The sequence below is a fragment of the Helicoverpa zea genome, chromosome 31 (assembly GCF_022581195.2).
Source record: "Helicoverpa zea isolate HzStark_Cry1AcR chromosome 31, ilHelZeax1.1, whole genome shotgun sequence".
NCBI lineage: Eukaryota > Metazoa > Arthropoda > Insecta > Lepidoptera > Noctuidae > Helicoverpa > Helicoverpa zea.
The window spans coordinates 18,414,789-18,486,877 of record NC_061482.1 but is presented as its reverse complement, the minus strand read 5'-3'; the positions used below and the strand labels follow the sequence as shown (position 1 = coordinate 18,486,877).

The window sequence follows — 72,089 nt, the reverse complement described above, 5'->3', positions numbered from 1 at the left end:
CATTGTCAAAAATTTAATTCTGGTTTTACTAAAATTCTATAGATGTTATTAAGCGCTAGACCATGTTGAGAAGCGTACGGCCGCGAGCGGCTCACGAAATTCGTCGTCCGCGCGCGACTGTCGCAGCCCTCGGCAGCGGTGCCATACATTTTCATAGGTTGACTTTTGTCGCGCGCGGCTGCGACAATCGCGACCCACGGAATTCTACCTTAAAGTTTCGTGATTGACATTGTCAAACTACACTAGCGCTTCACTATCGAGCGTGTTGACAAGTTGAACTAAATCAAAGTCGAGATTTTGACAGATTTGTCAAAATCTGTCTATCTATAGGGGAGGTAGGGGAGAGATGGGCAGTTGGGAGACATGATCAAATCAGAATAAAAGGGGGGTCCTTTTATTCTGATTTCTGATCATAGTTTTGTTTTTTTTTAATTGGGTAGTTTACGTTACCGACTGGTAACGGTGTTCATCCATAGACTATCTGTCATTTCTGTGAGTTGTCAAGAACAAACACTCGTAAAAGTACTTAAATATTTTGTTGCGGTTTCGGATCGTTATAAAGAGAAAACTAATGAAAGGTATGTGTATTTTCTATTATTAATTATTGATTGTCAAAATCTCCAGTTACAATTATAGTAAGTCGATGCAATCCACACCTATTATACCTTTAGAAGAGAGTACTACAGCAATAGTTAATGGGCCCCACGTTTTTATTTTAGTCTAATATGACCGGGACCACCTACGTAGGTTGACAGGTAAGTAACTATTTTTTATTTTCTAGTTTTCAGTGCACATAAGATAAAACCGTTTAACTTAAAAGTTTTTTTACCGATTTTTTTTTCATAAACTAAGTCAAAAGTGTCCAATGCTCTCTATGGTAGAGAGGCTTTTCTTCGTCAGTGAAAATTTGTGAGGTTATAAATCTGCGCGAAAAATCCTTTATAGAATCTTGTTTCAGGTACCGTTGCCAACTTGATCTAGAGACTATTATATTTAAAATAGTGTTTAAATAAAGTTCTAAGTGTTTTAAAGTGATTAAGTGCCTACATTTAAGAATATAAGAAATGGCAATAAAAGTTGATAATGATCTGTAAAATCTGATTTTTTATGCAATAAATTGTGAAAAAGTGCCCATCCCTCCCCTACCTCCCCTAAAGTATGAAATGACATTACGAATCGAAGTGAAATGCGAGTTGTTGATCGAGTTTTATAGAATCCCAGTACTGACTGCATTTGCAAACTTATGCAAAATACCATGAAGATTTTAACAAGGTGAGAGGTGCATCTTAATTTGCAACAATATTGGGAAACAAACGTTTGATTTATTATGCATTTACTGCGTTGCATTTTTGTCTGGCCAATTAAGGTCTATTGCAAGATTAGTAGAAAGAGTACGAAAAATAACACAAAAATCAGTGGAAAAATATTTATCAGTTGTACCGAATACTTATCAAATTGTATCAGGCTAAGTAGCCTCTTGTTATTGTCTTTGTGCTCACAGTAGAATCTTTGTTTATAATTGAGGCTAACCAGCTGAACTGAAGCTGGCCCAATACTAAATCCTAAACTTTCACGTTGCGGTACAGCCACCTCTAGCTATATCTTAATAGGTAACTAGGTTATGAAACATTTTAGTACTCCGAACGTAAAATCATAGCACCTTTTAGATGTTTTCTACGTTTTAAATCATGGCTTTTTGCCATGGCGTATCTCTGGGTAATTTTATTCTAATTAACTTTGCTGGTATAAAAACAACCACTGTAATGAAAAATGAAATGTATGATATACGTGACCATCTCAAAGGGTACCTCGGTTGCCCATGTTGCATACTACTCATTAGCATTATTTTTAATATTTTCAACACAAGCTTACTTAGAAATCATTTTCTTACTCATTTGCAAGGAAAACTTTACGGCTTACTGCATTGCAAACTGTGAGAAAAATATCATACTTTATGGCTTGTTACATGAAGACTTATTTATAGGTACTCTAGGCTTATTTATTTCTACATACAGTGCATCTTTTAATACCTGGGATAGATATAATTTGTAATTTAAAACGACTCAGTGTCTGAGACTCACACTACATACTGACCAAGGTTCTGAAATCCATCTGACTATGGCATCTAACACGAAAATTGAAAAACATCTGCCATCATGGGGCCAGTCGAAGACAATCCCAGGACGTAATACAGTAACTATTATAGTAATCTGTGGTAGTACTGCCAAATACTTAATTATCTCCCAAGTCAATCAGAGAACTCATTTACCCATTTTAGTTGTCCAGAATTTGGACAGGCACTGTCTGTTCTCTGCATCTACTAACAGGAGCTCTTGTATTCCTTAATAACCACGCCAAGCTAGACAAATATCAAAATCAATGCTAAACTGTATTAATTGTTCCCGGCTGCTATGTTTACACAACGTCCCAGTATCAGACAAAACAAATAGCGATTGCCAAACAAATCCTGCCATTTCAATTTCGTATTGCTAATGAATCGATTACACATCTCGGTATAATCTCGTTTTTTAATCGATTAGAAATCTTCGCTAGGTCACTCGTCATTCGCTTCCTGCATTATGTTCCCACAATTATCTCGAGGACATAGATTAATAGGTAATTAATGTAGACATGACAGTTGCTTTAAGAGTGAATATTTTCTCTGCTGCTTGTAGGTACATTTTGTGTCGATAACCTTTATAATTAATAAGCAATATTGATTCGTCATTGTTCCGCTGAAGGCATATTTATCTTGTTAAAATGTGAAATTTGTTGATAATAAATGATGGGAATTGCCTCGTCCCGGTTACATGGAATTCAAAACAAACTTAAATAATATTGATATTTCCGTTTTCTGTTGTCGGCCCATCATTAGATAATGGGGTATTATAAGTTAAACTTCGTCCTTTCGTAAGAGAGTACTGTCTCAACGTCACCTTTCTACACAGCATAGTAATTTTCAAATAGCCCTTCATCCAGCATTGAAAGCAAATACCCGGTTGTAAACCGATCCCATTAGAGTTTCTTTAAAAGGCTCCAGCGTCCTAGGTTCGTATTCAATCTCGATACCAGAGCTAAAATTCACTTTCACATTAGCCTGAATACCAAACTCCAAAGAAAATACTAAGCACACAAATACTCAGCAGTTTTGACCATCGGACATCAACAAAAAAGTCATTAAAGTACACCCAAATAGGCAGAAACATTACATCATTACGCTGTTACGCATAGATCCACTCTGGTGATTATTGTAATCTTTGTCTCGCGTGGGAACCCCATGTACTTGGAACATGAACTTTCGACGCGATGGGACTTAATACCATCTTCACCATTGCCGGCAGGTGATTTGTGATGGGTTAGTGAAACTGGTGATAACGGTGATTGTCCAATGTCCAATTGGGGAAAGTTATGGGTAATCTCATTTATGTCGGTTTTTGTTTGAATCTACGGCAAATATTTTTGAGTGCTCATGGAGTTTTTTTGCCTGCTCTTCGCTATATAAACCACTTCTTCCTATAGTTAAGTATTGATATTGCAAAAACTTTTGGTTAGTACTTATTGGACGAGGCCTACATTTAGCAGTGGTTGACAATTGCCTGATTACCTGGTGATGATAAAAAGGTGTTCTGATGAGAATAATACGGTAGAGTCGAACTGGTCTGATGATGGGATCGGAAGATATGATCTGGAACTTCACGATGGAACATCGTATCACAACTGTGCTGGTCTTATTAGAAAAGTCTTGTGTGAACTTTGACCTTTTACATGCATTTGTCAAAGCATGTTCTAGGGTTTTGAAATTACTAATTTATTGTGGGGATAATATCATTCCTGATATCTCGATAGTTAACGATAAGAGGAGGAGCTTTCTCTATTTAGAATTCAAGATAGCAAAAACAACATGCATTTTCAAACATTAATTGAATGTGTTTCAAATGCTTTTGTATTTTGTTTGGTGTCGTGTGTCGTTTGCATTGTCGTCAACAAGTTTTAGAGTTAGCACCCGTCCGACCCATGATTCCAATTACGTACAAAGTTGTATTGACTGGACCGCGGTGTCGGAGAGTTGCGACCAAAATACAATACAAAAATACAATCCTGTTTTGGAAACTAAGTCGTTAGGAAACCGTTTGTTATTGATTTTATAAAACGTTTCCTGAATATGTTACTAAATCGTGTGCACTATAAAATGCAGCGTTGTTTACCAAATATTTATAATTCTGAAGGCTTCTCAAATGAACTTGCTAATAACTCTATGATTATCTTTATTTAAAATTATGAGGCTGAAGAGTTTGTTTGTTTGTTTGCTTGCTTAAAAATTATATCAGTGTTAGATAGACTATAGTGGACAGTAGTGGATGCGCTAGTTGCGCTAGTTGCGCTAGTTGCTAGATGCGCTGGCAGGAGCTAGTTGTCGATATACTTACTGAATCCAGTCAATTTGCGCGTATTTGGTGATTTAATGTTTGTAATAATTTGAAATACAAGATTCTATGCTACTGACGTCTTTATTTAAGAAAGAAAATATTACACTACAACATTTATAACTTATTTTCTAAATACCGATATTACTTGATTCACAACAATGATTTTTAATTAACACATAGATTCGAAGATTGATTTAAATGGATTACATAGTTTTTTTTTCTCTTATTTATATAATTTATAGAATTGGAGCAAAACATATTATTATTCACTAAACTATATGTAATGACTAGATCTCTACTCTTTAATAATTTTATATATTTAAAAAAAAGACCAAAAATGCATTCGTTGACTAGAATATTCCACATCCATATATATATAGAATAGTACTACTGAACAACTTAATTTTTTAAATAGACCAAATCTCGAAACTCTTGTAACGAAATATATAGAATACCTTGACTCATAAAACATACATAGCTTAATTAGATAGAATAGAAAATCAGTTAATTTTTATAATTTATAGTAAGTATAGTAGATATAATGAAAATAGATAGTCAGTCTAAGTTCGGACTGGCCGAAAAATAATGAGATCGAAATAGAAAAATAAAAAAATATACTAAATAATTTGACTTATACTGAGAAACTTTACATTAAGAGTCGAAAAGCAGAAGCACTATTATTTGTTTATTTTAAACTTTTTCTACTTACTACAATGGCATACTTAACGCCTCAGACGTCTTCTACTAGTCTGCACTTAAGAAAAAAAATCTATAGTTTCTATAGTCTGTTCTGTAGTTCTAAATAGCTATCAATTAATGAGTTATTGACTAGATATCCAGGTAGTTTTACCATGATAAATATTTTAATTCCTACAGATTATTCCGAAAAAGAAAATGATCGAAATATGGCTAAACACCTACTACCTACTATAATGTTTTTAAAATACCTAATTGAAGTTATAATATAATATATATATATAATATAATATAATATAATATAATATATATATATATGTAATATGTATATATATATAATATATATATATATATATATATATATAAATAATATATATATGTATAATAACGTTATGTAAGATGTATGAACATAAAACAATTATAAGTAATATATATATAATATAATATATATATATTATATATATATATATATATATAATATATATATATATATATATATTATATATATAATATATGTAAGATGTATATATTATATAATATATGTATAGTATATGTAAGATGTATGAACATAAAACAATTATAAGTTCGCGGAAACGATTCAAATAATTTTGTTGAAATTAATAATGCCTTTTAATTACAAATTACGGACAATAAGAGGAAACATTGTAATGACATTATTAAAAAATGTTAATTTTAATTCCGTGGGATAAAGTTGCAGGTGTTTGTCTACAATAATTGTCAAATTATGTGTTTGATATGTCTTCCTCAATGCTCGAGACATCTCTTCAGGTTCCAAACTATCAAAGAAATAAAAAAAATTATTAGGTATATACACTTATTCTCAATAAGCAAAAAAAGAGAAAATAAAATTAAGCATTTGTTTTAATCTGCCTAATATAATTTACAATCTATTGAGAAAATCGGTTCACGATAACTACAGTAAAACTACTATTAGTGGAAAAATGTAAACAGCTTGCTATTTTAAGCACGCTTCAACCTGCGAAATGACCTTTTCCAGAATAAAGTCAATATGTAACATAAGATAGCGTAGATAGCGCTGTAAGTACTCAAATATTCCACCCAGAAGATAATGAAAACGATTAGACCAACAATTTCGAAAGCGTTGAGGTTGAACGGGAAATAGTCTCGCACGCGGGTCTCGGATCACGCGGTATAGTTATCCCACAAGTTCTTGCGGCGGTAGAACATGTTCACGGGGATTCCAAACGTAAGCTCGTCAGTCAGCGGGTCTTCGATAGCCTGGTTCGTGTTGTTCAGCGCAAAGGGGACAACCACGCAGCCCAGCTGCAGTAGCGCGTCCTCGGTGCCGAGAGACCAAGTAACCAGCTCGTTCATCATCCTCCGGCCGTCCACCGCAAACACCTCCTCAAAGAAAGGCTCTACGCTGATCTTCTCCTTCCCAGCGCCTTTCGTTAACCAAATCTGGTCAACAACGTCCTCCAACACTTGAAGGTCCTGTGGAACCAAAATCTTCTCCGGAAAACCGTACTCGGAGAATACCTGGGACAGTTCTTCACTGAGGTGGGCTCTGCTGGGGCCGGGTATGGGCCGGAGTAAAGTGAAGTTGGTGTGGTAGTCCACAATAAACAGCACTTGTTGTTTCAAAGGGTTGTGGAGCATGTGAATTTCAGATACATCTAGAATGCTTATTTTCCACTCACCGATACCTCGTTCCAGGATCGCTTCGTTTGGTCTAGAGCACTTAATACACTCTGATATTACCATCTCTATGCAACGGAGAGGCAACAAATACTTCTTCTGGAGTGTATTGAACACCTGTTGAGCGCTGCCATGCTTGGTATCGCAATGTGCCTCAAACACGATGTCGAAAGCGCATTCTAGCGGCACAACTTCCAGGTAAACAGTCTTCACCTCGATCTCGGAGACATTCACCATCTTCTTCTTGAACAGCTTGATTTTATCATGACGAGACCGCCTGACGATGTAGTCTGGTGGAGCGATGATGTTGTCGACGATGTCCCGGATCATTTGTGTAACGAAGGAACAACTTTTGAAACGGTCTTGAGCAAGATCGGATTCGTTAAGCTTCTCGAGAAAGCGTTGTTTGGCTTCGCGGAATATCCCCGTCATGTTTGTATGTAAACAGTGGCCGGTGTTGGGCATGCTGGATGGCGGGAGGGCGTCGCGGCTGCCTTCGTGTAACTGAGGGCGGGACGCGCGCGCGAGGGAGATGCAACGTGCGCAGCCTGCCGCCCGCCACCCAGCCCGCCGCCCAAGGACGCGTTCATCATATAATTCTTTATTTACACCCCATTTTTTAAATTTTATTATTATATATTCCATATAAAAGCTTTTCTTTAAAATTGTTAATAAAACTTTTAGAAAGTTAACATAAGTTTGTAGAACTTGAACGTATAAAACTTCTAAGTATTTTACAAATACTCGTTATTAAAGATCACCACCAGAAGCTCCTATAGCTACTATACATAATTCTTTAGCCACATTATTCTTATATGTGAATATCTGAAAGAAACAAATTCACATAAGTTGTTAATCTACCAACTATTGTATAACGGTGCCCTTACAAGAATAAAGCAGGAGAGCTCTGTGTTTAGATTATGTGTGGCCGGTATGTACGTAACTTACATTAACAATTTTACATTAACGATTTGCAATTTCCCATGGAAAATCTATAAGACTTTTCCTTAAAAAATAAGGTTTAAAAATTTTGTCCGCATTAATTTACAGCTATAAGTAAAAGAATCAAATAACGTATTTGTTTTTGTTTACTATTATCATTGTTTATTTTTACGTTGTCTTAGTAATTTTGCCACAAAAGGGGACGTCCTCTTTATTTTCGGCGATAATCCCTTATCGCATTGTCTCCCCGGAGTGGGCGGGGCTTGGCAATATATTGTTAATGAATGTAATCTCTCTCTATTATATTATATGTATTCCATTACTCATATGACAAATTCAGAAATAACTCTATCTGTTGCAGTATTGCGAAGAAATTATATAAATGAATTTTGGTAAACAGATTATCTAAATCTAATCTAAAGCCTAAGAGACGATAAAAACTAAATTTCACGGGTGATTTGTATAGTTGCTCAAATCGCGGGTGAAACCACAGGCTGAAGCTAATCTGGTAGCTAGATAGGTATACCTACTAACAATCTAGCTGACTGATTAATCAACATACTCATAAAAATGCTAGGTCATGAATAGCTAAACCTCTCTGCGGTTTCGTTCTAAAAGCTTTCCCTATATTTAATTTGGGCTTGTTATTTATTACATTTATTTGAACGACTTTCTACTCAGAATTTTGTTTTTTTTTTTCATTGAAATAATTAATTAACAGTTTATTATAAAAGTAACCTGTTGATGCAAACAGGAGCATCTTCACAGCAAATAATGCGATGCAGCACGCCACGGTCTGAAACTTAGGTAAGTACTTAATTCTCCAAGTAACGCTTGACGTCATATCGACAAAGTTAAGTTGCTTTGTTTAAGTGAACTAAACACAGGAAAACACAACTTCCTCAGTATCGATGTACTGGAGTGATAAATCGCTCATCACTACATATCAAACAATGGCTCATTATGATGGAAAAAAACTTGTAGCTATATCACGTTTAGACAGAAGGTTCATAATAATAATCTAATATTTTTTGTACTTACTGTAAAAAATTGGTAGTAAAATAAATATATGGAACATATCCCTATTTGTTAAATAAGCAAATATGTCGATTTTCTGTTGTTTAATTTTCATTTGTTTTATCAAACTGGACTTGATGATGAAACTGTAGTCAGTAAAATGCTGTCAGAGGATACAATGTAACTTGCAACCTACACGATAGACAGACAATTAATATCATGACAAACTTTACACGGAGGGCTAGCTGTAACTAAGCTACAGGTTCTAACTATCTACATAAACTATGTTTTTATTATACATAGAAAAGTTTTCCCATCATGTAATGAACAAGTTACAAAATAATGTACCTATCCGCCTATAATATCTGGATAGTAATTAGTCTTGCCTTATCTCTCACACAACTAAGACATGAGAAAATGCTGGAAATAACATAAGACAATCGACCTATTAATATTCGAAGCTAATCATTTGTTTTTCCAAAATCCATCATGGCGACTTATAACTTCTGAATATTCTCTGTAATGCAGTTTTAATCCATAAATCATTAGGTGTACCACTTCTAAGAAGAACGGATTATCCGTGTTTTGTTAGTATTTGATTTATATACTTATCTATTTCCAGGTACTTAATCAAGTTACGAGTATATATTTTATGGGAATGCAACTTGTAGGAAAAGAACTTGTTGCAAGAAATAAAACAGCGGCGGAGAGTTCTCAAAGACGGCGTTCGCAGCTTTAAATAAATACTTATATACCTATATTTTTTCTGTATCCCTGCTGTATCGGTTCTGCATAAAAAGTGTATCGATCATTTATGTCCCATTTGAAAAATTATTTCAGTATTGGATGGTCCATTTACCTAGAATAGCTACGTGAAATGGTCATAACCTAGTTTTCATCCGCTCGAGGAAGTTCCCACGGGACGCGGTCGAAGCCGATACAAATATTTATCTATTTGCAATACCAAGGTTCTCTTATTATAATGAAGGCCAATAAATCTATACTTATCTGTAGAAACTTGACATAAAAACAAAAGACATTATTTTTGACTATTTATTTAGCCACACATACGTACAAAATAATTAATACATTAAGGAATTAAAAATAACTTTTTACACGCACACAAAAGATCAAAAAACCTTTTTAAAAGAAATTAATCACATAGAAAAACTATATTCATCGTAAGAGGTAGTATGACTGACACTACATTTCATTTTATTGCCATCCCAATAATTACATGAACATTTTCTATTGTGGTAACACTGTTTTATCGCCCGCCAATCTTGTTGTGTCAGCCATTGAAGTTTTTGCTTAAATCTACGCATTTTCCCACTGTTCGGAAAGAGAGTTGATATAGGAAATAAGTTATTAAGTTACTCTCGAGTCATTACTTTTCAAAAGGTTTTGTTCTCTCTCATAAATTAAATAGAACGTAATTCAAATTAATATTTGAGTTATGAAAGTGTACGTCTACTCATTTGTGAAGGAAATGGCTTATCCGGTTACGATCAAAGTAAGGTTTTTATTTCATATAGACCTATTACAGGTGCTAAAGAAACGTCAATATAGTTGATTCCAAACAGTGGGTTTTATGGAGAAGCACCGGCAAGAAACTTTATATACACTCTTTCAAATGAAAAAGTATTAAGTTAACAATACTTTATGGTATCACTCTGAGAAGTTAAGCAATTGGACAAATCAAGTTATATAAAGCAATAAAATAATAATACTTCGGTAATATGATAAAAGCATAAACATGACTACAAAAATATTCCAAGTTTTATATAGAGGTAGAAAAAACAACAACATCACAACATCTTATATTAAGTCAGTTGTAGTTTGGAGGCGGTTATAGATAAAATAGTTTCTCTTCATAAATTCATAATTTTTACACAATACAAAATGTAAGTAAGTAGTCAGCTTTAAAAATATTCCACAATGAAACACAAAGCAACTGAAACAAGTAAGACAGAAGCCTAAGAAACTTAACTTTTGTGTCTTTGTTATAAAAACTTAACAACTTTCGAGGAAATTTTCTTCGTCCTTTTGAAAACGGTAAAGTTTTTTACCAACCTTGCACCTACTCAGAAGTTGACTTTTCAAAAATCCTTTCTTTGTGTAATATTTTACATAAGTCCACTTTGAATAAGTTACTTTGTGCAAAATTGTACATTATTTAGTTCCTCCCTTATGCCTACATAGTTTAGAAACTGAATAGACAATATTAGTATGTTAGTCAATTGCCTTCCCATTTTTATAACCAGACAGAAATATAAACAATTATGGTTAATAAATATACTTGTAACACAGTAACATAATTTTTAAACATGTTGTAAAATATAGATAAATAAAGAAATTAATCAAATTGTTGTCAATCGACATCGTATCGAAAATAACATTGTCGACATTCGAGACGGGGTCGATGTTCGTCCATCTTAAGATAATTCGGCTATTTTTAGAAATGGTATTTTTGTACCTAATATTTTCTTTGTTGTCAGGCTGTAAACGTAAATCATAAACCAAAACAAAAATGTGAAAGACTGCCAAGTTCGATAATATGGGAATGCTTCGCCTATAAAAGAAGTGAGATCTGATTAAGTACCAAGTTCCATACACATACCTCAGTTAAAAATAGTTACTTTTTAATGATGTTACTTGGCAAGTTTTCACACACCTTGTTATAAACCTACTAAACGCAATGAATCAAGTAACACTATCACTCTCACACTGACACTACACACCACACACTCTCTCACCTCACACATACACTCGTTCACACATGCCCTCACATACACACCAAACTAGCATAAAAGCCCGATTAAATCACCTTGTTTTAATATCACTTTCTTTATATTATGTACCTCAATTTAAGTTCCAACATCCTTAGCTCATAATTTCCTTTACTATTTCATCTCCAAAGATTTGGTACCTATGTAACTTTATAATATAAGCAATATAAAAGCACTCAGAGCCACAAGATACAAGCTGTGCTTAGTTTGTGGCTCAACGGTAACTACCACAATGTAAAGTTGCTTTTTTGACAATAAACATTATTTATTATTATATTTGTATGTCTCTAACCGACCACGGGACTACAGAGTCCCGGATTTTTGGAAGGCAAACGTGGGGCCGAAGCCAACACGCTGAAGCCCTTTTGAGACAACTTTAATGAAATGGTAACACAAAACCGACGATTATCCCTGTATACACTATAGAAATGTACCCAAGGACAATCCCCGGTTCTGTGCTAAACTATTGCTAACTATGGATGAAAACTACTTAGGCTATTGTGATGGGATGCTAATGGACTAGGAATGGGGAAACTACGGGAACTATGGCACCTGCCGATGTATTAAATACATGTTAAAATGGCAGGTGAAGACTCGCCAACTCACTTACTGGGCCCCCGGGAATCAGTCACTGAATAGCAACAAGAGGGCAACAGATACATGAGCGGCTGAAGGGTGAGGATACCTCGGCGGACTTTAAACGCAGATCATGCGCTCCCTGTGGGTCCAGCATCACCGGCCCACTCGCCACTTACCACGAGGCGCCTACCCTCCGAGCGGGCTGCTAACCCTGCTCTAGCGACTCCACTCTGACCGGCCGATGAAGGCAAGCCAAGAGGCGGGAGACCTATCCCCCGTCATGCTTCACTCCGGCAGGCCGGAGATGGGGGACAGTATACTCTCCCTGGAGCACTCGGATATATCGGGTGTGTCGTTCATAATCACATTAAATGAAATGCGTTAATATACTGGTTAATATATGTCGATTAACACAAAGATAAAAATACGTAAAAATAAAAAATGATTTTTTCAAACAAAGTAAATGGAATAAAAATGTGCAAAAATTAGAACACCATATAAAAGTCAGTCATTACAAACAACTGAAATTCTCCCTTGAAAACTGACAGCTGTCAACTGATCAAAACATACGATACTCCTAACTTTATCTCTGCTTTACACATGATGTTGTAAATTATAAAAACGAAAAATGACTCCTGTGGTCAAACCACTGAATGGATTAGGTTATTTTTTTTACAATTCGCCATAGAATATCATAAAGTATATGCGATATGTGATTGTGAACGACACACCCGATATAGCCCCGCGGGGTCGCTACTTTCCGTCATCCGCCTCAGATGCCCTGCGGTTATTATTATTATATAATTTTCTATTAAAACTTGCCAAGTAACATCATTAAAAAGTAACTATTTTTAACTGAGGTATGTGTATGGAACTTGGTACTTATTCAGATCTCACTTCTTTTATAGGCGAAGCATTCCCATATTATCGAACTTGGCAACCTTTCACATTTTTGTTTTGGGTGGGATTTCATTTATTTTTGTAAGGTTGTTTATTTTATTTTTTTTCTTATGATTAAGTTAGTTAAGGAAATGTCTCATTTATACTATCTTTCAGATTTTTGAATATGCACTATGCTTCTTACAAAGAAATGAACTAGATTAACTAAATGGACTAGATTTACCAACTGATTGACATGACATGTTATCATATATTATGTTCCTGGATCAAAGTTACACATTCGTTATTTTCGACAGTGACTCACACTTGGTCGTTTTCAGATTTTTACTTTACTTTGACTAAATACAAACCTTTGTAACGAATTTCAGATTGGTACGACCATTCGAAGATATATTATTGTCGGAGATGATCAATAGTACGGACACTAAACGAGACGCAAGCGCGCCATCTGGTGGCGCTTTTAGTGAAACAACATTTTGGCGCGCTTGGCAGAGTCGTGGTGGTCAGCGTGGCGTCGACGGAGCTCAGTGTTTGTTGAGTCGTCGTGTTGCACACATCTCGAAACTGCCCTACGTCACGTCTAGTGTACCTAGTGTTGTAGTACCATTGTAGATCCATATTGTGAAGTGTGTAAAGTGTCTTTTGAAATTAAAGTGTAAAGGTTCTTCTAACCTAACAGACAGACATGTGTTGCTGGGGAGTTTGTTCCGCCACTTCTTCTCCCCAGCCAAAACACATAGGAAGTGGCGAAGGGCGGGCGTTTTGGGGGCTGTCTTTTGTTCGGACTAATTTGAATAAACGTTTTTGAGTTTTGAGTTCTTTTGAGTTATCTCTTTGTGCGATTACCCTAGCTGATGTCGGGCAATAGTGCCATCCTGATGTTTCGCCTATCCGACATATAAATGTAGATAAAGGACCATGAGTCAAATTGGGCTCATTGTCCAACAGAGTTATAGCATATGCCGTTGTGAAGGTTTTTGGTTGTACTAAAATTGTTACTATGGGCACTACCTTCAATTCCATGGCAAAAAAAAGATATACACCTAAATAGGTTTACATATTACGTAGGTATACATTCTGGTTAACAGAAACGAAATGGGTCGAGATGCCATCGCTCAGTATTACTGCTCGTGTCTAACAGGTAGACGCTCAGTAGGAAGTTGTGCTCAAATCATTTCAATAATATGGTATCTAGGGTTAGGCAGGCACTCACAAATTAATCTACCGGCAGGATATTTAGACGACATTATTATTGATATTGATTGAAATGTTAACAAAAATAATTTTAACTGTTAGCAGCTGTTTTATTTTTTATGTATACATTAAACCTGGAATTAAAACTAGTTAAAGGTGTTCAATAACAAAACCTACACTGCCATAACAGCACTACTTTTTGCAGAATATTAGTTTATTTATGGTCGGAGAAAAATATTTATAGCAAAATAACCCCATGGATTCTTCGCAAAAATGAGTTTAAATCTTTATATTTAGTGCTTTACAAGTATATTCAAAGTGGTCTCATCTCTGTTGGTGGGTGAGCCCAGGCTTCATACATTTTTGCCCATGGTCCTTTAGTTCGTTTTAGTTCCTTAGGGGTATACATTTACACCGGGTATAAATTTACACCTTCATTATTTTTAAACTGACTCACACTTGGCCATTTTCAGATTTTTTCCCTTTACCTTGACATAAAAACCTACCTCCATGCCAAATTTCAAGTCAATGCGACCATAGGAAGTGGTCTAGGTTTTTGATGAGTGAGTCAGTCAGTGAGTGTATAGTAAAAATAGCGATTTTCTGACGCCATTATCTCAAGACCTACAATAGGTATATTAATGAAATTTTGTATTTTAGATAAGTGAGGGGGTCTCAATAGATACTAGAAATTTGATATGGGCAAATAAAATAGATTTTGAGTTATAGGGGGGTCGAATTTGGCCCGAAATGGTTCCTGTAATATAACCCACGGCCGGTGTGTCGCTTTTTTTGCTCGAACTTGGCGGACACACTGCCGTGTGTCTAGATGGGTAAGTATTCAAGTATTCATGTTGTCTTTTCGGAACCCTGATGGAGTCATGGATGAGGTCTTATTCCAATCTTCCTAAATTCAGGTAATTATTAGCAGTGTCTAACATTTTGCTATTGCCGAATAATAATTTCCCAGGTAAGACGATAGCAATTGATAAGTCTGCTTGTCAACATTCCTTTGTTGTGGCAATTATATTACGCGTAGCCAACGTTACTCCTAATTGATATTTTATATAAGTAAAAGTTCTCGTCATTTTTTTTCCTTCAAATACTTGTATGCCGCTAATTATAGAACAATAGAAAATCAGTTGTATCTCGCGTATATCAGCATTCCGGCATCATCATCATCATCAGCCTATCGCAGTCCACTGCTGGACATAGGCTCTCCAAGTGCACACCACTGAGATCGATTTTCGGCTGCTCGCATTCCGGCATGCAAAGGGTTAATTACACAAACCTAATTTCAGCTTTGAATGAATTCAAATGTTATTACAAACCAGAAATATGTTTCTAGAAAAACCCGTGCCTCATTATCAAAGACGCGATTATAATGTGAAAAACTCAACCATTTACGTAGTTCACAATAACAAATTATCGTCCAAACAGGATGACATTATTCCACGGAAATGAGCATCACCCACTCAGAGACATTTAGTGATTACTTAAGTCACTCCTTAGTGACGGAATGTCATACAAATCCTTCAGTAAGGAATGGCTTAAGTAACCATTAAATGTCTCTGAGTGGGGAGGTATGACATCTTAAGTTTTACGCTAAACAAAAGACATTAAATATTGGAAATAATCGCAGTCAAAAGTTACATCACAAAAGTCCTTTCTTCTTCTATTGGCGCCTTTTCGTTTATTTTATCGTTACCAACTTAATTAGTGTTTAAAAAAAACTTCAATCAGTTTTCTTTCGTTGTCTCACAGCAATCCCCACTCATTTAAAGTGTCGAGTGACAAACAAACAACGGATTGCTGGTTAATTAGTTTGCACTGAAATCAATATACCTGTTTACTGCAGACTGTAAGCTAAGGAAATACTGTAATTGTGTTTACACTTACAATTGAGTTGTAAGATAAAACTAGATTAAACTGGAACAACCTTGTTGGAGCCAGATTGGATTTGCATAAGTTTCTTTCTATGCGTTCTGATTTTTTTGCATCTAACTGTATCATCCTTCGGGCTGACACCATACAAATTGAAAATGAAAATATTCAATGTTAACGTTTTTGTATTTTCTTATATACTTCTGACCTATGAAAGTTAATTATGGTATGTCTGCCTTTTTCCTAACTACGTTGGGGTCGGCATCTGAAAGGATAAGTATACAAAGCGACTGCTTTCCTAGCTCATTTTTCTGGCTTCTGGGTACCATTAATGACAACCAGCATGCCGCCAATGATGTTCAAGTAACAGGCGGAATCTACCAGTCTAACGTGCCTTCCGAATCATATAGAAACTCGTCATTATGATCAATTGACCCGTGCGACTCAGCCACAAACTCCTCTTTCCTATATCCTTGTAACCTTTTATTCTATCATCACTAAGTGCGGGAACATAAGATGTCGGAAGCCAAAGGTTGTATGATGCAACTGTGCCTCGCCAGTACAACTGACTACACAAATGTTCTAGGACTTATTACTAGAATCAAACTTATTTATATTGTTGACGTTCATAAGTGCTTGTATAGGCCTTAATGAAATAAATTATTTGACTTTGATTATGTTATTAATTGAGTTCTTTACGAGTCTGTTTTATAGTAAAAATCAAAATGTTTTTTTTTATGTTAAATAGTAAAATGTTTTTTAGCAAAATCATTTTTTTTAATTAGTAGGTAATAGTTTAACTTCGCCTCGTGTTGTATTTTAGGAAAGTATAACTATGTGTTATTTACATTTCCATAAAGGCAATTGCAGTTGGCACCTTCCAAAAAGTGCCTTAAGAACTCAACTCTACCTTTACTTGCCCAAACACAGAACATTTATCAACCAAAATCAGAAATTACCCTTCTCGTTTAGAACCCCAGTAACACAGTTATCCAAGAATACCGATGTGGTTTAACCCAAGTCTCGCCAGACAAATTATAGTCTAACCCATTTACAAAATCTTTTCAGATTAGTCAATAGGTGGCCTGATTCGGTAACCCGCTTCCATTCCATTTGCGGACTAGGTTATTATTTTACAAAGACCTCTAACTGAGAACCTTATTTGTTTAGTCGGTAATTTTCTATCAATCATTTGTATCTTGTACCACATAACACGTGTGTTTAGCGAAAAAATCTTATCCTAATTTTGAGAAAAAAAAAAATTAACATCAAAATTATAATCACAATTTAAAAAGCTAGAATACATGCCAACTTTTAATAAAGATTAATCTCTGCTGGTGTTTTTTCAATAAAATAACTGAGAGACCGTCACAAAAACATAGTAACTCTAAAAAAAATATTGTAACTACATCTAACAGTGTTGTGAAGAAGCGTACATCTGTAAGTTCGTCGATGAGGTGAAATTGTGTGAATGTCGTGAATGGAATCAGCATTACACGCAGAGTATGACCCGTCAACAGGTCATAAGCGGTAGCGGGGTGATGAGAAGCGAATTAATGAAAAAAAGGTAAAAAGTAAATCTATATGAAACTCTTCAAATACATCCTATGAAAAATGTACACACAGTGCACTGGCAAAATAAGTGTAATTAAAGTTTGCTTTAAGTGAACACTCATACTACGCTAGGCTATTTTGGACATAACTATTAATAGAAGTATCTAATACCAGAAGACACATAGATAGTTAAGTTGAGAAAAGATATTATGGGTTTTGGTCTCGGACTTGTTACGTATCATCAAAGGCAATGACGACTTTATATACTATATATTATTTACTATATACATATTAATTTTACCAGTACGCCACCCGCTACACCTCATAACTTGAAAAGAAAAATATATTCCTTGATGCGTAAGTTACGCAATGTATTCAAGATTCTAAGCCGAGTTTACGCAATTGGACAGCATAGTTGTGCCTATCATGAGTGCAAGATGAGTACCGACCACCGGCACGTCGGCATAGCTGATTAACTATGCCATCACATAATATAAACGTAAAAAACATGGGTTTATTCTGTAATCGGTAAAATTGAATTCAATAAAATAATTGATTAAAGAAAACATCATTAGCAAATTACTTGTGTATTATGTAAGATGACATCAGACAAGGAATTATGATTAGAGTACATTAACGCCTATTAAGATGGTTTATGATTTTGGGAAAGAACATAAGACGTATGGATAACAGGGTGCGGGAAGTAGGTCCGGGACGTGGGTAAAACCGCGAGGAGCAGCTAGTATTACACACATACAAATTCTGTGTGCAACAAATAGTTGCATTTCCTACAATTCGCGTCAATCATGGTAAGTGGCGTCAAGCCGCATTACGATTGCATCTTGTTTCTTACACATACCTACTGGTCACTATCTTTACTTGCAAATATTTCTGAAGAGCATTGCGTACATAATGTAACATTGCGTTTCGTCTACAGTCAGTAGTTGTTAATTTTCCATAAAAAACAAGTAGGCTAAAACCTATTTATTTCCAGGTACTTTCCTACGTATCTTCAGTTATTGTTCTGTTGCTGTTCAGTCCTGCCATTATTCATAAAAAAATAAGTAAAGCTACATTATGTATCAATTCATTTACCTAATCATACAACAATAGGCTGTTTAATCAAATCCTAGGTTTTGAAGGAGCTTCTCAAAAACCTATTCATGGACGACATTATCTCGCAAATTAAAATCTAGTCCTTTTGAGCGGCCACTTTTCATTCTATTATACTAAGGTAGTAATAATGGAAGGCATCTTTACTAAGGATTCTTACCTCCATGCAATTACTTTGCCATATTAAGTTGGTCCTCAAGAAAAGTGCATCTACCTGATCACTTGAATAGCTTCTCAGAACTTAGATCTTGGATCTAGTATGTTTGGATATCAAAGAAGGTGGAATTTAATTTGCGTATATTGGCAGGCTTCTTCTTTCTCGGCAGTCTGTAGTTTTATTAAGAAATTCTTTGTTCTAGTCAACGAAAAACAAAAACTATCTGAGTATAATGAGACGAGGGAGATTCCTTGCAGTTTGTCTGGGATATTTTAGTCGCATTCTGGGTGCCTTCAAATTACATGCAGCCGCACCGTTTTATTTTCACCTACGGAATAGAAAAGTAAATTGTAACTATTTGCTAACATTATAATGTTCCGAATTGACCCGAAATGGTTGGTTCGAAATGACCCGATTCCTCTAATAATTATTAATTCAATTTACTACTTTTATTTTTGTAAATGTGTAAATGTAAATGTTATTGTAAAATACTAGTTTGAAAGACAAATAAATAATCTTTTATTTTTTAAATTAGTATTTTAACATGAGACTCATTTATTGTTATCTATTTTTTTTAAACTATGAGTGATTACAAGAGTTAAAAGTGTTTGAAGATAATTTTTCTACGCAAATGATAACTGACCAAATCGACCAATTACCTTCGAGCTACAGCTTCTTGAAAATCACTATAAGTACTTACATCCTGGACTATGAAAAATAGCCTATTCCTGTTTCATCAGATTACAATCCGTCATTCAAACGTCAGACTAACAAATCAGGCACTACACTAGACTAATGCATTTCTGCCCATGGCAATATTGCATTCAGAATTTCAAATATTCTAGGCTTAATCCCAATGTGATTGATCTATTTTCAAAATAGTTTTAGATTTGTCTGTTCGAGATTATGAATTATAGCTATCAACTTCATTTATTAACCTAACTAGATAAGGTCTAATCGCCATTAACTCATAAACTACTGCACGGATTTCCACGCGCTTTTCCCCAATAGATGGTGTTAGTGATAAAAGCGTAAGTATGAGGTGCACAATTATTTATACCAAAGTCGCAGCCGGAGTAGGTCGATATAGTGTTTATTTTATAAAAAATTGGACTGCCGTATCGACTTCAGACCAAAATTCCTGTATGAGTAAAAAAAGAATAACAGAGCACCTCGAAGTCTTTCTTCCATTTCTGGGACCATCGTCAATTCAATCAAAGCTTTAAGTCGATTTAATTCATTATCGTTGTTCAGTACTTCGTACGTACATCCATTCATTTCTATACTGATTTATACTTTTGAAATTTTTCAGTGTCCTTGAGCTCTTACTCTATTAAAAGAAATAATTGCAAGCTACACTTTACAAAGAAGAAATGACAACTCACAAGCCAATAAAAGCGCATCATTAATTTCGTTTTAATATTGATCGTGCCTCAAGTGAAACAAACAGTAATTAACACCATTCCTCATATTTGCACGAACGAGGCAGTTTTTACTGTGAATAATGATCTTTTACTCTGACAGTGTATGAATTAACACTCAGAGTTATGTAATTGTTATGCATATTGTTAACCATTAATATCTGACCGCAGGCAATGTCGGGCGACATGACTAGTTTATGGTGCACTAACTTTCGCTCTTGCTTTGCTTGCTATCTTGGGAATGTTTTAATTAATAGTTCCAATTAAAGGTATTTGGAAATTCTATTGGTATGTACAATATAGATACCGCAGTATAATAATATATGAATTGTATGTATAAAGTTTGACGAAGTTATTCCACAAAATTTTGGTGTTAGATGGAGAGAAGAGCCTGCCATAGTGCTCTAGTGGTTAAAGACCTATGTCTGAAGTTCAAGTTAGAGGTGAGACGAGGTGTTTATTCGAAGAGATAAGACTTGAACTTGCGTTTTTAGAGTATTTTCATTTTGCAACAGACAGAATATCCGAATCACAAATTGTTAGAAAGACTTCAGCAGTCAGCGAATTCCAGTCCTTAGCCATACAGAAAAGTAACGAAGATTCAAATCATAGTGCGAATTGGTACTTATTCGCCCATAAGTAAATTCTTATATTTTTATGTAAGTAATCAAAATTGATGCCACACAAATAAGGCAAACCGAACACAAAGAAACAGAACACAAAACCAAATATACATAGTCAAACTGTACCGGTATGGCCTATGCCCTTATCTGCGACAATAAGAACCAACCATCTTGGCCATCTACAATGGGTTACGCAACCATTGCGAAAGGGCAGTGGGTTCGGAACTCGACCGAGACAATGCTTGAGATGAGCATAATTATGGGGCTTGTGTTACGTGTGAACTGTAAACTTATTGTTTTATAATAAATATGGACTTCTTTTTACGTAACAGTTTGGTTGGATGAGATTTAATGTGGATGTTAATTGGCAAGATCAGACGCCTGATCTCTCTAGAAGACGAAAGAATAGCGAGTTCATCCGTATGTTCTTGTGCACTATATAAAATATGACCTGCAAAGCTGGCCAATTCCCTTAGTGTGCAATCGCTATGGTTAGAAACTAGATCGATTGTAAAAAAAATGAATGCATTGTCTACACAAAACCTTTTACATCTCCTCAAGCAAACATTGACACAAGCAGACCTTGAACAATCCATCTCTGAATTTGAATTTCGTGTGCACGTTCCAGATATTTGATATAACGAATAGGTACGCAAAATCTACCAGCGTTTGTAGCAGAAAATCCAATTTGTATTCTGCCAATTTCTGGGAACTTTGATACCTGAAAATCATTGTGCATTCGGTGTTTCAGATTTTGATTGAACCAGAGAATGTCTTTGAAGGTTAGTTCTGTTAATTCTTTCAAAGTAGGAAAAGCGGCACTTTTTGCACACAATTTTACAAAAGACAGCCACCAAAAACGCCCGCTCTTCACTACTAATTTCATAATTGCAATTTGAAATATACCTACTAGAGGTAGTATTGTTCTTGCAGCTATTGTAGCACGTTCTTGTTTACTTGTGTACATATACATATATATAATATACGTATATTCAATCTGGGCTTCCATTAGGGCAGGCCATTCAGCTTAACGCCAAACTTCCAGTTACGGTCTCAAGGCCTACGTCAAGGTAATATTGCCTTGCAGGTACTATTCAATGGGAACCCCGTGCTATGGCTTTCAATACCATCTTGCCTTTTGTATGAGACGAGGCTGTTTCTGATACAAATAGCTGACAACGTATAGAGACAAAGAGAAAGCGCATTGTAGTTTAGGTGCTGTGATATTAATTAATCAAGATATTTAATGAGGATTAGATAAGATTAGAAGATAAGCAGCGCTTGGCCCTGACGGTATATAGATTGGTGACCATCTACCATCTATGTAGGTATAACAAGTTCCTATAGATTAGTTCAAAAATTTCCGCAAAGTAACAACTGATTCCATAATTTGTCTAAAATTTCAAACTCGCCAGACAGGGCTTTCATTGGTACATCTATTCGTGTCTACCCAATCATAAGTCCGAAAGTTATAAAACACCGGTACAAACAAGCTGCGTCTAGCTACTCCGTAAGCATGACAACCTCAATTGCGCAATGGTTACCATGTCGGACTGCTAAGCCTGGGTTCAATTCCCGGTTCGGTCAACATTTATGTGTGATGGTCATGCTTGTTGACCGTGGCCTGGGTGTTATAATATGTGTACCTATATGTAGCTATCTGTAATTTATCAGTTGTGTTAGCACCCAGAACACAAGTTAATTAATGACTTTCCTGACTTTTTTGGGGCTAACTGACCGTGTGTGAAAAGGTATCCCGACATTATTATTATTAAGGCGACCCTAAATTTGTTGGGAAAAGGTAGATAAACTATATTAAGTACTAGCTTTCCGCCCGCGGCTTCGCCCGCGTGGAATTCGGTTATATTGCGGTATAAATCACAACTATAAGAAAACTTCTCATTCCCACGGAAAAATCTAAGAAGCGCGATGTAACGCTGGATACGATTAGTTGTTAAACCAAAACTGAATGGTACACTATATTATACGTTTTCCCGTGGAGCAAAAACATGCAGATTTTGGGCACTGGATACCCGGGAACACGCTACATAGAGCTGACCATGCGAAAAACAATGTTTTTCTAAGTGTACTCCAGCAACCCTTAGAGTTTGGCCTTGTGCTTTATTAATGGTCATTGCAAATGAAACCCATATAGGAAATTGTAGTCTTTTAAATTGAAATGGGAGGTCTGTTGGAATAATCGGAATCCGAGGAATGAGTACACTTTCACCCTTTGCTGCGCCAGTTAAAATAGTGGCTGTAATAATGTTCCACCCAAGCTGAGTGACACGCAGCCTGGTACCATTACACAGTCTAGGGGCATCGAGATTACGCATGAGCATCACCGGAACACCTACTTTTAGTTTTGTTTCGTTTGCAATATATTACCTTGTTTTAAACGACACACAGCGCCATCTACAATCCATCCATCAAGCAAACAATATTTTTGTTTTCCCTCGGGAATATCTATTTTTTTCGGGATAAAAAGTACCCTATTATTTAATCCGGACTTCTAACTTTACGTCCGCAAAATTTCAAAGCAATCGATTCAGTAGTTACGGCGTGAAAGCGGAACAAACAAACAAACAAACAAACAAACTCACTTTCCGATTTATAATATTAGTAAGGATAGTTGACACATCGCAGTCATGCAAACCAGTTGGAGCACCTAGAGAGTATCTACTTAGACGAACATACTTACATCTTAAAAAATAAATGAAGTAAATCTTGATTCCAATGAAAGTTTTCAGTCGGTCTGCTACCGGCTAAATGCTTGACCTTTATCTATAATTTGCGTACTACCATTCATCATTATACTGATTTATGAGCCAATGAGCTAAACAAACTATCAGCTAACTAAAAGTCTGCAGTGTGTGGTAACTCTCAAAGGCTTTAGAATCGTAAGCCAGTAGGTAGTCGAGTCTAACCAAAATTCAAAATCAAATTTCAAAATGGACGTTCTGTTAATTTGCAATGTCTTCGTTGAGGCATAGCCAATCTCACATTTCTATAGAATTTCTGTTTGTAAAATGAATGCATAGCTCGGTTGCGGGAATTATTTTAGCGTAGGTACCATACCTGCCCATTGCCCATCGGCTTACCATCGAACAGGGGTTGCCTAAAAGCCTTTGATGTTTCCGAACTGACTGACAGACGCATTGGAAGGTATTGATAATCTGTCTCAGGCCATTCGAATGTTTGTGTTATGCTGGTTTCAATGCAAAAGGTTGAACAAAGCTTCTATTGGCTCTTGGATATGCCACATATGCGTCTATGTGGTCGGTAGGTATAAAGTAAAAATACAATAGGAACTAAATAAAGGAAACTGCGGAGCTGTAAGGTGTAGCCGACTCACACTTGGCCGGTTTTTCAATTGTTTGTTCTACTTAACTGTAATGGATGATTGACAGTACAACACAATAAGATTTGAAAGGGCTCTCAACCCTTTGATAACAAATGCATTACCCGTGAGATCACAATGTACTAACAATGCCATGTAACTGAAACCTGAAGAGGTTTTCAAAGAATCCATTAATGCAGGACATGGACAAAGTCATAGGGTTAATAGGGAGAATCTGTGTGTAAACAAGCACTCAACTACCACGTCCTTCTAAGATCGCTACTTATTGTCTATTAGAAATAGGTAGTTACTTTTTAAGCAAAATAATGTACGTTCCTATTATAATAGGATTAAACATCTTTTATTTTCAATCAAATACAATGTAATAAATAGCAATAATAATTATAATAAATTGTAATTAAAAATTACATAATAAACTGTGTACCTATAAAGACTAGCTACAGTTTATTATGTCATTAGAGTATCACTATTAGCAACCCAGGAGCATTGCATTGCTTAGGCAAACAGCATTTATAAGTTACCAAAATACACAGCTATTATTACTTTTGTAAGAACAACACAAACAAAAATTATTTAAGTGCGCAAAACTACGGACAATAGGTTTCAGATTCCTCGTTTGTAAATTTAAAATACCATCGCATTTTGAAGTCCACCTAATATTCTGACTCGCCAAATAATATTCCATATCAAGATAACGCCTAGTAATTTAAATAGCAAAGTGAATTCATACTGAATTACATGGCATAGGGCTCCATTTCCGATTTCAGAGTCGTTAACGTAAAAAAATATTTTTCTCTTTAAACATTTTTCAACGATCGTTATGTTTTGATACTCTGATTGAGTGATTTTCCGTGAAAGTGCCGATTAAAGCTGTTCATAATAGGCAGTTATTTTCTCTATTATACAGCATGTACTCTCAGCATATCTATCTTAGTTGCCGATGAAGTTAGTGTAAACTACTGACATCACTGTCATCATCAATCGTAATATGTCCGAATAATTATCTCAATCATATGAGGTGTCTAGTCCACAGTGCAGTTGAGTAGAACATAGTGAGTGTTCGCAACACATTATCTAGTACCTAGGTATTATAGTGATGGTGTAAATCGGTCTTAATACACCTCGGGCGGATTAGGATACAGGCGGATCGACACCGCCGCCATCACAATTTAATTATTTAACGATGTTACAGAGTAGGTTACAAATGGAGAGCTGCCTGCATAAGTGCAGTCAGTAAGTAGCTCGTCTTACCCGTTACACTGTTAAGGTAGAACCGCCTCAAAATTAGCACGCTCTAAGTTGACAAGTCTATTAGATATTTAATGTATAAATCATATTATTAGTAACGTGATTAAGTAATGTTTAAAAAAACGTAAAGTTTATTGAAATAACTGAGATCGACATAAACAAACAATTTAGAAAATGAGTAGTGTTGACGTATTCAATGCACTTTGATTTCTAAAGAAAGAAATCCTAGTAGATCCTAAATAGTTATTAAAGAAAGTTATTAAAGAGCAATTTAACGGAAAGGCAAGCACCAATTAAACGCAGACCATCATTCCACACACATAATCTCCATTTGAACTGTAGCAGGAAATCAACACATATTAGAGCTCCATTTACTAATGAATCTGTGCGGCCAATCGTTCGCAAAGGTTTCGGCTAATAGGCACAAATTCTGTCGGCGCGGCTTGTCGCGAGCCCAGTCAGCCGTCGCCGGCACTTCGTTATACAAACATGATTGCAACTGTCGATGCAACCAAGAATATTCAAATGTCAACTTTCAATAATCTTGCAACTGATATATCCTTTCAAGATTTTTCGGTACTATGGAGGCAGAAATAACTCTGCTCATTTTATATTAAAGGGGACGTAAAGGGTGTGTAACTTGACAAAGGACAGGCTTTATTCTAGTCTGGTAAATTAGTTTCTAAATACTCTATTATATTAAACTAAAACGCTAAATTAATTTTGTGAAACTCTATACAAAAAGGAAAATTAATTACAACATCCGCTCGTTAAATAACACCGTTGGAAATACACCTAACATATCCAGGCTTTCATCCAAAAACGTAATTACAATTTCGAAACAAAATAACAAATTCAAACTTCAAAGGCTCTTTCCATAACGAATTTTAAGCAACATCGATTTGCAAATCTGCTAGTGCACAAAATAAATCAGCCTGTGTAACATAGGCGGCCATTTTGTCCGGGAGTTCCGGGATCTGAGCTCAAGTTGTTAACCCGGTGCATCGGACCCGGGCAACATCGCCCGCCACCCCCTCACAATACGAATAAATCGTAAAAAGGTTGAACATTTTGATACACCCGCTTGTAATATGATCGCACAAAATCGCTGCATTCGACATGGGTTTTCATAGAATTTATTTTATTTTTTGGAACTAGACAATGTAGAACCTTTCAGAGGATTATGCGCATGTTACCAGTCCCGTGAAAAGGTTTTAGTTGCGTTCAGGCAGAAAACTATATTAGTAACAGTCTCATGCAAAAAAACTACGTGGAAAAGCTCTGTAACTATTTCAGGATTTTAAACTTTATTCAGACCTGATTTATATCCTCTACTTTGTTTATGTCCAACAAAAAAGCAGGAAAACTTTGAAAAAGTTTTCTTTCATTTTCGAGCCTTGTTACAGCAAAACTTTAAATAATTTTGAAAATCTCACAAAAAAACTCTCTTAGAATTATTAGAGTAAAACTTCACAAAAACATTTCTATTATCCAGGACTGGATCTAAAACCGCTTCCATCGCTCCCTCCTCTTGTTAAAAGTTTGCATGCTCTTAGCACACCATACACCTATGTGCTGAACTTAGTTCCGTAGTTACAACCACTATTCCCTGCATTTCGGACGAACATTTTTCGAACAGCGCATTCAGAATTCACTAGAGAAAGACTGAAAATTTAGTTCATGAGAAACATTATTATACCACAAATACATCTCCGAATCCTTATGCAAGTACGAACCTTACGTACTGAACATAAGTTTGAAAATGATTTTGATTTCTGTTGCTATAATGAGGTATTTATCATGACGAATGCAATGATCAGGTATGTTTGTAGTATATCGATTGCTCACAAATCAGCTTCATTATGGTTATGAAACTCTAGTTCAAAACAGCCTGCAAGTTATTATGCTTCTCTACTAAAACAATTTTGGTAATGATGTGCATGAAAGCTTTGTTTTCAGCATGTATCAAAGTCAAATAGATTATTCCGGGCTTTTGCGGGCTCTTTCGAAATTTCACAATGGCTTCACTGTTCCAAAAATTAGGTCTCGCGGAGAATAATAGGCATTTTCAATAATATCAACGATTACATATCAATAATACTTATAAGAAGATTATACAATTCCAGTTGAACTGTTAATATCACAATCAATTTTTGTAACAAAAGAATAATACAATACAATACAAAAAGCAAAGGGTTTCACTATGATTGTCGGTAATAAAAAGGTATTACGCTTTTAATCTACTTACATGCATTGGCGTTACATTTAAAATAATTAGGCTAAGAATCGTATTTAAATTGTCACAATGAGTTGGTTATTAATTTAAAGCTCTTTATCGATATCTCTTTATTAATATTAATGATTTAGCAATCTGCACAGGTTCGTCTGTCCGTCCATACTGTTGATGAAGCTGCTTTTAACATGATGCTGCTAAATCACCAAGATAAACGGTAGTTAAATTAATAATAGTTTAAAACCCTAAAAAGGACGCTCGCACACAAAGAAAGTTTTTAAACTATTATTTTTATTTTATACTGTTTTATACCTAAATCTTAGCTAGTCATGTATTGTCATCAGAACTCAGATCGTACGTAAAATTTCATCCAAATTGAAGACCGGAAAGTGGGTAAAATTAAAATTCCAAGATTTTCTTACATACATAGTTACAAGGGAAACTAATATAAGCGTGTTCAAATCAAGCGATTATTAAATAAATAGGTAATTTAATACACCTTACTAATATTGATTTTCTTTTTTGGAGGAAATAATTATTGCGCCTACTCAATTTGTGAGATCATCTGACCACCTCGTTGCTCGATGAGATTCCCGTGAGTTTGGCAGTCCGCGCGGTGAGTGCGGTTTCCACGCGGACACTTGTCTAATCCTTCACCTCTCATCCGCATACCCAAATATTTTTCTACAGATTCTTTAACTACACTGAGCATAATACAAATCAAAATCTTTTAAAAGAAAAATAAAACTACATAGTTAACGTTAAAATGTGACTATGTTTAAAACGGATATAACTACCTAAACTAATAATAAGAAACAGTAACCATAATTTAAAATAACTAATTAAAACAGAAATTACAATAAATTGCAAAATAAGCATTGTCAATACATTCATACAGCCTGTTCACAAACTTACGGGTTAATAAAACCCTTCGCCTGATAGCCGCGTCCTGCATTGTGTGAAACCGAGTATTGTTGCAATGCGCTTTTCAATAGGCGCTATAGATTCCCGCAAGTAATTGCACTGCTGTGAAAGAGGGTACCATGCGTGAATAATATACTTACAATATTATTGCCCAACATGTGGGGGTTGTGAATGAAAAACTATTGTTTTATATGTGGGATATAGTTCAGAGTAAAAAACAGGTTGCGAATAATAACTTTTTTAATAAATCTCAAGCGCACACAAAACATTACTCAAGAGAAAACCGCCATCTCCTTACTAGTCTTACTACAGACAACATATTTTTTTTTAATGCGTTCCGTTTCCCACATATATTAATAATTAATGTTCGTTGAAAACATTTCCGAAAATTATTATTCTAATATAATTGTTGGTTTTTCAATTCAAAATCAGGCTTTTCCATACATTACCATCAAATACTATTACTCTCACATGTTTTATCCCTTCACTAAATATATATAACAGTTTCATTTACAAAGGTGTCGTTAGCAAAAACAAAAAAAAAATGTCAGCTCAAAAAAGCTCTGGTTTTAACTGGACAAATCGGGCTCGCTTATCTGCTCAATAAAATCGTCTATCGGTAGGCACAAAAAAAAAACTACAAGGAATTGCTATTCAAATAAAAAAATCCGAGCTTTCAAGAGGAAATCCAGTTAGATATTAATTGACAGTGATACCGTCTAGAGCGGGATTTATATGGGAAACCATAATCGATACTCGATAGCCATAGGACTGGCTGGCAAGACTTTTAATAAAACCTGCTTAAAAAGTTCTACGGACGTTTTGACTTGAAGTTATTACTGGCCAATTGGATTTAAAGAACTGACGTCACAATCCCAGTATTTGAAATAGGAAGGATTGTTATAGGTTTGAGCACATTATGCTAGATGCTAGACTGCTGCCGGTCGGGTCGAGTGAAACCCCGCTCAAATGCCATGGATGTATTTTATAATGAACTAAATTGCCCGCTATGCCCGGGGCGCAGTTTTCCGCATGTAAGCAGCTGCGCTCCTTTAACGATACCTACATTATGTCTTTGTACGATTTAGGTATTATGACTAAATAGCTACAATCCTACCTAGTAGGAAGTTAAATTCTTACAAATCTTTATATGTATGGTTTTAGAAACCAACAAAAATATGGAGAAGCGATATGAAAGTGATTCTAAAAGATAATGGTCAAAAATAAAAACAAATTGATGTTCATCCATAGATTCATCTAATCCTAAAACTTCCCATGAAATAAAATCCACAACGAGAAAACCACATCGGTAAATACATTTCTAAAAGTTTTCAAACTGAAATCTTTCATCTTTAGCACAATATAGACAGACAACACTTTCTATGGGGTAGTTTTATCAGAGTATCAGTCGATATTTCCCAGTGTTGTTACCATTCGGTCAATAGATTTCAGTTATAGAGAAATACCAGCTAAAGATTTAATAATAAATAAATAAGCTATTCAATAATTATATTAATATTAGGTTTCTATGGATAACCATTCTGACTAAAATTAGGTCCTAATTAACTAAAATCAAAGATGGTGAAAACTGTTCCTATATAGCTACAAGGAACCATTTAACTCCTTTTCAGTTTTACACATTTTTTGGTAATAATACATTTAGTATTAAAATTGTCCTGCCTTCGTATAATTTCCCGACCGCTCCAGAAGTTAGGTTTCGTTGCGTTAGAAATAGACTCCCAAGCACGGATGCCATCAATCGATAAAGACTAATGCCCTGACAGATCCCGACGTCCCTGATATATAACCTGTGCTAATTGAAACTAGACCTAACCAGCTAGGACTTAGGGTTTTTAATTTTTAAGCATTATATCGTAGAGGGTTGAATATGGGTAAATGATTATTAAAGTTCTATTTAATTGATACAAGGAGCAAATAAAAATCATTTGTCACATATAAAAATAATAATTAACACATACAAAAAGAAGTAAACAAAAATTAAAAAGTGACTAACGAAGATAAACAACTTCTACAGACAAAACCAAATAAATACTTAATCTTACGATTAGTTTGCTGATCACAGACATCCAAGTAAATAAAATGTAAATTACCAAGACTTGAAAACAAATTGAAGAATATTTTGAACACTATGGGTACCTAAAAAATAAATCAGTCATATTGAAAATCTATTCTTTTCAAAATACAGTGTGTCCTCTTAACACATGTACAGTCGCACCGAACCCACAAATTAGTTGCAACAATAATACCGTGGCAGTTTTACTTCAAATTGTTTCATAATTACTTTGTGGTTGGCAGAACAATAATTTTAAATACTGAAAGGTAAAAAACATAATAATACATAGGCTTTTGTTTTTTTTAGTTGTCCGTTCTATGTCAGCTAGGTTGGGGATACAAAGAAAGGCAAGACTTGTAGAAATTATTGATCTCAGCAATTCCGAACCAGTACCACTGAGCCACACAATCATTCTACCAAACTAAGTATGTTATAAATATACATTTGAAAAAAGAATGCATTACATTAAACTAACTGTATTGGGGGCGACGCGACGGTCAGCGACAGGCTTTTCAACCAAGGAGGTAAGCCACAGACACAAAAATGCACGGCATTTTTGTAATAAATGCTCATTAAAGGAAACCTGTGCCCTGCAGCAGAAAATTTTTAAAAAGCTGATATTGATAAAATATATAAAACCTCCCTTTGTTTTACATTATATGGTTAATATCAATCAAGTATCTAAATGTGAAAACTATCTTTGCTGTAATGAAAACCTAATAGTGAAAAAAGAATGGACCAAAAAAAAATGTCTTGCTATCAAAGTCACCGTCTACGGGTTCTTTACTCTTCTGAGCAGCCGCATACCATAATAACACATATTCCCCCCATTCATTACAACTGCTAATATCTGCTAATTGAACAAGTAAATTAATGTGAAACATTGTAAAGTACTTACACTTATGTTTGCGCAGTGTAATGAGAGGATATCATAATGAGATGTAATAAGTAGGCGTGTATGGCGTTACGGCCAGTGGAATGGTAAATATTATAGTATGAGCATTAAAGGATGACATGTTTAGAAAACGAGTAATATAAAATCAATTTGAGTAGATAAGTCTTCATTATAGAATACTTAGTAATGTACCTATACATATTGTTTTAGCTTGGTGCCATGTAAAAGGCGATGTATAAAAGAGTGCTAACTCTGATCTGAATATCACCTACGGTCATTATAATTAGTTTACACTTTTCCCAACTTTGTCGGCGTCGGCTTCCTGTGTAACCGGATGCAGCTGAGTATCAATTTTACACGGCGCAACTGCCAATCTATTTCCACCCTCCCCTGCTTTTTTAAAAAGCTTTGGACTATGGAAACGAATAAAAAACAAACCACAAATACTGGCTAAAAGTAATTATATTTTCCATCAAATCTCTATAAAATTCATATTTCTCTGTAACTTTTATGAAACTGAATCCTGTCAAAGCAAAGCCTATTGCATTGAACTAAATTGAAAAATCCCTGAACTAATAACGAGGCATAATAGGAAACCATTGAGCCACTGTTCGGTAAAAATGGATCAAAGTGAATCTGAATGAAATTTATCTCCTACTCCATTTAACATACCGGGAACATGAAATTGAAACATATAGTGCTTCAAAAGACTGTCACAGAATACCAAATTAATAAAAAATATACTAGTGTTCATAAAACGGTCGCTCTATTTATTTTCAATCAAGTTCTTTGTGAGCAATAAAATCTCGTTTGCCATACAGCTGCCGATTGTGGCTCTAATTGAAACATTTAGGGTGAACACAATAAGTAACACTGTATCATGTGTAATCCTCATTATATTCGCATCCTTCTTTCGTGAGAAACATCGTAAAATGGAGGGTCTCGGCATGGTCAATGTCGAATGTCCAAAACAAAATTTGCATAAGCAGTAGCTACTTCTTATAAGTTCATCCACTTGAAAATGTATCAATGGGCGTGAATAGTGGGATTAGCCATTTCGAAACCAGCTTCCAAGATCATCATGTTCTATATAATAGGAATGATGTGAAAACAAGTACTTAAAGGCAAATTCAAAAGGAACGTAATCTAAAATCTGCGTCGCAGCAAAACATGTCCGAGAAACTTTGTTACGACAAAACTGCATTGTTGACAATTGAATTGTGCAACACGAGGTGACAAAAGTTAACAAAGTCTGATTTAATGTCCTTAACTCTTCACAGGGTCCAGATAATCCCTGCATCCATTTACTTTATCCATCCATTAGCCAGAGCTTTTTAGCAGCTAATTGTATCTCCAGAGCCAATATTCATTAAAACCTTGATGATAATTGTGGACACCACACTCCACTGCATTGCCTTAACTAATTAATGGTATTTACTTCTGGTGAATGCGAATGGACGGTTTCGCTAAGTGTCAGCGTCCAGTGCTTCCGATCCTCATTTAAGCTGGTTAAACCTTCGAAATCAATTTGCAAGTAAAGTGTAAAGTATACTGTGAACCTTTAGCCGATCGTTTGACTATCTCATAAATCAGTGTGGCAAATGATAAGTTAAGTTTGACTGTGTTTTTTTGTTCATTATTTAAAATCCTGATGTATTTGCAAGCCCTAATTGATTTATAAGTTGGGTAAAATGTTTTTGAAATTGTGTGTAACCAAAAATTATTATATTCTGTTGAAATATCAAAAACAAATGAATATCCGCTCACTGAAAACTCTTCACAATAAATTCGGGTATCATCTCACTATTGGATTTATTTTAATTTATATCCAATAATTATGAAAGCTAGCTTAATTATAAAAGTAGCACATTCAATGTTCAATGATGTGATGTATGCAAACTGAAGTACACTTGAATACTGTGTAATCAAAATTATTGTAAACAGTGGAGCCTTCAATGTGGTTAGCGGTAATATTTGCATTGGAACCTGCAAACAGTTTTATTGGAAAAATAAATTATAATATTATTATGGTTTAACATACCCTTCCGACTACTGAATCCTCTGCGGTAGGATGCGAGTAAAGGAATGTTTGCCGTACTCAACCAATAATTATTGATATTTTGTAGATAACTGATTCATGTTTACATAATTATTTTCCAATATTTTATAATTAAATCAATTATCAGTGCTGATTAAGTCCAACTTTATAAATCAAATGAATCGGAAATGTTTGAACAATCTCTTATATACTTTCAAATAAGCCAAAATCCTTTTTCCCAAGCAAGAATGAAACGCAGAAGCAAACTTCATTAAACATCACTTCACTAAACTTCATCACTTCATTAAACTTAATTGAAAACACACATATAATCATTGTGTAACTGCGAAAAATGATCAGCCCAACCTGCTGAAGTTCAGTACTTAAAAGAAAACTATATAAGCTACATCTACTTAAAGAATGCTATTCTTCAACCACGTTCCTATAGTAACCGCGAATTTGAGATTTAAATTCTACACAATAGAAGCCACTTTAGCTTGGCCCTTAGTCCTAATCATCATACGCAGATTGTAATCGGTGTCCCATAGGAAACTGTGGAGCTTCATATTATTCCGTCATGTGAATATAACAACCCCTTTCTTTGTAACTAGAAACAGCTTCTGTTTAGAACATCCTGTATACTGTTCAAGACTGAGGTCTTCCAAGGTTGATGTTTCAAATGGTAATCAGTAACTTTATTTTCAATCATCATGAGTTGCATAAATTCTGTCATTTAAAAAGGATTCTGAAAAGCTCTATTACTTCAATTTTTCTATTCGTAACCGAAAATGTAAGAAGTATGTCATACCCCATGATAGCTAAGAGAGTTTTCTGTGACATGTATTGTACCTTCTACAATAACAAACACTGACAATAAAATTCAATACTTTTCGACCTCTCTTTCAACTAAAGGTAAACAGTAGCCATTCAACTCGCCACCGTCTTATTTTAAGACACGTAGTTTTGCAAATATAGGTTATTCCACATTTCAATATGAATGGACCCCGAAGCTTATCTCGGTATGTCTGGTACGCTTCAACAACTTTAAATACACACACATCTTGTTACTAGTACTTTAAAAATCGTTTTGAAATCTGGGTGCGCGTGTGTTATGCAAATTATTTTTGTTCGAATTCATAAGGTTTAGTTCAATAAAGGTGTAAAGCTACTGCGCTTTTTGCCCTCGCAAAAAATACGCGATACAGTTCAGATACTCAGTTGTTTTTGGTAGGTGCATTCGAGAAAGGCCGATTCAATCTCGAAAAACCACAAAAGTTCGGAAAAGTGAGCGGGAAATCCGTTAGACAAAATCTATAATCAAAAGATTTTCACAAAAATCAACATCAATTAACTTTAGACATCTCATGTAAAATAGAGACAGTATTTTTAAGAGCTTTTTTATTTTTCAGTTCGAAAATACCAGTAATAAGATGACCAGTAAAGCTTATAAAAGCGTGTCAAAAAGGAAATTAATAAAGCCCATACTTTCCAATTCTTATCAAGTTTCTTCCAACAACTGTTAAGAACATGAGTCACCAGCTTCATACATATGTCAAAAACATGCCCAACAATATTCCAATGTTAGGTACTTAAAACCATTTGATACACTAACATGTTCCCGTTGTATAGAAATTGAGTGACAAGTTAAAGAAGGGCTCGCTGCCCACAAAAACCGTTGTAAATAACCAATGGTTACACCACATGCTCAATTAAATACCCCTTTGGCATTTACCGTTAAATTGCTTACTAAAATACTGTTGGACTGCATTAAAACTAGATTTTACCCCCGGCTTTATGTTCATAATCGATTCAGCCGTTTCAATTCAAAATAATATAAAGATAAAACATTATTTGTTATGGTTTTGGTAGCAAGAAGAAAAAAAAAACAATAAAAGAATTTACTAAGAGAAAAAAAAAGAAAAGAAAGAGACACTAAGGAGAAAATGCTTCCATGACCTGCCTTTTCCCGTTTTTGCTGCCGTGACGATGTTCAAAAATTTCAGCTTACTACCCACCAATTCGTCTTTCCTATCCGACACACGGAAGAAGTCGTCGTCGTGACAAGATAGTCTCCACGCCAAGCGTTAATGTTATGAACGAAAAACTCGTACGCCAAAAAATAAGCTCGATTCAATTTCATATTATAAATTAAAGCAAGTTCAATTTATTGCAATGATATTTTATAAGACTTCATACTTCAAAGGAGCTTACATTTATTTAGCTTCAGTATTTCTAGGATTCACATCTTTACTACAAATCAGTTTAATTGGTCCATCCAAGTGGAAGGCTCTGAAATCCTTCGATAAATTGCGAGCTTCTACATAAGTACCATTACTTCCAATATTAATGAGCTATGGAAAGTACTGATCAATAAGGATCAGCATTCACATTAATAAGCATTTTTCCAATCATGGAATTGCATTGGAAAGGGCTGGTAAACCCCATTTTTTTCCCATGGAAATTATGCTTTTCTACTAAAGGATTTAATCAATTAAGTCTATTACTGGTCGGGATAATGGAGCTTAGCATTAATATTTCTATGTAATAGCAGTGCTTGCGTCTTTTTGATCGTCAATTGTCAGTATTACATTATTATCTTGCTAGTTTTTTGGCTGACCACATCCTCAATATGAGCTATGAAGACAAAGAGCTCTTCTTTATCATTATTGGAATTTATAAAAACTTGAACAAGCTCTTTATAAGAGTTTCCTAATAGGACATTTGTTTTTTCAAAGAAATATTAGGTGTTGACGAGAAGATAACCCAACTAACATAGTAGCCTTCAGTTTCCTTCCAATCAAACATAACTTTAGACTTCAAGTCTCAAATTCAAACGGATATAATAGCAGGTCTACCCAATGAACAAAATAAGAATGATGGAAAAACTGAAATTCTAAAGGAAACTAATTAAAATGTTACGTCAGAAACCTTTTAACCTCAGAAGGTTGCAAAACGTGATCAAACATTGTTTGCCCATTCCTTTGTTTCAATTAACTCGTTAACAAATCAAGAAGAAATAACAGAAATTCTAAAGACTAAAATTCATAGGGTTTCAGTTTGAACATTAACTAAAGGAGCAACAGGTAGGGTACCTACCTCTTAGAAGGAAACTCAAAAGGCACTCTTAAAACTGAGTTGGGTAAAGTTTTTGTGGACAAAGAAACAAGTTTTCATCATTTATGGTGTAAAATTTTCTTTTTTGTCATTGTTTTTATTGGGAATGGTGTTGTTCGTAATAGTTTGTAGGGTTTTTGTTGTGGCAGCGTGTGTCCGTCCGCTGTGAAAGCTAGAGCGTTACTGAAGTTTGACCCCACTCCACGCGCCCCTCCCCAGCCGTCTACCGTACTACTAGTGGAGAGTAAACACACACCCGGGTAGTCCCGGCCTGTTGAACTCAGTGTCTCGTGGAGTTCGCTTTCAAGCTGTGCTGTGAACGGTGGCTGTGTCTTCATACAGTTAACTACTAATTCTTTACATTTAACATAGGTACTGTTTGGATTAAACTGCACTGCGATTTTTTATACTATTTGTAGTGCTCTTGCAATTTTTATATTTCTGTATAAGCCTTGTCCGAATAAATCTTTGCACTGAATCATTTTATATTTTCTTAATGTAGCTTTAGCCCAATTAGACAGAGCTGTGCCTAAGTATAGTTATCTAGGAAAGGCATCTAGGAATGTTAGCAAAATCACTAGTAGATCTAAATGCTTGCGCCTAGTTACTTATAACAACATTGTTAAACTTTTTATTACACCTATTGAACTCATCATAACTTTCAACGAGCTTCTTACACTTTTACCTAGAATCTAACACGAGTTTCTTAACTATTACTTGTACTATTATATTTGTGCTATCTTTAAGAGTTTCTGTATGAATAAATACATGTTTTTCTATAGCGACATGTATGTTTTTAATACAATTTAAGAGTTGTTATGTTAATTTTGGGGGATGTCTTGAACAGAGGGGTGGTTTGTTCATGGCCCCGTTCCTAATGTGATGTCGTTCAGAGCGGAGCTACTGGACTCCTATTCATAATCTTACTTGCTCTGTGGAATGTGAATACTGCTTAAGATAAAGGGGAAACATGTCTGCGGTTTTCGATAGCGATGCTCTTTTCGTGGTTGTGTTCAGAAATTTTCATCATAGGTAGTCAAATGACAGTATGTGCGTACATACTTGGTTCAAATTAGATAGTTTGTTTTTCTTTTGGAACCCATTTAGCTTTTCTTAGCAATAGACGAGTTGGCCGTTTTATAACGTATTTTGTGTGCTATAATGGTTTGGAAAGCTTTACTTAGGTTTTTTTAGAGACTGTTGAGTTAACTTTGTTATAATGTATTTTGTGCGCTATGATTGGCGACAAATTGTTGAAATTGGTTGTCATTATCTATTTATATGAGATTAGACTTGTATTTCTGTACTATTAAACCGTTTTCGCTGTATTATACTTCAAATGTGTTTGTTTATTATAAAATTATAGCTACCGCCCGCGTCCCAAGATAACTATTTCGCGTAGCTAGATGGCGACAAAAACTATCTTATGTCCTTTTTCCGAGTCTAAAATATCTCCCCTCTAATTTTCATCTTAAACGGCTCAATCATTCTTGACTTATAAGTAGTGCAACTAAGACTTTTATATTAATTGATGCCGTATTAATATAGTTATACATATTTATTGTTTAATATTATTTTTTATACAAATAATAGTTTTAGGATATACAATAACGGTAAATAAGGTGATAATTATGTTATTTTAGTATTTTTTGGTAAATTCTTCCAATAACTAATTCAAAAAACTATTTTTTTTTAAGACAGAGCTGTAATAAAATAATATATACTGTTTGGCACAGTGGTCAAGCCTCAACAAATAAAAGATTTAAAAAACTCAAGTTCCTGCATCATTTTTATTTATTTCGTTTTTAATATGAATAAAATAGTTCACAATTGAGTAATTAAAAGTATTTATCACTCCTTTGTTAAGTTATGTAATGATTTGATTTGAATTCATTGAACGTCTCGCTCGACGCGCTCGCGTAGTCTTCCGACGGCAAATGAAAATCATCCAATTTCAGTTAAAAAATAAACAAAACATGAACAACACGACTAGAAAAAACGTCGTTACTATATAATCACATAATTTAAACATTAATTGACTGTTAAAGTTCAGTTATTTACAAAAAAATAAAAAATATATTTAAAAAAAGCTTTTCTTTAAATTTCGAACTGTTTATAATAATTATTCCCAAGATGTAATTAATATTGAATAGATATACATAAGAAAAAACACAGTAAATGTTTACAAAAATGTATGAACAATGTGCCGACGGCAAAGTGAAACCGCTTTTTTAAAATAAACTACAAACAGTAACTATAATAAACTATGTGACATTAAAGTCTCTTTACTAAGTAGGCAAAAGTCTCCAATTCTAATTTAATACCGAGTTTATTATGAAAAACTAGAAAACTTTAGCTCTTCGATTCGTAAAGTTAGTAAAAATAACTAAAAAGTATAAAATCTTACAGGAACTCTATTTGAAAACCAATCAATTATTTTGAAAGTTATCCGAACTGAATTTTGAACTTTTTGAGATTTTTTGCCGACGGCAAAAGACAAAGCATATTTTTAAATAAGTTCAAAAACTTACTGAATTCACTCTAAAACGTAAAACTATTGTCATCTAGACTGTTCTCTGAGAGAAATACTAATTTTTATTCATATTTTCACGATTTTCTGAACATACATCCGACACGAACGGCAAAATATTTGAAGTCCAAAAAACTTCGAAAAGTCGAAAAACAGTCATAATTTGACACTTGTTAAAAACAAAATGTAAATCTAAAATTATTTTTGGTCGCTCTAAGAAAAAAAGTTAAAAAAAAAAATCACAAAGTCCAGTTTTCATTGAAAAAAAGACCTTATATTCTTGCCCGTGTATGGGCGCTTATAAAGACGTGTGGTGGGGTTGACCCGAGGGGGAACCGTAGGGTTGTCAGCAATTAGAATTTACCCCGATTTGGGGAGCAGGTACTTTGCTTGATTGTCTACCAGTTGTATGCATAGTAGCGCATGTCTGACCGGAGTATGGCAAAAATAGTTTTTTTTTTTCAGAAATGTTATTTTTTATACAGTTGCTTTGGTGGCTGGATCGTGGATGAAAATTTTAAGCATTTTTCGACATCATTATCATTGAACTATATAAATCGTTGTTCAAGTCAAGTACAAAAAAAAATCATATAACTAAATATTTTGTTAGTAACAAAACTCACAATATAAAAACACAGTAATTTGAATATTTCAGTAACATAAAAGTAGAATATTGTAATACAATTTTTTTTTTTAATTAAAAACCTAAAAAAGCGGGAAGTTGAGTTGTCAATTTAAAGATATGATAAAATTAAATGTTAGTGTTTTTGAGATTTTACATTAAATGATAAATAAATCATTACCCTTAAATTGGAATAGTTCCAATATGATTAAATCAAAATAAAAATTCACAATATATGTATAAATATCGTTTTGTTTTAGAAATAGTTCCAAAAACAACTGCAATAAATACAAAGTTCTTTAAGTGACTTACCTAGTACCTACGCTGCAGACCCGCGGCACAGGGGTAAAAAACGGGGAAATTTCAATTCGAAGCTCGCCCTCTAAAATGATCCCTTTCCTCAGGTTCCACCCATTGAAGTACGCATGCGCGAACTTCTCCCTAACCACCCCCTGGCTATAAAAGGTTCTGTAGACCGGGCCGGGAACTCACAGGATCAGAAGATTTCGTAATAGCAACCTCGTAGTAACCACGGTCGGCAAAGCAGTTCTCGCCTGTTTCTCGAGGCGAGAAGCCGCGCTCAGACGCTCCGCGCTATCACTTCACTTGTCAAAATAAAAATATTAACCTCTCCAAAATAATTCACTGTAACTTCATAAAAAAATCCGGGCTCTAAATTCGCGTAAAAAACATGTAACTCAAGATTGGTGGTTCCAGATTTCGGTAAGTTGGAGAACTTTATGCTTTTTTGTTTATTTCACGCCTGTTTTGATTTCGTTCTATCATTTTTAAGGTTAGGTCTGTGTTATTTTCCTTGTTTTATTTTTTTCTTCACTTATTTATTGAGGGAAATTATTTTTTTGACTTGAAATTTTTTTGGGTGGGTAATACACTTATTTTATAACTTGTTATTTTTTATGATTATTATTTACGATTTTATTTTATTTTGCGAACTTTTAAATTATGTGTATAAGTGCGGAAAATGTAACGTCAAGTTTTGCTCGCGACTTTGCTCTTATGAGATCAAACTGAAAAAAACTATCTCTTCTGAGCGAATTGAATTAAATAATTTTCTGCGGTTAGCTTTTCATCCGCGACTGTAATATTTGCTGAGCTTTTCTAAGTCCTGTAGACTTTGCGAATTAGTCAATAACTTTCTCAGTTTTAAATGTAAAGTTAAATAAAAATAAAATCGGGTAAAGGATTTAGTCATTGCAATTTCCGCATTTAATATTATTTCAGGATTTCTTATAGCTTCGTCATCGACGGGAATTTTGAATTTCGAAACATCGGTTTAGAACTTAGGGACTTTAACATTTTCACAATTCGTTGGGGTTTAATAATAATGGAGTATTTTGGGTAATAAGGTCACTTCTCTAATACTGAAACTTGGATAGGAAAATGCCGAAACTCGTAGCTCTCTCGTGATCACGTAATGACGGGCGCCGCGCCGTCTGCTCACCAGCCAACTGAAGGGAACTCTCACACAAAGGCTGCCGTGTTCACCAGTATTTTTGACGAAAATGCATCAAGCATTTGCTGAGCTAGTTCGGAAATTGATTCGTTATCAGATAAAAGGTTTTACTGAGCTTAGCCACTGCTTATTTTATTGCGATAAGCGATGGGTAAAGCGACTATCGTGTACCTTATTATATAGTCTGCTTCGGTAAAGTTAGAGGAGTATATTTTTATTAAAGACAGGGAAGTAGGGAAATTTCGTATTTACTTTTCGGTACGGTTTCAACAATGAGACATTTTTACAGGTTTTTTCAATTGGAGAATAGGCCAAATGAAAGGTTTCAGACAAGACAAAGACATTTAATTTGGATGGGAAACCTCCTAAGGAATTTTTAGGAATTCATAAACTTCTTCTTCTTGAGTACTTCTGGCATGGTGATCCTCTCATTTTGACTTCTGAATTCAACTTTTAAATAGGGCTATCTAAGTAACAATTATGTTACTCAGTAATACTCCGACATTCATACATTTTGCCAATTATTTGGCAAATGCTTCTTTTTAAATTATGACTCGACTTCTGTTACTTCTGAAAAGACTTTAATTTTTAAATTCATGCTTTGGTCACTTCTGAAATGGTGATATTTCACGTTCGCCACTGAGTTTCAATATTGACTGAGAATTTTATATCTTCTCTTTCCGTACTTCTGACTTGGTGATAAAATTATTAAACTCAGACTTTGGTCGCTTCTGACATGGTCCCCTCCTAATTTCAATACTGACTTAGAATTCGAACTTGAAGTTTTAAATTCAGACTTCGGTCGCTCTGACATGGCCACTTCCTACTTTTAATACTGACTTAGAATTCGGACTTGAAGTTTTGAATTCAGACTTCCGTTGCTTCTGACATGACCATTTCCTACTTTTAATACTGACTTAGAATTCGGACTTGAAGTTTTAAATTCAGACTTCCGTTGCTTCTGACATGACCACTTCCTACTTTTAATACTGACTTAGAATTCGGACTTGAAGTTTTAAATTCAGACTTCCGTTGCTTCTGACATGACCACTTCCTACTTTTAATACTGACTTAAAGGACAATGCTATTCTTTGTATGGAAGTTGGGCTCAAGAGTTGCCCACAGTAACTGCATAGTGTATTATGTTCCATAGGCTTATAATAGGTCCCAGACCGAAATATTTCGGAATCTATCCCAGGAGTCCTGAGAAAAACTGGTTTGACTCTTATTCAATATTACGAAAAATATGCTTACGAACTCTTAACTATTCCACTTTTATTACCTTAATTGAAATGCATTATAATATTAATCGATAAATACGAGGTATTGAAAGAGATTTTTTTTTACCGACTTCAAAAAATGGAGGATTTTCTCAGTTCGTTTGTATTCTTTTTACGTAAGTACGTGCATAACTCCGTCGTTTACCAACCGATTTAAACAATCATTTTATTGTTTGAAAGAATTTACTTTCCAAATGGTTCCTTTGTTATTCGGTCCAGGGTCTGGTGATAGAAACCTTAAAACAATAGGGAAATCTCGGAAATTGTAAGCACATATCGAATAAAAACTTGTCATTTGGGTATATGTCTCCGACACCACAAAACAGTGGAGGTTAAGACCTGACCTGACGGTGGAGACGACAGTGAGACGAGGGAACTCCTCAACGGTATCTATTTACTACCTCGTGTTCGAGCTTATTTCATTTGTCTTGATAAGATTTTTCCATTGCCATTACGGATATTAATTGCATGACGCTACACGAACTTAGGACTGATTGTGGTAGATAGAGACTGAAAAGCAAGAGAAACAACAGTTACCTTTAAACGTCTATTTTTGTTTTTTTTTTTTATCCTGTTAACAGTGAAACCACTAACTATCTGAATATTATTTCAAGAAAAGAGGTTGTTAGGTTTGTGGCTGCTTAAAATGGCTTGCTAACAATGGCTGGCTAACATTAGAACCGGTTTTTCCCGGGACCTCTGGGACCGATTTAAAAAATATTTGGATTCCGTCTTAAGAGTGAAGTAAAGAACCTATCTTAACCATTCCCACTACTGGGCAAATGGCTTGGGCTTTATAAAGTGACTGTTCAAGTTTAACATTAGAACCGGTTTTTTTCGGGACCTCTGGGACCGATTTCCAAAATATTTGGATTTCCTGTTAACAGTGCAGTAAAGAACCTATTTCGACCACTTTCACTGCTGGGCAAATGGCTCAGGCTTTGTTAAGTGACTATCTATGGAGAACATTTGAACCGGTTTTTTTCGGGACCTCTGGGACCAATTTCCAAAATATTTGGATTTCGTGTTAACAGTGAAGTAAAGAACCTATTCTAACCATTCCCACTATTGGGCAAATGGCTTGGGCTTTATAAAGTGACTGTTCAAGTTTAACATTAGAACCGGTTTTTCTCGGGACCTCTGGGACCGATTTCCAAAATATTTGGATTTCGTGTTAACAGTGCAGTAAAGAACCTATTTGGACCACTTTCACTGCTGGGCAAATGGCTCAGACTTTGTTAAGTGACTATCTATGGAGAACATTTGAACTGGGTTTTTTCGGGACCTCTGGGACCGATTTCAAAAATATTTGGATTTCGTGTTCAGAGTGCACTATGGAACCAGCTGGAACTACTCCCACTGCTGGGCAAACTTTGAGCCCCGACCCTGGCATTGTCCTTTGAACTTGAAGTTTTAAATTCAGACTTTGGTCGCTTCTGACATGGCCACTTCCTACTTTTAATACTAACTTAGAATTCGGACTTGAAGTTTTAAATTCAGACTTTGGTGGCTCCTGACGTGGCCACTTCTGACTTTCAATAATTACTTAGAATTTGGACTTCAATTTTATACTCACTTCTGACATGGTCACTTCTGACTTTCAATACTGACTTAGAATTCGGACTTGAAGTTTTAAATTGAGACTTCGGTCGCTTCTGACATGGCCACCTCCTTCTTTCAATACTGACTTAGAATTTAGATTTCAAGACTTAATAAATTCAGACTTGGTCTCTTCTGACATAATCACTTCTGACTTTCAATACTGAATTAGAATTTGGACTTCAAGATTTAAATTCAGACTTTGATCACTTCGGGTATGGCCACTTCTGACTTTCAGTACTGACTTAGAATTTGGACTTGAAGTTTTAAATTCAGACTTCCGTTTCTTCTGACATGACCACTTCCTACTTTTAATACTGACTTAAATTTGAACTTGAAGTTTTAAATTCAGACTTCCGTTGCTTCTGACATGACCACTTCCTACTTTTAATACTGACTTAAATTTGAACTTGAAGTTTTAAATTCAGACTTTGGTCGCTTCTGACATGGTCACCTTTGACTTTCAGTACTGACAGATAATGTTGACTTCAAGTTTTAAATTCAGACTTTGATCGCTTCTGACATGGCCGCTTCTGCCTTTCAATTTCAATACTGACTTAGACTTTGGTCGCTTCTGACATGGCCACGTCCTATTTACAATATTGACTACGAATTTTACGTCTCAATTTTACCTATAAGTCACTTCTTACTTGGTAATTTTTCACTCGAAATCATGTCTTAGGGAATTTACGGAGAACTAAAATACTTGATATGTGATCAAGCACTTTTAATTTTTATTTGTAAAATTCTTTGGCTCGGCTTTGAATTTTTGGGGGTCTTCTGAGGTAGCGATCATTTAGGAACTTCATGACTTTAAATATTTGCTCTTAGGCTTCCATTGACTTTTTCTCTACTCTTTGGGAACTTTAGCCTTTTCCCCAATTTAAATTATTATCTTATGAGATTACAATTATGTCACCCTGGTGTAACTACCTACAACATTTTATGAGTTAGCACATCTCACACATCTTTGAGACGTAAAAAAATAGTTCAGTCTAAACTCTACAGATTCAAATTCAAGATTCATGGTCATATTTCATTATTTTTCTTCCTGTTGATATTTTTATAATAACTATTCAAGATGATTATAGTTATTTATCGGTATTCATTAATACAATGGTTATTCGCAAAAGAAAAAAATGCACATAACACGACCGCTATTGTTCAACAAATAACTTAACAAAAATACTTTTCTTTGATAATTGACCATTGTTTCTCGTAGCTCTCTACTAACGATATGTGTGCTATATCAATTGACCGACCAAATAAGCAGTTTCCACACATCAAAAGGATAATTTAAATGAAAAATGATACAAAAATAAATAAATATGTTATACTAAAATTAAAAAAAAATGTTTGAATTATTCTACCTCTTAATTGACACCTCACATTATATTATACAGAAACAAAAGAAGTTTATGTACTAAATAAAAAATATTTTTATTATAAGAGGCCTAGACACTACTGGTCACTTATTATGAACAATTTGCATCGATTAATTTAATGAGCCCGAGCGAACAGTGCGGCTGTAAATGTGCTCTGTTTGATAGCAATCCAACCAAGTCGATAAACAAGTGACCACCAATAGTTCAATACTCGATAACTAGAGTTTCGGTTGTAGAGTATACTACTACAAGATGACGATTAAAGACTTTGTTGGGTCAACAGATAAAAATCCAAAAGACTGTATTTCATATTTTGTAATTTTAAAGGGATCTTTAAAATCCGATGATTCATTAGAGTATTAAAATAAACCACGTCTTTAGAGCATTTGCCTACCTATCTGAGCATAAAGATTTGGGTTCGATTCCCAGTTGAGTAAAGCAACTAAGTCCCAGGTTGAAGATTTTTGCCTGATGTCTTCACAAAATGCAATGATGCAAAATATAGGTCCTATAACACTCTGTCGAACATTGCTATTAAAATCAACAGTGGAATTATGAAGTGGCCACCGAGTGACAATATCTAAATGATCGGTCGCGGCGCGCCCCGAACTGTCGGTACCGACGCTAACATGACGTGATGACAGGCTAATCACTTTACTATCATAATGCAACAGAGGAGAAATTATAAAGTGTACATAGTGTTTAAGATGTTTTTTTAACTCGCTCTTGATTTAGTCCACGTTACAACGGATTTCTAAGTCAAAAAAAGGCACATCAGAATTGAGGACCGCCTTTCTATGTCTGGTCAAAAGACATTTCATTCTCATATTTTTCGTACAACTTCATATCTATACAAACAGCTCAATACAAAAAGAAAATACTACAAAAATAAACCAACTGATTTTCATTCACTATCAAACCATCATACGATAATTCTCATGAAAATGAACGCGATAATCTTTCAATCAACTACTGTGTTCACTTAGAGAGTATGTGAAAACAGAAAAGTAATGACAAACAATCATTACAAGACATTACTTGTTTACTTACTTCACGACAAAACAAATCACGTCCAGCCTGTGTCTTAGCAACAGCTATGTTAAGCAAGGCTAGGTGCGGATGGGTGACCATCGTGTTATAACGGTTCGTCTGTGTTTGAAAAGGCACGTTAGAACATCTTTGGCAGCCCTTACGGGTAGTTAAAAGCCAGCTAGTCTGATAACCAATCTTACCAAGGGGTTTAAGGTTGCCCGGGTAACTCGGTTCAGTAGGTAATGTAATGGGTTCCGTAGGCAGTCGCTATTTGAGAAAACATAAGCCAAGGCAAGATGATGACGTAAAAAACGTCAATAAAAATATGTCAATTAAAAATCCAAATTAAAATGACCTAATTTCGGGTCTTCAAATCTAAACTCCTTTGTACCAAAAACGCTGTTCTTATTCAAGCCACGCCAATGGCCAATGTTTATAAAATACTCGTGTTCGACACTTCCATTCACAATGCATCCCACTTTTAGACGGCAGCACAGTCTATCTTAAGGTGCCTAGCTCATAATCTAATTCAACGTTCACGTCTGGATATAACATGATAAACGTTTAAGCAGCTTCCTCCGATAGCCACAACTTAATAATAATCTCGTTAAGTTTTGCCACCTAGAATAACTTAGAGTAAACGGGGTTAGTAATTTTGCAGTTTACGGAGCCTCGTGCCGTGACTTCCAAGTTTGCTAAGCAGTGTAAATATAGGAAAACAAGAACCACGAAAGTAGGAAGGAATTAATGAAGACAAAACAAAGACTGCAAAGTTCTTGAAAGGCGAAATGAAAACGCGAATGAAGATGAGCAAGTTGGAACAAGCTTGAATAGTAAATCATACGCTAATATTTGAATCGCATAGAACTTCAAGTGAAGTAGGAACATGTAGGATATACGACCTCTGTAGCAAAGTGTCTCTATAAGAAGGAGATATCGAACACTAATAACCTACTTATTAATAGAAACTCATATTTAATCCAGCAAAAATTTTGGTATGTTCTGTAAAGCTACAAGTAAAATAACAACTTAAAAAAACTATGAAAGCCAACCTTCGTCACAATTAAATTCCCTTGGGAAATCATAGCAAAACAAAGTATGGTAGCTACCGAAAATATCATGAATAAGTAACGAGAAACACATTAAGCCTACAAATATACCGCACACGTCAATAGTAAATGGGTAAGGCTTCTATAAAAACTATTATTTCGTAGCTATAATTTATTCCACTTTTGTCATAATAGGTGCCACTAGAAATATTTTTATTGACGATAAACGAAACGTGATTAGTTATTAATCATTTTCTTTAAAAATAGATACACGAAAAACCTTAAAAAAATTAAGTGTTCCATCATCATATAAAACAAGTTGTCAGTTACACTTCCTAAGAAACGAAACATTTAATTTTCTAAATTCCAATATAGCGAAACCAATTACAACAAAATAAACACAACAAAAAAAACTGACTCTTGAAACATTGAAGATTTCTCATTTAAAGAAGCTAGATACAATAAGTACCAATTCATAATGTCATCTACAGCAAATGAAACTATTCAGCAAGTCAAAGATAAAACCACAGGTACGATTAACGGAAAGAACATTTTCAATTTTATCAAAGTCTTTAAAAGCCAAAGGGATGTCGATAAAAATAGCCACAAATGCAACAAAGAAAAAACAATCAGATAGCCATGGCAGGAGTTTTATTCTCTCAGTTATTGGACCACAGACAAGAAGCTAATCGGCTTATCGGCCAGCCTTCAAACTACCGCTGCTGACAACGATCTAACGAACAGATTTTCCAATAAACATCTGCTTCATACTTGAAATTCTTTTTTTAAAAAAGCTACTGAAGTTGCAACTGAGACTTTAATTGTTGAAGATGCAATGTACTTTACGTTTGGATTTTGCTTAAGCCTTTGATCAGGTTACCTCGGAATTAAAATGACAATTGCAGATAAAGATGTTAGTCTTTGAGAAAAGAAAATGGTTGTTTGATTCTTTTAATGAACATTACCAAGGACTTTGGTTACTTTGACTTTGTCTTAGCGAATGAGGAAAAAAAATTACTTGACTTATAGTATCACTACTACACAAATCGATTCATTAATAAAGTTACTTGAAAAACGGGAATAAGTTTTGAACATACTGCCTCCAATTATAACTTAGAATTTCAAAACATCATCTATCTAGCCTTTTTTCGACTAAGTTGGAGTCAGCTTACAGTCTAACCAGATACAACTGAGTAACATTGTTTCACATGGATCGACCTGAATGAACTCAATCTAGATACCCAAGTTTTTCAATATCATAATCAAATCGTTTATATGGCTGTACCGATTATCATAAAAGATATATGATGTGACGTCATTTTTGCGTGCGTCTATAATCAATACACCATTGGCCATTCGACATTAACTTGTAAGTATTTCTGGTCACATCGCTGCCTTGTCCATGACCTTTGACAACAAGTCTTTATGTAAGACTTCGTACACTGAGAGCAAATAAATTGGGTCACCGGGAACGAACGTATTTCGGAAAGTAGCAGCTTAAATGTCAATATTACTGTTCCTTTTAAAGTCAAAGTGAAGTCTAAGATAAAATCTTTATTGAAAATAGACCCATTACATTTGCTCTCAGTTAACGTATAATAAAGAAAAGCCAATTCGGTTTAGGAATAGGATTATTATTCATCATTTTGTCTCCCTGTTTTAACATCTGTCCTAAAATAGTAACTCTAATTGCGGTTCTATAAATAGAATTTAGGCACAAAGTGAACAAAGCGAAACCGCAACGAGTTTTCAAATCAATAGTACCTGGGTAATTCATAATTTAATTACAGTAACCCATGATTCCATCCAGTGTGTGGTTTTACTGCACTTAATTGCAATCGATACCTGCATTATCAGAAAAAATAAGCAATTTAAACTTTACTGCATTCAATATAGGGTTCACTTTGTTGCGAATAAAGAAATAAAGATGATTGAAGCTCAAATGTTTCAATTTTTAATAGGATTCGTCACATCAAAATAAGATCATAGTTACCTATTGATTGAAGTGGGATAAGCAGTTAAAGTTAGGGAAGGCAACCAACTTAAACCTAGTGAGATTATATTTTATTTATTCCTTTATTTTCTTTATTTCAACAATACTTATAAACTAGTATATAAAATTGTATAAAGTCTAGTTGCTTGTCACACCTCTATGCATATACAGTACAAACAATCTCTTAAAAAAATATTTTCTTACGTAAATATCAATTAATTCGAAGTACAAAGTCAAGTATGCGAAAACAATAGAAAGTCATAATTATTTAACAAGTGACTATTATTACTCGAACATTCCACAAGCCTTTTGTACATAGTTTATAAAATATTTAAACCTAACATTCTTGAACTGTCGTCATTTAGTTTACTATTTAAACCATACTATAGGACATACCACAATGCTCTAGATACTAATTATCAACTTGAATGAATGTTACATTGTCTCTTCAAAACACTCTACCTGCTCTGCGCTATTGGATAAATTAAAAACATTGTTTCTTTTCCTAACGTAGTAACTAAAGGAAGATAGCTCACATTTTGAAAAATAATGAATTGGGGACAAAACACAATTTTAGAAATCATTTGTATGTTGTATGAGAGCGTCAAATGTCGCATTGTAAATCTCCTTAGTAGAAATAAGTACACCAACACGGTTTTCCTCACTGAGAACAAGGAAACCGTCAGTAACACAAGTACGTATAATGTCGCACGCATTATGTCTAACCATAATTACTGCTCTGGCAATTATTTCGCCAACACAATCAATGTTAAGTGTCGCCCATTCACAATCGTTATTTTAAATATATTTTTGGTGAATCCCTTTTGTGTCTGGTCACGTATCTTATTTAGTGTCTCGAGAGTGCCTGACAACGTCCCGCACAATGGACCCATCTCCGATCAGTATAAAAATATACCTTTTAACACCGTCAAGATTTACTTTAAGCATATAATTGTTCACCACTTAACCATTGATTGTTTAATCAACTGTTTTCTTCGTCTGCAATGTGATTAAATTCAAGTTAGTCTCCATCTTAAGGTTCGTTCTCTGCTCTAGAACAAAATTGAAACGGTGAAACAATTATCCGTCTATCTGTGTCTCAAGTGCAACAAAGAATTGTTGAAGGAACTTGATTTATAAGAAATGCGCGAAGCGTGCGATTTAATTTATCTTCATAATTAAAAGTGGGAATTACGAGTTAATTAATATTGTCTGGAGAACATTCTATCTTCTTAACCGGTAATGTTTTAAACGCGAATCTTTGTATGTGTGGATGTTTGTTCCGCTTTGACAGAAAAAATATCCAATAGATTTTGTTAATACTTGGTGTAATATAGCTCATACATTAAATAACATGTGGGCTACTTTTTATCCATGTGCGGAAAGTAGTTCCCTCGGGACGTGTGTGAAACCGCAAGTACAGCTAGTGTATGATAAAGGAAAGTTCCCGTATCTCCGCCACTATGACAAACATTGGTCGTTCAATAGTCTGCACGTCAGGGCATTGTTGCGACGAGCAGGTGTCCACATTGTTTGTCCGTCAACTGCTTAGCTTGTTATACGATAATTGTTGTATACTCGCCTCGATCTAATTGAAGTAGTAATCAACTTCCCAGATAATGTTTATCAGAAAAAGTTAGTAGTTTTACGTTGTAGTTTTAGAAGCCATCTCATCCTATAACGTCGGATTTTAGAGTTTCACTATTATGTAAATAATACCTCGAATCTTAATTATACACTCGAAAAACATGAACGTCTGTCAAAGTCGGGTAAAATACGAGAAAATGAGTAAATATTAACGAGTATTCCGAAGCCACTAATCAAAGCAATGGCAAAACATAAAAAAACAATCTTTCATTTCCCACGTTAATATCAGTCTATTTATCAACATTTCCTCTTTTACGGGCAAAGCACAACAGATGAAAAAGTCTCGCATTTGCACAAATAAGCTTTGCGAATGAAAAACTAAACATGCTCAAAGGATACGGAAAATGTGAAATTGCAAAATCAAAACCGACGCAAATACGGCTAAAACATTATTTACTCCATAACAAGCTGGCTTCGGATCTATGAGCAAACACACTGCACAACTATGTATATAAGTTTACATATTTTAACGTTTGTAAACAGGAGTAGTAGTACGGTCGTTTTACGTGAATTAAGGAACTTTGGCAAACGCACGGTAAAGTTACACATTAGTCCCGTATAGACGATTTGCGTTTGAGTTTCCACGCCATGGATATTTCATGAATCCCAGCTTAGTTGGCTAAACTAAATATAGCTTGGAGTCTGTGTTTAGTTTTACCTGAACCGAAACTTTGTCTATTTTGGTTGATAATGTTTGTATTCATGAACAGGAACTAGCTTATGCCAGTGGTTTCAACTGCATCCTGTGGAATAGTACTGAAAAAAATTTCAAACTGTTCAAAAAACTTTTCAGATTTATAACATTATTATAGAAGTATAGAGAAATGATTCTGAATTTATTATGTAACTATTAAAAAACTTATGTGAGAAAATATGATTTTACATTCGATTGAAAAAAAATAGGGCACTGCGACTTATTATTATAAGGATAATGATGAACTTACATTTCTAGGAATAGAACAGCACTTGCAAAATTATGACAAAATTCACACGTTTTCAAGTACGAAAACATCATTACTAATGCAAAAAGGTTTCGAATGACTTTCAAAGTTGCAACATATCATTTATAGAAACAGTTAGGTACAGTGTTTGCACTGTATTTGTCATAACTTTTACACAGTTCGCGTGACATTTTTATTTGCCTGACAATTTAATATAAGATATACCTACCTACAAATGCAGCTCTAGTACCTACTATTCTTTTTTAAAATAGTAGTAGAATTTATTTTATTTATTTTCATACATACTACATACTAGTATTTATTCACAAAATATTTACATTAATTGAAAAAAAAAAAAGAAAACTTATATATATTTGTACAACTTAAAACTAATACAGTGCATCAAAAAATTGCTCCTCATCGCTGTCACAAGGTAATGTACCCAAAACACTGGCAGCATTGCCACGTTGGATGGCAATGCTCAACCTCTGTGCGAAATAAAAAAAAATATATATCCCAGTAGGTAATAAGTTCTATAATATAATATTTATTTTCCAGTGTAAAACAGTACTTCAACTTTAAAGAAACCATAGGTAAATCGACATTTACATAACTAACTTCATTCTTAGCAGAATATTTCAATGGCAATATTTTTGAGTTAAATCTAAGCTCACTTTAAAATAGAAATGAATTTCCGAATGCAGCAAAATCAAGGGGAAAAACAATTATAGTGCCGATATGAAGGCAATCCTTGTCTACAGTGGTCAAATTATTAATTCAGTTGCCGTCAATCGGTAATACGTGAAGTGTGGTTAAGCTGTCACTTTACGAGCTGCGTTGACAGCTTATCATTATTAAATCTTTAGAATGAACGATAGAATACGGAAATCCAAGAAAATGCCAGTAATTTAAAGTCGTATTACGTACTATTAATTGGTATCGAAATATTTTTTTTCTTAAAAAAAAAATCTTTAAATTGCGTCATCTGCACAGATAACATACTTTTCGATTTACGTCATTTCGAAAAATGAAAGATTTTATTTTCAAACTGACTCGAATTGCATGCACTGCAGTGTATACCTGTAACAGGAAATTGTAGTCGCTGCGTTTGACAGCAAGTGTACACAGAGCAGATGGCAATAAAAATATTATCTACGTATATTGGTTTCTTACAAAGGCTGGATTTCCTTCGCATGACAAGCAAAAGACGTTCATATGTAGGTAATATGGACTTTACTTCTTGTATATGGTTATTAAGTAGCATAATTATAGCTTTTCTCGATAAAAAGGCTATTTAATACGGAAGGATTTTTTTAATCAGACCAAAAGTTTAATTAGCGCGTTCAACTAAATAGACTGTCAAACTTAATTACAAGTCTTGGGTAAACTCGTGCATCCACTTCATACCTTTAGTCACTATATTACTACATATTTTACTCTTGTTGAACATTTCATTTTTTATTGTCGAAAACTATGCTCTTGAAGTATATTTTCAAATGCTTGCTTTGTTTATTGAGAAAACGGTGAGCAAATGTTTTTTTTTTTCTATTGTCTCTCGATGACACTTCAAGTATCTTTAAGTTCTTCAATATTTTAGTGTAATTTACACCCATGCAAAACCGAGGGGCTTTTTTAGTTTTCCTTTATACCACTCAAGTTGTTCTCCCATTGTTGCAGTGTAACAATGGTTCTGCCGAACAGCACGATGGGACGTGCTCTGACGAGCCGGTTCCTCGCCCCGAGGAAGAAGATCGCTGCCTGCCTTCTCTTGCTACTGTTCGTCGTCTTCACCATCGTGATCTTCACGTCTGCCAGTGGTAAGTTCTACAATACTTGCAACTTTTTTTTACTTAGAGCATTTAATCAGCTGGAGCCACTATGAGCAGAAATCTCTTTGCTATAAAGTCAGCTTGGAACGCAACAAAAAAGTGATAGCTCACTCATGAATTTTTATTTTATTTTATTACTAGCTTTCGCCCGCGGTTTCACCCGCGTCCCGTAGCCGGATGGTGACAAAAACTATCCTAAAACCTTCTCCCGGGTCTAAGTCCTCCACTCTAATTTTCAGCCAAATCGGTCAAGCCGTTTTCATGTTATGTCGTGACAACGGAAAGCGGGTTTCATTTATATATACATATATAGATTTATTAGTGTACCCGTATACTGCAGACTAAACAATCAGTCGACAGTTGGCCCGATGGTTGGAAAATATATTTGTTTAGTGAAAAGCGCAATTCAATTAAAGATTCCAGTCGGTCTTATACCGGTCAAATACCTCACCGTTGTAATTTGCGCACTTGTATTCTTCTCCATATTGAGTTATGAGCCCAAACAAACTATCGGCCGACTAAAAGTTGCAGCGTGCTTGTACTTTAGTCTCTTAATAAAAAAATAGCCGTGCAGAATGAGGGGTATCTATCCTTGTCCTGACAGATATCTTTTCTATGCACGGAGATCAAACACTCCATTGGCCTACTTCCCATTTAATTGTTCAATAATTTTATGGGAAAAAAATGGAGGACATTTATTTTCTATTGTTTTATATACATACATCGATGTTCTTTTTGAAATTTATTTGGCAGAGGAACGGCATGCCGGTGGCATCTCCGATTGGTTAAATGCTCTAGAGTTAAAAAAAGATAAGGAATATCTGTTCATTTGATTAAGGATTTCAACATATCAATAATGACCATCGGTTTATAGGAACGTTTCAGTAAGATAAACGTTAAAATAAATGCAACAATGTTCATTATAGGTACCTACGCTATCCAATAGGCTAGTTTCCTAAAAAATAATAATTAGTCCGTCTTGTAGATTGTCCAAAATTAAGCGATACGTATTTTTTCTTTTTTAAATTGGATCAGAACTTGTTAAGATATAGCGTGTTAAAGTTGAGTGTGACGTCACAAGTTGCTACAATTTTCAGGACACTGTGACGTAAAAGGCCCCCACTCCTAATTTTTGAAGTGTATTATCATTGTCATTTTATGTTTAATTAAAAAAAGAAAAAATACGTATCCAATATTATTTGATTATCTAAAAAGCGGACTAAATATTATTTCATTATTTCGACCCTGGAAACTACCCTATTCTTTCAGATCACTAATTTTCACTAGTTGCTGCTAGAACATGCTGGCTTCCTCACATTTTCTTAACAAATTGAATAAAGTGAAATACGCGCGTTGCTTAATGAGGTTGTTTATGAGCAGCGCCCCAACTGCCTTGACCTACGTCACTACAATATTATCATATACTTGCGTATGAACTAACTCGAGCTTGCATTCATCTCATTTTATAATGCGAGCTGTTGTAGCTCAGCTCTAACGAGATGCTAGGAAACATATTTATATTACACCAACATCATTTTACTTTCCTAGATTATACGTTACACGACTCAAGGTTGTTTTGAATCTACACCATTAGGGAAAGACAATTTATCATTTTTGCTTCTGAGCTAAGGAACTACATCTCAAGAACAGGCTGACAGAAATAATAGTTAGCAATAAAAACAAACAAGTTCATTTGTTTAGCCCTGATAACCGAAACTTCATAATAACACGTTCTAAACTGTATGCGCGTGAACAGTTCATATGCCGTTGAACCTAATATCCTCATTTGGATAGGTCTGTCCGGTGTTAGGATACTCCAGACAGCTAAACTGTACTACCTTCGGGTTCCAATTACCGGCTGCCACTCTCGTTTTTGTCACATGCCGGCGTCAACGCGCGTCAAATGAATCGATTGTCATATCGATCTATTTGTTATTCGATTTTCATCAGAATGGATCGAATCGGATGTGGTGCGGTGTTTCTTGATTAGTAGGGAATAGCAAGGTCTTATGTTTTGGAAATCAATGGAAGAGGTCAAAGTACCGAAGGACGTCTTATGACTGAAATGATGATGATGAAATTCAGATACTTACATTGAAACATAATCATGACATGTTTTCACAAAAAGAGACGTATTTACGTACACTGGCACCTTTTGTAAGTGTGCAGATGTTTCTGGAACATATTTCATAAAGGGGCTATTTTCGCACAAAAGGAGTGCATCCGATGCATGTGAATATGTGTCAAATGTCATTCGAACTGAAAGCATCTTATCAGTTGCTTTGTTCAGGTTTTAGCAAGTATAATGTATTCGGATTTAACTCAGTTGCAAAACGGTAGGTATTGAATCCTTGTTCCATAAATGCAGGAGTGGACGCATTATTTCAGCTTGTAGAACCTATACTTTTTATTGAATATCAAATTAAGGAACAAAATAAGATCATGTGCTTATAGCCCGGTCAAATAACAAAAATTCCCGGAAAGCTGAATTTTGGTGGAGAGCTTGGGTTTATCATTATAAATAAAATATTAAAAGTCCCCATCGATCCCATGTGTGCGTCAAATTTATTCGAGGTTAAATGTCAAAATTTTAGGTTTTTTTTTTTTTTTCGAAACCAGTAAGTTTTATCAAAAAAGAACATCAGACCAAAGTTGTAGATCTTAATATTTTCTACAAAAATGCCATCAAAGTTTTCTCCTATATGTTACCATTCCTGAGATATCGCGATTCAAAGAGTCACACTACACATGATATGCACATATGAGCAACGTATATACGAGGGCTTTGAGTGTCAGACTCTTACTGACTAAAGACCGTCGTGTTCCGTCGTAAGCCTTTTATGTACCAGGGCCGCAGTAACTCTGTCGAACAATCCCGCAGCGCCGGCAGGCCTTGGCCCTGCTGGGCCCCGCTGGGGTTGCTGACATCGCTTGGAGGAGCGCGTGGAACAACGCGCGCCGCCGACACGGGTCCTTTTTTCTATTAACTAGACATAAGCGATGAGCCAACCGAACTCACCGCCCACAGACCCAAGCCTACGGTGGCCGGGAGTCATCTCGCGATACCCGGCGACCTTAGTGTCTGCCTGGTCCAGCGCGGCGGCCGAGATGAGAGGTGCGAACTCTTTGTCGTTCCGCCTCCTCTGACTGCTTCGCAGAAGTAGGCAACAGTATCCCATTCCCTCTCTTCCCGGACCATGGCCTGAACCAGGGCCGGACGCGAGAAGTCGCCGCCGCCTCGACGAGGACCCGACGGTGCTCTTCCCACGCAGGGCACACCTGGACTGTGTGATCCACCTTGCCTTTGGGGCTGTCCCGAGCTATTCCTCAAAGAGGGACTTACCGCCACTATGGTGGCGTGCCCTAATTTATAACATCATGAGTAAATTAAACAGAGATAAAGTTAGGAGTTAGGAGTTTACAGTTTAACTTTCAGTTGCATTGTATAATTTTGTCAGCTTACTATTGTTATGTAATAGACTGTTTGATAATATTACTTTTTAAAAGAGTATCTATGGAGTTTCTTACCGGTCCTTCTCCATGAGACCAACTTTTTGGAACCGGGCAAATAGTGTGACGTTTCATAGGAGCCTACAAAGCCTCAGTGACAAGCCACGCGAAAACCCGCCATTACCCAAGATAATATCAAGGCTATGCGGCAGTTAATTCTCGCAAACCAACATGTAACATACCGTGACATAGATCCGTGGTCATAACGATTTTTTTATATTCCCCAAAATTAAGCAAAGTCTTTGTGGTCAACGTTTCAGCACACCTGAAAAAGCTGTTGACTCATACAAATGGGCCATTTTGACTACCCCCACTTCAGAATGGAATAAATGTTTCAAGAACTGGTTTTAATGCGTGCAAAAGTGCATTAAATATCGCGGAGAATTCTTTGAAAAACGATAAATGGTATCAGCCTATTAGATTGTCTTTACTTATTTCAAACGACACAACTTAAAAGGCAGCCCTCATATATATGTGGCTTATATGTGCATATTATGTGTAGTGTGACTCTTTGAATCGCGATATCTCAGGAATAGTAACATTTAGGAGAAAACTTTTGATGGCATTTTTGTAGAAAATATTAAGATCTACAACTTTGGTCTGATGTTCTTTTTTGATAAAACTTACCGTTTTTGAAAAAAAAAATCAAGAAACCTAAAATTTCGACATTTAACCCCGAATAACTTTTGACGCACACATGGGATCGATGGGGACTTTTAATATTTTATTAATAATGATAAACCCAAGCTCTCCACCAAAATTCAGCTTTCCGGGAATTTTTGTTATATTAAATGTCTATTTTGACCGGGCTATTAGCCTTTTCCCAACTATGTTAGTTTTGCCTTCCAGTCTAACCGAATGCATCTGAGTACCAGTTACTGTCTCAGTAGCTTCTGACTACCCGTAAAAACTGCCAACGATGTTCAAATGACAGCAAGGAACAAAATGAATAGTCATCTAAAAATACTTACACGAATCCGAATTGAGAACCTCCTGCTTTTTAAGAAATCAGTTATAAATTGTGAAAACTCCTTACCTTACTTTAAAAGACATGGCAATGAAAAGGTTTTTTCTTTCCTCGTTTATAGCAAACTTATTATTAGTTACGTTACATTATGCGTTGTCAGTTGTGTGCAAAAGTTTCTATGGGGGATGTACATAGTAATTACGAGTGCGGTTACTGTTGTACCAGGTCGCTGCAGCTGACATATGGTCGCCGTTTATTATAACGAGATGGTTAAACAGTAGTTCGCTTTTAATATTGTGCTTGTAGTTTTAGTTGAGTTTATTTTTTCTAATTAGTTTTTTGTTTTTTATTCTTGATAAGGTTCAAATTAAGGCTTGTAATGTCTTTTTTTCATTCCTGTGTAAGTTTCTACGTGGTGAAAATAGTACATCAATAGTGAAAGTTCAGCCTTTAAGGTTTTAAAATATTTATTCTTCTTTGAGAAAGTTTACCTCTTAAACGATTTAGTATTTAGTTATTAGTCAGCTTAATGAATGGTTTTACCATGGGTTTGTGATTATGGCGAATTTAGTTTATTGATAAAATACAGCTATTATTGATTTCACAGTTTCGTCACTATATTGATATCAAACTAAACTGCTAAAACTATTTCGGCAGAATTCGATTTATGATTTAACAAAACATTGATAAGAAAGACTGAAATCTTTACTGGGATGTCAGTAGATTAAATAAGATAGGGAGTCGCTCCATATAAAACTCAGTTTAGACTGACAAAACAAGATGCTCAACAATTTATTATTGCATCTTCACTCACGGTCTACAATAGCAGTAGACCTAAAGATAGAAAACAATTTGTGTCTCCAAAACTAAAATTAGCGAGCTAACTTTGTAAAATCAATAATTTTCAGGAATAGAATGAACGTGTCAAACGTAAGCTGGAACAATTGACCGGCGATAACCCTTGCGCGAATGGAGACGAATGAATAATGAATAAGCCTTTCACTGCATTAGTTCACTGCATCAGGAACTCGCCATATGTCCCTAATACCATTACTAGTAATCATGTTCCATGAAAAGCCTTCGGAAATGTCTTTGTCTCCAATTTCCGCTTTACAAGAATAAAATTTGAAAAATGTCAATTTAATTTTATGAGCTTATATAGACGCTAAGATCCGAGCAGTCTCGGGCCCAGACTCCAAGAAAAAGGAGCGGGAAAGAAGAAAATTCCGAAGAATTTCGTAATTCAAACATCACGTCTCCGCCCTTTAAATTGCATCCCCTGAGCAAAATTTCTCCTGAGAAGAATTCTACTGGATTCTTAAAACTTCCGTCTCCCCTTTGATGCAGTCTGGCGATTACATAGGGGCATCAGTTTGCCCAGTTAGATTAAGGAGATCAAATAGACAGACACGGGTTTTCAGTTTATTAAACTGCAAGTTGGCCCTACAGTTGAAAAGTTCTGTTAGGCAGATAATGACTCAGAAAGAAGTTATGAAAACGTGTCATATTTGTTAGCAGTCTGCTGTATTTACTAATCCTGAAATTTTATTAATTTTAAAATTGCTCGCCTGCTTAGATACCACGCCTGAAAAAGATAATTAATCTGAAAAACTGGCGACAAAGTATAGGTTGATATTCTTCCACACTGTAGCGACAAGTCAATGACCTGTCTATGCAGCGGTCAGCTATTTTCATCGTCCCTTTATTCGGTACCTATCTACTGCAATTTTATTTAACCTAATTCTATAAAAAGGTTCTCGGACGTTGAACGTATGAAAACCTGTAAAAAAATGAAACTTCTTTATTTTATTGTTTAGAGTTTACGGAAAAGATTCTTTCCTTTCACAACTAGAGTTTGTTTGTTAATTGATTTATTTATTAGGCGTTCACAGTTAGAAGGCATAGCGGATTTAGATCTTTACGGATTTAGATAGAACCTTGTAGATAGCGGTAGACTATTTTGACTTAACTATTTTATCCTAACCTCAAGACAAAAAGAAAACTACATATCTATTTTACTTAACCTGTTAAGTAAAATAGATATGTAGTTTTCTAAATTCCAGTTAACTGTCGTCGATAATTTTCATATTAAATACGGTCGGTAAAACAACATCTATATACATACACATACATGTTGTCTGCCAATCTGACTGTCTGACGTCAGACCATGACGTCGCGACACCTGACGCGGAGGTAACGAAAGTTAAATATAAACAGTTATTAAGTATTAATACAGTTAAAGCTAGGCGAGATGACAGCGCTTTCAAGCTGGGAGATTTTCACCGTAAAAATGGTTCGTAGTGTCAAAACAATTGACATCTGGTGGCACGAAAGATGAGGCGTGAAGCCACGTGACAGAGTTCTTCGGTTCGAATGTTTTCATGTGAACTCGCTAGGTTTTGCTATTCAAAAATCCGCTAGAATTCAGCTGTGAGATATATTTTTGTTGAGTGTCTATTGCAATACAAGCTGTTGAATGCGGTTTGTCCAACGTCACAAAGTTACCATATCCCTCAGCCGGTTAAAAGAAGCCTATACGTTATTCTGATGTATAGGTGTTTTTTTTACAATTACAAAGATTTAAAATGGATTCATCTCATTCAAACATTCACGTTATCTTTATAAAGTATAGCTTTAGGTGTAATGCTGCGATAACTATGGCTATCCAATCGCTAACCCAAACTGACATTTGTTAGGTACTCTCAGGGTTGATACAAATATTAGGGCTGTGCTACACTGAAAAATATTTTTCTAATGCTAAACTGCAATGTTCAAGATCAGAGAAGAATTTTTACTTATTTTGTCGTAACATTTTGTCGTAACTGATGTATTTTTATCTTCACTTCTCCAAGAAGACTGAAAATGTTCTCGTCTGATCATCAGTCTATCTTCAGACTTCGCGAATTCACAAAAATTGCAATTTCACTGACACAATTTTTGGGAATAACAAAACTGTGAATAGCATATATCCTTACCGTGAGAGTTTACAATTGAAAGAACGAAGTTGTAACGATATACGAACGATATTTACTAACAAGCAAACTTTGTATGTAACTGTGTTCTGATTTATAACACTCCATGTTAGTTTTGGCAAACAACAAAATTAACTATGTTGAATTTTATTTCTAAGCATGCATATATTTCTATGCAAAACAATATGTCAATTTTTCATTCCAAATTAACGAAATGTTTTTAAGCCCCGCTTTCACACCAAACCTATTGATTTAAATTGAATTTAATACATGGATGGGCAAAGCCTAAGCAATGACAATGGCCACTTTTTGCCCGGTTGCGGGACAAGTTATGTCAGAATGCGGGTAAAACCGCGACGAACAACCAGTATAAATATAAATACCAAGTACGCAAGATCACTCATGAACAATATCAAAAAACAAAACGTTCGGAATTTCTCGTTGGAATTGTTCCAAAATACAAAAACCGGCTTACGTCATTTTTGACCGAAAGTACTCCAATGTGTAATGTTATTGAATAGTAGCAAAGTTTTGTACATTATCTCTACATCACGTCACTTTAACGTGACGTCATCAAAGTTGGGAGGTGTGGATGTTTGTCACTCTTTCACAAAAATAACTAAAAAGAACTTGATGAAACTTTAAAAAGGCCTCGAATATAATTTCGTTAATAATCAGTAATTTAATAAGCAGTGAAACAATCAGTACTCAAAGTAATTTAAATGGGCTCTTTACAAACCTTTCATTGTGTATTCACAAATTAATTTTTGATCCGATCGTTTTAATATTCCCCTTATCGAAGCATCTATGTCTAAATGACAGGGTGCCTAGATTATCAGACAGCAAGGGCGATGATAGTATACTGACCTCCCCTCCTCCCCCTCCTATTCCAATTAACGTTGTTATTTATTAGTCTGCCACTCCGTCACCTTCGCGTTTTTCCCTTGGGACTGCACACAAGTATAACATAAGCTTTATATGTATTGCAAAAATATTGAGTTGGGGTGGCAACTGTTGTTTATTTTCTTTTAGGGGTTTCAAACCGTGGAGGGAAAAAACAATCCTTCGATCGTTGTTCGTTTGTCAAGACTTTTTTATTCGAGACTAGCCGGTTTCCCGCGGTCTCACCCGCGTCCCGTTGGAGATACTGCCCGCACTGGGATAAAATATAGCCTATATTACTCGCAGATAATATAGCTTTCTAATGGTGAAAGAATATTTAAAATCGGTGCAGTAGTTTTTGAGTTTATCCATTATAACCAAACAAACAAACAAAGTTTTCCTCTTTATAATATTAGTATAGATTATGAAAGTGTACAGTACCCATTCGATTTTGGAAAGTTATGTTTGTGCTTCACGGAATTATCTGGTGCACTAATCTGACACACACTACCACTTTTTTATATTACCATCATACTCTTAGTCGAAAAGCCTCTTATTCTAAGAAGTCTTCAGAAACCTTCGTCCGAGGTCAGGTGCAAAGATGAGGGGCAGATTCTAAGATCTTGAAAGCGATACCGAATTTTTATTCGGAACATTATTCTCTAATTCTCCGGCTCTCAATCCCAATGTACTCCAGTTATCGTGATAAAATATCCGAAGCGTCATCAGCATTTTGATATCATAAAATATGCTAACGTATTTACTTCCCTTTTTTTCTGTATTAAAAAAACTGCATTCAAAAAAACATTGACAAACTTTATTCGTCTGGGTATTTTCTTTTCATTGATTTAACACCAAAATTAAAAAATCATTTTCAACCATACGTATATTTTGTCTGGCAGCTCGTCTCCAACGCGAGGAGCACATGGAAGAAATGATAGCAGAAATGCAATCACACCTGCAGTTTCTGGAAGCACAGTACAGAGGAAGGCAGGAAGATGTGATCTCCTTACAGGTAAGTGTAGTATTGAAATAAACACTCAGACAAATTATCACTAGATTCACGAGAGAAGACAGCGTCTTAAAAGCAGGCTAAGGAGGCTTCAAATATTTAGTCCTACATACTTACTTTTGGTACTGGTCAATTAACGACTAAAAAATGTCTACACCTACTATAAAAGTTGCAGCTTTTTTTTTTGTAAATCCTCAAATTTTTCCGAACAGGCGAAAGTGTTTTCCGACCGTGGTAACAGTACTCCGAATCACGTGACTGCGCAAGAAGCAGCTCACCTGGCGGCAACCATGACTCCTGCATTGACAGCACTTCTGAAGAACATGACCGGTAAGTCTGATGGATTCTATACTGCTGTGCTCATCATTATAACCATGGGACATCGACTACTGGACAAGGCCGTCTACATATCATCTACTACTGGACAAAGGCCATTGATTTCCGAGGGGTTGGATGCGGCCTGCGTCCATCGAGTACTAATGACCTTTGCGGCTAATATTGCGAATTAATCTGTACATCAGTTTATCTGAGCGATCATATTTTTTTTATCCTGTGTGGTCTTTTTATCTTATGGATTATTTTTGTGCGCGCTTTATCTTAAGTATGTACTGTACAGGTTTCACCAAAATCAAATGCGGTTCATCACGACTCGATATTATGTCATCGAGATCTGTCAAAGTTTCTTCAAAGGTTTTTAAATCAGCCAAGGTCACAAAATAAGATGGCTTTCGATGGTCATCGGATCTTATAATGGACATTAGTTATCCTATAATTAAATAGTTATATTAGTTAATTACTTATATATGTAAGCAGTATGCGAACTTGATGAAAAGCGCTGCCAATGTCTTACTTCGACGCAATGCAAATTCGTGCTGTGCATATTTTGTAGCCATAGCTTTATTCCTAGGTATTTTATAGTTAAGTATTAACTATATTAGTGTGCTGAGCTTTAATTGGTGTAATTGCTTACCAATAGACTTTATTCAGGTACATTAAAAATCAACATTTCTGTCGTCAAAGTCCTGAGTGCAAACTGTTCTAGTTACATAGACACCCTCTAATAACTCGACGAATAATTACTACCGTAGAAATAATAATTTGTCTAACGACCAGGCCTAACACTGACGTTGCACGCAGTTGTTCCCACGCCTTAGTATGAGAGCCTTGCACCCAGAGTGGTGCTTTGTCGAATAGCTATCGTCTTTTGTCCGACTCCAGACAATTATGAAATGACCTATGATTTTCCCCGTAATGATGCATCCAGAATATTACTTGAATTCGAAAATTTGGTGTTCATTATTTAACAGAATATGCATCACGAGGTATTAATTAATGAACAGACGTACGAAATGATTGTTATGTTGGTCTGTAGTTTTGTTTTCCATTCTAATGAGCGATGGGTAATGAATTCCGCGGAACTAACGAGCATCATTAAAACTGAAAGCAACTAACTGAGATTTTATAACATACTGATGATTTCGGAACAAAGTTCCCCTACGTACCAGGGGGAGTAGTACTCGCACACAGGTAAATGGTACCTAGATATGTGGTGTTCGGATTTAGCCTACGCGCACCCTGTAGACTTAATGTAGCGTCGGCTAACTGTTGGCCCGGGTGGTTGGAACAAATATTTTTTTAAAATCGTGAATTCAATCAAAGTTTTAAGTCTGTCTGAAACCGGACCCAATACCTTATAGTTGTTACGTGTGCACTTCCTCTTGATACTGATTTATGAGCCTAAGCCGACTATCGGGCGACTAAATGTTCGTGGTGAGCGCGTACTCTTAACAACACATAACTTCTTTAGGTAGTTTATACCTTCTTGAGTAGACAGAGTTAGAAATGAAAGGTTTCATTACCGACCGCTTGGCTAATATACGAGCGCTGCACACGTTCTAATTTAATTGTCATGCATCTGCAAATGTTTCGTAATCATAGAAAATCGATGATTCCAGGGTTTCAAGTATTTTATGACTAGGTACTGAACTTCATCCGTGACAGAAAGATAGTTTTTAGATCACCTATAAATAATTTGGCTAGAATTATCCCCTACCTATACCAGATTAACCGTTTTCTGAATGTAAAAAACTTTGTTAGACTTAGAATCTCATAGCAATAGTTACGTTTTTAGTTAGTAGTATGCTAAGTCAAGAGACTGCAAGAAACTTTAGCCTAAGCAACCTACTTAAATATTCTTGAAGACGACTCCAATGAACTTGGTGACTTTGAACACTTGCAAATAGAAATAGAATACAACTTTGAATTTTAGATAGTGAATTTCTGCCCGTGGTTCAACCACATCCCGAGGGAAACACTTCCTGCACATGGATAAAAGCCTATAAGCTATTCTGTATATAAGCTATACCTACTAATGCCAAGTTTCATTAACATCCATCCAGTAGTTTTTGCGTGATAAACGAACAATCACTAGTACATAGGCACTTTCGCGTTCATAATATTGGAAGGATATTATGATGTAATTGCTACATCACTGAAAGTTTCATCAAAATCAGGAGATACAAACGTAAACACTCAAACTTTCGAGTTTTTAATTGTAATAGGTTCACTGACATCACTCTTTAAAAACTCATGAACATCATATAAAGACAAATGAGAACAGGCTGCAGCGAAGAATTCCATTACTTTGTTAGTTGTTATCATCGATGCAATGCTAGATATAGCTAATTCATTTCACGCATTGCTAACGAACAGTAATAGGTCTATGTTAAACTCATGGGCCATTGATGAAAATATTCATCAGTTTTTCGAAAAACTTCGGGTAACTACTTATGTAACGTATGATGACACACCATTTAATAGATTAACGAAATAGTTATATATATATATGTATTTAAGTAGTTTATGTTACTGATTATATATTGGTTATATCTTCTTTCTTTTTACACTGTCTATCTGTACCTATCTCTTCTATTCTAACTCTCCCATAACGGGCCTGCTGGAAGAAATTTCATTAGAGATAAGCTGTGCCCTTGTACAATTTTTCCTATTATTTATTGTTGTTTGTGTTTTATGTGTATAAAATTGTTAAATAAATAGTTAACAAAAATAAATAGTTAAATAGTAAGAGCAAGTAGTTGTTTTAGTTTAGCTATAATTTCATTCGATTTCAATCTTAATCGGTTTTGATCATCATCATTGTGAGCGCTGATCACTATCATCATTTTATATATAAAGCAGGTTCAACCTTGAAGCCAGATTTACAGATTAATTCGAAATATTATTTCTCATTTACGTCGGTTTTCGATGAAAATGTGTTCAATTATTTAATGCATTGGTAATTATTGCCGTCAGACTTTGGGTTCGATTCCCAGCATTGTACCTAGTAACAATGTCAAAGTCGAACTCCTTGAAGCTGTAAAAGCTTAGTAATTTAACAGTCATAGTCACCTAAAGCGACTTTAGTCACCGTATCTCGACCTTATGACCCAGTTACAAAGAAGACTTCCAAATTCTCAGGCTGTTCCATCATCAACTTATCAGGATTCGAGAGGTTCCAGATTACTATAGCGTCTACATTGGCACCCTCTCTCACCAGGTACCAGAACAGCAGCTGGCATTCACACCAAGAACCTGCAACAACTGAGAACTCCCTTCGTATACCAGCTCCTCCCTCACCTCATGAACAGCCCTTACAGCTTGAAGCCAGCATTCCACATGAGGGGGGGGCGATCCTTCTCCTACATCGTCGTAGGCGTACCAACAGTCAAGAGGGATAAAGAGAGCTACTTAATAGTTACACTCACTGTAAGTATCCAATTTGGACTTTATTTCAAGGAGCTAAAGTTGCATTTTGAATGGAGTGAATGCCAATAAAAGTGGCTGTGGGAGAAATCTTTGCTACTACGAGGGTAAGCCCTTGAGTATCCTCAATGTTCAACGTTCTGGCAATTGATTTGGAATAATGTGGAGAGTATCTTTTAGTCAATCGAATTCATTGAATTTACTACTAAATAGTACGTTGTCCAACTTGCAAAGTCTAAGTTTCCCTGAGATGATGAGACTCTTTTCCTAACAAAACATTATAGCTGCAGTTTCAAGTTTCAACGGTTTCAGGGGCAAAACGCAATTTAAAACTATTGTAGTTAACTTTACCTAGAACAGAGGTTAACTTTCCTGTACTGCAGTAATAAGAAAGTCAAACAAACTTTGATCCAGAACTCATTAAAAACAGGAAGATAGGTTACCGCTCTATAATATTATCAGCACTTAAGAAAATGATGCCCATTGAAGACAAAGCAAAGCTTTTCGCGATGAGCCAGGAACTTAAAGTGACCTAAATTCTTAAGCTGGAATTCTGTTCCACGCGATATACGGCTATGCATCAATAGTCGCATAGGGATGTATGGCACAATTTCTGAGTAATGCAGGAGACCTGGGCGGATTATGCACATTATAACTATCTATTATCAGCTCGGCAAAAAAAAACTCTTAATCGATTATATTAGTGCAACTGTTTGTGGTAGATCTTACGATTATGCATAGAGCGGCTGCATATAACGCATGCACGCGTTAGACGGAATTCCAGCTTTAACAAAACGCACCAAAAAAACTTAAATCCGCAAAACTTAATACTAAGACATGTTCACAGAATCTCATCAGTGGACTAACACCAGCTGATGTCAATGACACACTCATCGTCGTGATGGTCGGCGAGTCTGACCTCGAGTACGTCGTCAACACTGCCAGGACTATTGAAATAGCGTAAGTTAATATTCATACAAACATTATAATGCTGAAGAATTTGTTTGTTCGTAAGCACTAACTTTAGGAGCTATTTAGTTTTTTGACTACTGACGTGATGCGGATGAAACTGGAAGCTAATTATGTATATTTTAGACTTTCACGTCTTCTTTGGTTTAACATGGTAGTCTCTGAATAGCCACATGCACAATCCAAAAACTAGGCATTTTACCGGTGCTCAGGGTTTTCAATGGAGCTTAATTCATTACGAAAACGCATTTCATAAAATTCTGTTCTTCATAATTTACAACTTTTTCGGTAATGCTAATTAAGAGGCTTATTTAAAAAGCATTTTATTTTTTACACATCCACGTAGAAAAATGCGAATGAATAAACGCGTAAAGCAGAATATGAAGATATGAATCCGAATGACTGAAAAGCGTGCATTCAACATTAAAATTCGGAATTCTTTGTGGGTTTTCCTAGAAGTACCAATTTAATTTACAAAGCGAAAGGGGTTGGGTTGAATTGCACCATCGGTATTTACTAGGAGATTTCGTGTATATTCAAGCTAGGATCCATTCGGCCAATCCTGAACAAAGTTCATGTAACAAAGTGAGCGTCCGATGCGGTAGTCGAGTGCCCGTGGTTTGCTTCCCGCACGAAGAGATTTGTATAGCCACCAGCCACGAGGTATTTGCTCGCCAGTTTAGACAACTGTTGCCTACCCTCCTTTGTTTAAATTAACACCTGCCGGGTAACTTTGCGCTTTGAACGTATTTGCCGAAGTAGTGCATTGTTTTACGGAACTATGGAGCGCTGAAATGGATTAAATGCTTATGTACGATAGTTGTGTGTTAGTTGCAGGTTGGTTTAAACTTCTATTCAGTAATGTACTTAGTTTGCAGTGGCTTCACTCAATTTGCGTAATAACTAATCCGCGTATCGTACTTAAGTATATCCCGTAAACCGTAAACACCAAGTTTCAGACATTTTCCATTAAAGTTTTCCGAGAAAAGGTGACATGCCCATTCAAATCATTAAAGAAAATATACAAAAAAAAAACTTAAAATTTTAAAAAAAATCTTCACCAGGTTTCCAAAGCAAGTGGATAGTGGCCTCATAGAGGTCATAGCACCATCAGCAGCTTACTACCCCAACTTTGAAACTCTCCCCGTGACCTTGGGGGACTCCCACAAACGAGTTAAATGGAGGACAAAACAAAACTTAGACACAATATACTTAATGGCCTACGCACAATCTAAAGGCACCTTTTACCTGATGCTGGAAGATGATGTCATCGCTAAGAAGAACTATATTCAGGTGGGTTTAATGATGGTCTGTTTAAAATAGTTAGTTTATAAGTCCACGTACATACAAATAAGGGCGTAACTTTCCATAGGTTACAGCTAGAGATATGTACAAGATTAAATTTTCATCTCATCACCTTTTCGCATTTCATTGCCCCTAGGGAGATACCTGAGAAGACATTTGAATATTTTAAATACATAAACATATATATATTTTTTATATATTTTGTGTACAGTTGGCCAAGAAATTTGTCTACCAGTCTTAACAAAAGTATCTGCGTTATCTGCTGTTACTAAGGTACATACAAGAAATCGAACCATAACGCTTAAACGAATGCATCCGTAGGGATGTAGACCACGTTTTTGGGTGACTGTACCTAGCTCTAAAAACTACTGCATGTAACCAATTTATCACGAAACCACTCTTTATTTCTTCTTCTATATCTAACCTTCTTCTTTAAAAATGTTCCAGGAAATCAAGAGATACACAGCGTCGACCACCGTTGCCAATCCCCAGTGGCTGTTCATTGAATACTGCCACGTCGGAGGCATAGGCAAGCTGATCCGCTCAGCTGACCTCCTCCACTTCATCACTTACGTGCAGCTGTTCTACAACAACATGCCCATCGACTGGCTCCTCGAGAGCTACCTGGCTGACAGAGCCTGCACCATTGAAAAGACAGCTGTAAGTTTGTTGAAATAAAGACTACTTTTGATTATCATCTGACAGTGAATGTAAACCATTTGCTGGTCCTTCTTAAAAAAATAATTAAATCATCAATCAAGTAATTTGATAGGAATTGGAAAATAAGATGTTGGTGAGCACTTAAAACCGCAATAATGATTGTGTGAAATCATAAAAACTAAACAAGTGTAAAACAACGTCCTATTCTCTAATGATGGAAATGTTCATTTGACCCGTACTCGTAGTAAACAACAAGTTTTTTTATTGTTTGACTCAAGTACGGAGATTAATTAAAGTCCATAAAGTCCAACTGCAGCTCAATTGTCAATATTGATGTTGTGAAGTATATGGATACATTGACTTAATCGAATTAATTATTTGATTTAAATCGTAAAAGAGTAGTCTACTGAAATTGGAACTTGTTTTTTTTTTCAGAAAAAATGCCAACAAGCTAAAGAATCCATCCGGCCGAAATACAAGTCGTCACTGTTCCAACACATCGGCTTATACTCTTCACTGAAGGGGAAGATTCATAAAGTTAAGGTATGTAAAAATATAAATTATAAATTGTTATTTGTTAAAAACTAACCGTGCACAATAAGAAGGGTATCTCTCCGTGTACTGGAGGATATCTATTAAATGTACGCAGATCAAATACTCAGTCTTCTCCCCATTTCAATGTTCATTCCATCTTTCCATGGGAATTAACTGAAAGACATTTATTTTGTAATTTTTTTTGTGTACATCGATGATTTTCGGATATTCCATGTAACATTAATTTTGTCTTTTTACACTCCAGGATGTTCATTTTGGAACTGGACCTACGTTCTACCCGCACACGAACAACCCACCAGTGCATACCCTCAAGACGGATATACCAGAACTGCCAGGTCATACGTTGAGGAAGGCCTACCTTGGCCACACATACTTCTGGGGCGAGAAGCCGAAGAAGGGAGATTTGGTGGAGTTTTGGTTCGAAAGACCAGTCGCCCTATCTCAGTAAGTAGATCAAATCAATATTTTTTTATTATGGCATCACTCAGACTCATCCTAGAAGCAGAAAGCAAAAAAAGGAAAATAAATGTTCCTCCAGCCAATCAAACATAACTTCACTTATTAGACTGATAATAAACCTAAAGTGATACAACATAACTCATAAATTGCTTTGACCACCGCTTTTGTACATACGCCGTTTCATGATGAATCGCTTCGCACCACATAAGTACATGCAAATCATGTGCCATGCTGAAAGGTATCGCTCCATCTGAACACTCTTATAAAATTCCAAATTATTCCTCAAACTTACTCTTCAATAACAAGTAACTGTGGTTTCCAGCTACACTTTCCGGAGCGGCAATATTGAACATATAAAGGACAAGTTTTACCATACCAGTGTGGAAGTTTTACCAGTTAGAAACACGAATTTTACATCCGTTGGGGCCTTCGACGAGTTTGGTCTGGCTGAAGGCGACTTGAAGACAGGACTCATCTCTGCCATCCGGCTGAAAGTCAATAAGGACAGCACCTACTGGGTTATTCTTAGTGAGGCAAGTTTTTGCAACATCTGATAGTTAAGCGTAGGGACTCAATTACAAAAAAGTTCAATTTGGCTATAACTTCATGTAGAAATTGTTAATTAAAACGATGAGTATTTTTAACGCAAGGCAATTATAACAAAGGCAAAACAAGATCAAATCGTTAATGAAATTATTTTGGAACATCATGACGTAAACACCATTGTATCAGAATTTAAACTGACTTTGTACGAATTCACGAACTGTAATCAAGTACAACCGTGTTTTTAGA

General features: G+C 35.4%; 1 protein-coding gene across 1 annotated transcript; it reads left to right on the top strand.

The window, feature by feature from the left end:
* Nucleotides 1–40,521: 40,521 nt before the first annotated feature.
* LOC124645411 (alpha-1,3-mannosyl-glycoprotein 4-beta-N-acetylglucosaminyltransferase A) lies at nt 40,522–71,851 on the top strand. Its single transcript, XM_047185216.1, has 11 exons — nt 40,522–40,738; nt 54,093–54,232; nt 63,478–63,590; nt 63,800–63,917; nt 67,144–67,352; nt 68,197–68,309; nt 69,383–69,611; nt 70,071–70,283; nt 70,719–70,826; nt 71,083–71,282; nt 71,620–71,851. Exons 2-11 carry the CDS (start codon nt 54,100–54,102, stop codon nt 71,849–71,851), a joined length of 1,668 nt encoding a protein of 555 aa, XP_047041172.1. The 5' UTR covers nt 40,522–40,738; nt 54,093–54,099.
* The last annotated feature ends 238 nt before the right edge of the window (nt 71,852–72,089 follow it).

Excerpts from the sequence above, each read along its gene's own strand:
- LOC124645411 (XM_047185216.1), top strand. The coding sequence starts at position 54,100 with ATGGTTCTGCCGAACAGCACGATGGGACGTGCTCTGACGAGCCGGTTC. Across the intron at positions 69,612-70,070 it reads CTAAGAAGAACTATATTCAG|GAAATCAAGAGATACACAGC; the intron begins GTGGGTTTAATG and ends AAAATGTTCCAG. Across the intron at positions 71,283-71,619 it reads AGACCAGTCGCCCTATCTCA|CTACACTTTCCGGAGCGGCA; the intron begins GTAAGTAGATCA and ends TGTGGTTTCCAG.